The sequence below is a fragment of the Molothrus aeneus genome, chromosome 5 (assembly GCF_037042795.1).
Source record: "Molothrus aeneus isolate 106 chromosome 5, BPBGC_Maene_1.0, whole genome shotgun sequence".
NCBI lineage: Eukaryota > Metazoa > Chordata > Aves > Passeriformes > Icteridae > Molothrus > Molothrus aeneus.
The window spans coordinates 70,403,723-70,465,278 of record NC_089650.1 but is presented as its reverse complement, the minus strand read 5'-3'; the positions used below and the strand labels follow the sequence as shown (position 1 = coordinate 70,465,278).

At 61.2% G+C, this 61,556-nt stretch overlaps 4 protein-coding genes across 5 annotated transcripts; 2 read left to right on the top strand and 2 right to left on the bottom strand.

The window, feature by feature from the left end:
• Positions 1 to 3,391: 3,391 nt before the first annotated feature.
• OPN1SW (opsin 1, short wave sensitive) lies at positions 3,392 to 5,973 on the top strand. The gene is made up of 5 exons (XM_066550198.1): positions 3,392 to 3,734; positions 4,353 to 4,521; positions 4,686 to 4,851; positions 5,232 to 5,471; positions 5,851 to 5,973. The coding sequence occupies exons 1-5, from the start codon at positions 3,392 to 3,394 to the stop codon at positions 5,971 to 5,973; spliced, it is 1,041 nt and encodes a 346-aa protein (XP_066406295.1).
• Positions 5,974 to 7,031: 1,058 nt separating this feature from the next.
• CALU (calumenin) lies at positions 7,032 to 21,710 on the bottom strand. Its single transcript, XM_066551118.1, has 7 exons — positions 21,659 to 21,710; positions 16,775 to 17,009; positions 12,644 to 12,837; positions 9,298 to 9,464; positions 9,143 to 9,203; positions 8,660 to 8,859; positions 7,032 to 8,400 (listed from the first exon to the last, which is right to left on the bottom strand). Exons 2-7 carry the CDS (start codon positions 16,993 to 16,995, stop codon positions 8,296 to 8,298), a joined length of 948 nt encoding a protein of 315 aa, XP_066407215.1. The 5' UTR covers positions 16,996 to 17,009; positions 21,659 to 21,710; the 3' UTR covers positions 7,032 to 8,295.
• A 12,002-nt stretch (positions 21,711 to 33,712) lies between these two features.
• IRF5 (interferon regulatory factor 5) lies at positions 33,713 to 37,309 on the top strand. Of its 2 annotated transcripts, XM_066551117.1 has the most exons (9): positions 33,713 to 33,883; positions 34,208 to 34,394; positions 34,592 to 34,644; positions 34,736 to 34,766; positions 34,842 to 35,123; positions 35,539 to 35,928; positions 36,208 to 36,326; positions 36,401 to 36,669; positions 37,011 to 37,309. In XM_066551117.1, the coding sequence occupies exons 1-8, from the start codon at positions 33,713 to 33,715 to the stop codon at positions 36,632 to 36,634; spliced, it is 1,467 nt and encodes a 488-aa protein (XP_066407214.1). In that variant the 3' UTR covers positions 36,635 to 36,669; positions 37,011 to 37,309. The 2 variants fall into 2 exon arrangements, with proteins under 2 accessions (XP_066407214.1, XP_066407213.1); XM_066551116.1 differs by having other exon boundaries at positions 36,401 to 37,309.
• On the bottom strand, positions 37,201 to 60,863 carry TNPO3 (transportin 3). Its single transcript, XM_066551115.1, has 23 exons — positions 60,694 to 60,863; positions 54,612 to 54,812; positions 53,952 to 54,025; positions 53,146 to 53,302; positions 51,402 to 51,545; positions 49,416 to 49,591; positions 48,448 to 48,586; positions 47,308 to 47,454; positions 45,435 to 45,542; positions 44,982 to 45,073; positions 43,528 to 43,667; positions 43,270 to 43,461; positions 42,017 to 42,108; positions 41,442 to 41,518; positions 41,164 to 41,224; positions 40,561 to 40,701; positions 39,947 to 40,063; positions 39,411 to 39,505; positions 39,127 to 39,283; positions 38,646 to 38,813; positions 38,403 to 38,515; positions 37,744 to 37,834; positions 37,201 to 37,666 (listed from the first exon to the last, which is right to left on the bottom strand). The coding sequence occupies exons 1-22, from the start codon at positions 60,817 to 60,819 to the stop codon at positions 37,774 to 37,776; spliced, it is 2,778 nt and encodes a 925-aa protein (XP_066407212.1). The 5' UTR covers positions 60,820 to 60,863; the 3' UTR covers positions 37,201 to 37,666; positions 37,744 to 37,773.
• Between the last annotated feature and the right edge of the window lie 693 nt (positions 60,864 to 61,556).

Below are 61,556 nucleotides of genomic sequence, written 5' to 3'. Positions count from 1 at the left end.
CCCCAGGCCCCCCTGGCCGTGCCTCAGTTTCCCCATGGCAGTGGCCCATGCCTGGGGAGGGGCTCGCTCATATTTGGGGTGTGCCCTGAACCCCGCTGCCCCCCCAATCTTTCTTGTGTCTCCCTCCCTTTCCAGACACCCGAGGCCTCCTCGACACCCTCGGGAGGGGGGGACACTTGTGTGACCCACATCTGGTCCTTTGGGGGGACACCTGTGTGACCCACATCTGGTCCTTTGGGGGGACACTTGTGTGACCCACATCTGGTCCTTTGGGGGGGCGATTTGGGGAGTATCGTGTTCCCCCTGTTCCGGTGCCTGCCCTGGAAGCTTCCAAGGGAAGGGGGGGAGGGGGGGCGGGGCGGGTGCACCCCGAGGTGACAACGGGTGACAAGGGGTGACGTGGGGGGGTGACGTGGGGGGGGTGACGCGGTGGCGCCTGCGCCAACACCTAAAAATAACCTGCCGAGTCAGAGCCACGCACCGGCACCCAAAATACCCGGGGGGGCACGCGGGGGGGGCACCCCCAACACCTCATCACCCAAAATACCCGGGCAGGGGGCACACAACGGGGCGGGGGGGGGCGAAACGCGACAGGGTCCCCAGCAGGACCCCCAAACCCACGGCAGGGGTGGGAAGGGGAGGGAGTGGATTGTGGGGGGGAGTCAGGGTGGGCTGGAGGTGGGGTCAGGATGTTTGGGGGGGTCCAGGGGGGTCTGAGCAGTCAGGGCATGGTGGGGGGGTCAGTGCAGTCCAGGATGGGGGTTCAGGATGCTGCTGGGACAGGCTGGGGGATCCAGGGGGGTCCCAGAGCCCCCCAGGATCTCAGCTCTGCCACTGCCACGGCAGAGGAAGATGATGGTGAAGGCCACGATGAGGGGACAAAGGACCTGACCCCGCCAGTGTGTCCTGGGGAGGGGATATAGGGCAGAGCCACTGCTGCCTGTGGTGACACCCTGAGTCCGGTGTCCCCCGGGCTGTACCTGGCCCTGGCACTGGGGCTGGGAGCACTCAGGGTGCAGTGACACGGGGAGGGGACCACTCTGGGGCACAGAGAGGGGAACAGGGGACACTGGGGACATGGGGCCAGGGCTGAGGGCCATAAGGGACAGGAGAACGAGGGGTACGTGGGCAGTGGGAAACAGGGAACGTGGCCATGGGGACAGCAGGGACACGTGTGGGGCCACATCCAGGAGGGCACAGGGGCAGCGACTGGGAGGCACTGGGGGTCCTGTGAGGGCCACGGGGCTGGAGACAGAGCCAGGGGGCCAGGGGGGCCACGGGACCCATGTGGAGGTGGTGCTGCCGGTACCGGTGGGTGCTCCCAGTACCAGTGGGTGCTGCTGGTACTGGTGGGTGCTCCCAGTACCAGTGGGTGCTCCCGGTACTGGTGGGTGCTGCTGGTCCCGGTGGGCCCTGGTGGGTGCCGGGGGTCCCGGCAGGGCTGGCGATGCCGGCGCTGCAGCCCCCGGAGCTCCACGCCCAGGCACCTCCTGCTGCTCGGCAGCACCCCCCGAGTCCCTTCCCCACTCCGGGGCTGCCATCCCAGAACCACAGAACCACAGAACCCCAGGATCCCTGGGGCTGGACAAGCCCTCCCAGCCCATCCAGTCCCAGCTGTGCCCAATGCCCACCTTGTCCCCAGCCCAGAGCCCTGAGTGCCACCTCCAGGAATTCCTGGGACACCTCCAGGGATGGGCACCCCGAAGCTCCCTGGGCAGCCCCTGCCAAGCCTGGCTGCTGCCATCGTGCCCCCCCTCTGCCGTGAGCCCCCAGGCCCTGCGCTGTGTCCCCCCCTCCACAGCCCCCCAGCCTCAGTGACCGCAGCTCCACAGGGGAGCACCTGGGGAGGGACAGGGGGAGGGACAGGGGTCCCTCTGTGGGGTGTCTGTCCCCTGGGTCACCACCCTGTGGCACCCATTTGGGGGTGCCCCTCCGTGGGGATGCCCAGTACAGCACCAGCAGAGCTGGCCTGATCCAGTACAGCCCAGTACGGCCCAGTATGGCACTGTTGAGCCCAGTATGGCACTGTTGAGCCCAGTACAGCCTGGTACAGTATGACCAGACTCAGTACAACCCAATAGGACACAGTACAATCCCGTGGCACAATACAGTGCAGTACAGCCCAGTGTGGTCCAGTACAGCCCAGTACAAAGCCATAGAGCCCAGGACAAATCAGTACAGGCCAGTACAAACCAGTGCAGTACAGGCCTATATGATCCAGTACAGCCCAGTAAAACACGGGCTGGGGGTTCAGCCCACCCCATCCCCCTGCTCCTCCCCTGGCCCGTCCCTGGGCCCCCCTGGCCCCATCTCTGCCCCAGAGCTGGACAGACCCCCAGGGTGCCCCAGGGCACCCCCAGGGTGGGCACCCCACACACGCACCCCCCCAGGGGCACAGCCTGGACGTGTCCCCCTCCCTCTGACTGAGCTCCCCCTTCCCTGAGGGTCCCCAGTGCCACAGTGAGGTCCCTGCTCCGGCCTTTATAGGCGCCCCCAGCCCGGGGGGGGCCCTGTAATCCCCCCCTAAGCAGCTTCTGCTCATCCTTCCTGTTCCCCGGGGGTGCCACAGGCTGGGGGAGGGAAAGAGGGGGGAGGGAGGGCAGGAAATGCTGGGAGTGTTTGGGACCCCAAACTGACCCCCCATCAGTGACCCCTGGCACTGCACCCCCAAATGAACAGCCCCTCTCAGATACCCCACCTTAAGCAGTGCCCCCCAAGCTTCTCCCCCACCCTTTGATACCCCCAGACTCCCCCCCTCACCTGGGGTCTCCCCAGCACAGGGATCCCCCAAGCCCAGAACTGGGGACAATCGCTTGAGGGGGGCAACACCTGGGGGGGCACCCGGGGGTGTGGGGTGGGGGGCAGCAGGTGGGGGGGCTCATGAGGGAAACCCTGAGCTCTTCCCAAGGCATCCAGGGCTGGGCCATTCTGGGAGACTGGGATCAAGGCTGGAGACACCTGGGGACACCTGGGGACACCTGGCCATGCTGGGGGTGACCAGGACAGAGCTTGGGGACCCCTGGGGCACACTGAGGACCCTGATGGGATCAGGACTAAGGTTGGGGACCTCTGGCCATTGTGATGGGATCGAGACTTGGGCTTGGGAACACCTGGGGACACCTGAACACCTCAGGAGGAACAGGACCAAGCTTGGAGACCCCTGGGGACCCTCCCCATACCCAGATGTTGGGGGGAGCCCTCCTGCCCCCCCCAAATCCTCCAGAGCACCGGCAATCGGCTCGAGCCGGCTCAGGGGGCCGATTAGGGGCTGAGCCTGGTTTAGCCCACCCTAATCCCCAAGTTTGGCCGGGCTGAGCCCTGATCCCCCCTAAGCAGCTTTGGGGGCGCAGGGTATATCAGGGGGGTGGGCGCCCCCCCCGGCACCGCCGCCATGGACGAGGAAGAGTTCTACCTGTTCAAGAACCAGTCGTCGGTGGGGCCCTGGGATGGGCCCCAGTACCACATCGCGCCCATGTGGGCCTTCTACCTGCAGACCATCTTCATGGGGCTGGTGTTCGTGGCGGGCACCCCCCTGAACGCCATCGTCCTCATCGTCACCATCAAGTACAAGAAGCTGCGGCAGCCGCTCAACTACATCCTGGTGAACATCTCCGTCAGCGGCCTCATGTGCTGCGTCTTCTGCATCTTCACTGTCTTCGTGGCCAGCTCCCAGGGATACTTTGTCTTCGGGAAGCACATGTGTGCCTTTGAGGGCTTTGCAGGGGCCACCGGAGGTACGAGGGGAGCATGGGGGTGCTCAGGCTGCTGCGGCCAGAGATGATGGAGTGACCACTGGGGGCTACTGCGGCCAGAGGTGGCCACAGTGATCTCCAACAGGGGCTGAGGGAGTTGGGGTGACCACCATGGTCTGGTGGGGCTCAAGGAATTGTTGACCACCACATTCTGCTAAGGCTTTAGGAGTTGGGGTGACCACCACGGGCTGCTGGGGTGCAGGCATTGGGGTGACCTTCTGGACCTTTAGGAGTTGACCACTGTAGTCTGGTGGGACCATAGGAGTCAGGGTGACCACTGGGTCTGGTGGAGCTGGAGGTGGGGGTGCCCATCATGTTCTTCTGGGATTGGGGAGGTTGGGGTGATCATTGTGGTCTGGTGGGGCTGAAGGTGGCAAAATGGGTAAGGGCCATGGGTAGGGTTGAGCCCTGTGATCTCCTGTGGCTGGAGGAGCTGGGGTGACCACTGAGGCCTGAAGGGAGGGGTGACCACTACGTTCTGCTGGGGTCGCAGGCCGTGCGGTGACCCAGGGGCCTGTGGGGCTTTGGGAATTGTGGTGACCCCTAGCCCTGGTGGCCACGGGCGGTTGTGTGAGGCCAGTGGTGGCCCTGTTTCCCCAGGGCTGGTGACAGGGTGGTCCTTGGCCTTCCTGGCCTTTGAACGCTACATCGTCATCTGCAAACCCTTCGGCAACTTCCGCTTCAACTCGCGCCACGCGCTGCTGGTGGTGGCGGCCACCTGGATCATCGGCGTCGGCGTCGCCATCCCACCCTTCTTCGGCTGGAGCAGGTGGGACACGGGGCCTGGGGTGGAACAGGGAGGCAAGGGGGGCTCGTGGGGGAGCCGTGGGGGTGCCAGGTGAGTGCCTGAGGCACCTGAAGTGCCACGGGGCGCTGTGGGGGCACCGGGGGGTGCCCCACGGTGCAGAGCAGGGGCTGAGCACAGGTCTGCAGGTACATCCCCGAGGGGCTGCAGTGCTCCTGCGGCCCCGACTGGTACACGGTGGGCACCAAGTACAAGAGCGAGTACTACACCTGGTTCCTCTTCATCTTCTGCTTCATCGTCCCCCTCTCCCTCATCATCTTCTCCTACTCCCAGCTGCTCAGCGCCCTGCGGGCCGTGAGTCCCGGGGGCACGGGGGGCACTGGGGTCAGGCACAGCTGTGGCTGAGAGCAAGGGATGGAGGGTGGAGAGGGGTTGGGGGGCAGGAGGGAGGGAGGGAACAGGGATGAAGAGATGGAGAATTGACTGTGAGCAGGGAGGGCAGGATGGGGAGCAGGAGGGAGGGAGAGGTGACTGGAGGGATGCAGGGATGCAGGAAGGGAGGGGAGGTTACTTGGACAGAAGGTTGGGCAGGAGCACAGGCAGGAGGATGGGCAGGGGGGCAGACAGGCACACAGGCAGGGGTCGGGGGCTGCACAGGGGATGGGCAGGGGTCAGGAGCCCCGGCAGGGGCCCGGCAGCCTGGGCAGGCCCAAGGTGTCCCTGTCGCTGGGCAGGTGGCGGCGCAGCAGCAGGAGTCGGCCACGACACAGAAGGCGGAGCGGGAGGTGTCACGCATGGTCGTGGTCATGGTGGGCTCCTTCTGCATGTGCTACGTGCCCTACGCGGCGCTGGCCATGTACATGGTGAACAACCGCGAGCACGGCATCGACCTGCGCCTCGTCACCATCCCTGCCTTCTTCTCCAAGAGCTCCTGCGTCTACAACCCCATCATCTACTGCTTCATGAACAAACAGGTGACACCAGCGACCCCGGCACAGAGACACGGGGAGGGGGACACCCAGGGACACCTGTGTGAGGGGACATCTCAGGACACTCAGATAAGGGGATGACATTGGCAAGGGGGACACAGAGAAGATGGGGACACCCCAGGACATTGGGGCAGCAGGGACATGCAGGGGTGCCCAAGGACACTCGGGGACCAGGGACACCTGGGGATGGCACATCCAGGAGCACTTGCACGGCTGGGGGTACCGTGACCCCAGGGACAGGAGATGGGGCCAGTGTGGCATCTGAGGGTGTGAGGACAGTGCCAGGGCTGGACACAGGATTGGTGGGACCCCCAGGCTGAGCTGTCCCCTCTCCTGTGACCCCGTGTCGCCCGTGTCCCCGCAGTTCCGCGCCTGCATCATGGAGACGGTGTGCGGGCGGCCCATGTCAGACGACTCCGAGGTGTCCAGCTCGGCCCAGCGCACCGAGGTCTCCTCCGTGTCCTCCAGCCAGGTCGGCCCCAGCTGAGGGGCTCCGGCACCGCCCCAGCCCCCGGGACCCCCGGCTGCCCCCCAGCTCTCCCCCAGCTGCCCCCCATGGGGCTGGCTCTGCTCTGGGGGCCGGGGGCCCTGGCCAGCCTAGGATGTAGCGCGGGTGGGACAATAAACCATGGCCGCAGTCTGAGCGCAATGCGGACCCCTGAGCACCTGGGACCTGAGGGGCAGGGAACCCATGGCACAGGCACCCAGGGACCCACTGAGCACCTGGGAGCTGTGGGATGGGGCACCCACGGCACGGGCACCCAGGGACCCGTGGGACAGGGCACCTATGGCACGAGTGTCCAGGGACCCACTGAGCACCTGGGACCTGAGGGACAGGGCACCCACGGCACAGGTGGCCAGGGACCCGCTGAGCACCTGGGAGCTGTGGGACAGGGCACCCAGGGGCACCGTGCCCCACAGCAGGGTGGCAATGGGGGAGCTGGGGCTGGCTGTGCCGCATGGTGGGATGGGATGGAGGCCTTGGTGGAGCTGTGCCCCATGGCTGGGTGGGATGGGGGTCCCAGGGGTGGCTGTGCCCCACTGCAGGGCGGGACAAGTCTTGGGAGTGGCTGTGCCCCACGGCAGGGACAGAGGGTGGGTCCCAGAGGAAACTGTGCCCCACGGTGGGGCAGGATGGGTCCCGGAGGTGGCTGTGCTCCATGGTGGTGCCATGGTGGGACCCTGCTCCCTTGTCCCCCTTCAGGCCTCACACACGGGAAGGGCAGGGAGGTGGGATGGTGCTACCCTCTCCATCTGTGGGGCTGGAGTGGGACCTAAGGGCCCCCATCTGCAGGGCTGAGCTCCCCATCCATGGGGCTGGGGCTGGGCCCCCCCTCTGTGGGGTGGGGGTGGGAATGAATCCCCCCCATCCATGGGGCTGGGTTCCCTCTGTGGGGCTGAGCCCCCCAAGCCTCAGGGGCAGAACTCCCACAGGCCTCGTGTGTCCCCACATCCCCAGCCAGTTCCCCCCCTCCCCAAACCCGTCTGGCTCAGTCCAAGGGGGCTCTCCCAGATCCTGGTTTAGGGGGAAACAGGGAACTGGGGTCCGTCCCCCTCGGCCCATCGGGGGGTGAACAGTTTTATTGAGTTCCAACCGATCCGGATCCCTTCAATCAGCCCGAGGAGAAAACCGAGGAATAAACCCGGAGGAGGTGAAAAATCCGTGTTTGGAGTTGTCACAGGGGCCCAAATCCTCGCGGACGGGAGCTGGGAGATGTTAGGAGAGGGGCTGCTGCAGGGCTGGGTGGCTGCAGCAGAGGCTTTCCTAGGGTTCCAAACATCACTTCTGCTGTCCCAAATCATCCCTGGTGTCCCAAACCAACCCAGACATTCCTTGATCGCCCCAGCATTCCCAGATTCCCAAGCCCTGCATGGGGCCATATTCCCGACCCACTTACCACTGGATTCAGGGAGGGGAGGAAAAGGAGAGGTAGAAAGAGGAGGAGGAGATGGAAGGATCCGGTCAGCCCTTGGAAACCTTTGGGAAAGGATTTAAGGGAAAACCTGGGAATTTGGAGATGGCCCGGCCCGATTCCACGCAGCTCTGGTGGCTGCAGGGGGACAAAGAACACAGAAGAGAGAAAACCTCGGGAATTGTCCCAGAGCGGGGTGGGATGAGGCCCTCCCCCAGGGTTTGGGGGATTCAAGGCACTTGGAGCGGGGCTGGGGGGAGGGGTCTCGCCCAGATCCCAGGGGGCAGCGACAGGGGAGGAGGGTCCAACCTCCCTGGGGTCACCTCCAGGTCACCCCCTGGGCCCTGCTGCTGCTCTGACGGTTTTTGGGGCTTCAATGCTCACTTTTCATTCCAATTTCACATCACTGTTTCCATTTAATCCAATTCCACTTATTTGGTTCCAATTCCATTTCAATTTCAATTTTCAACTTTGATTTCAATGTTTAATTCCAATTCCATTTTTAATTAAAATTTCAGCCCAATTCAAATTCCAATTTTAATTCCAATTTCAACTTTAATTCCAATTCCAATTCTAATTTTTATTCCAACTGCAATTCCAACCCCAATCCCTCTGTGAATTTCCCACTCCCCCCCAGGCCCCCGGGCCCCGCAGCCCCGGGCAGCCCCGTCGCTGCCCCCGCGCCAGGGAAGCTGTCCCCACACGTGGTAAAACCAAAACATACAAAAATAACCCAAAAGTCGTTAAAATCCGGGGAAAACCCACAACGAGACGAGCCCCAGGTGCCGGGGGAGTGTGGCTTTCCCGAGCCCCGTCCCCGGGAGCCGGGATGGGGCTTCTCCGCAGAGGAGCGGCCTCGGCCAGGGACGGAGCCCACGAGCGCTGCCGGCTCGAGCCTAGAACTCGTCGTGCCGCACCAGCGCCTCCCCGAAGTCCGTGGCCTGGCTGCCCACGAACAGGTCTGACTTGTCCACGATCTCCTCCCGCGTCAGCTTCCCGTCCTGCAGGGAACGCCACATCCCGCTGTCTCCCCATCCCGCAGGGAACGCCACATCCCGCTATGTCCCCATCCCGCTGTCTCCCCATCCAGCTATCTCACTATCCCGCTATCTCCCCATCCCACAGGGAACACCACATCCCGCTATTTCCCCATCCCACTGTCTCCCCATCCCGCCGTCTCCCCATCCCGCCGTCTCCCCATCCCGCCGTCTCCCCACTCCTCCTCCCGCTCCCCAAATCCCCCCAGAGCTGCTGGCCCACCTTGTCCTGGTCAGACTCATAGACGAGGTGCCGGGCCTCAGCCTCGGCATGGTCGTAGTCCGAGGGCAGGATCCAATCCTTGGTCTCCTCCTTGTCCATCTTCCCATCCCGATTCTTGTCCCGGAACTCCACAAACTGTTCCCGCTCCGTCTTCACCCACTCAGGCTCATCAGCATCACCGTCCTGGCTGTACATGTCACCTGGGGGGACAGCAGCATCAGCCCCACGGTCCTGTCCCCACCCCAAGGATTGACCCAAAGCCTTGAGTTCCCTAAATCTATCCCCAAAACCCCAAAGCACCATCTGGGTCATGATTTCACCCGAAAATCCTCGGTGGAGGCCTAGGGGCAGGTGGAAGTTGAGAGAGAGAAGAACATTCTGTGAGGGGGAGGACTGGGAAGGACACGGCGGCAGCGGCTCCCACGGGACGGGGACACTGAGGGGACATGGACAGGACATGGAGCAGCAGCACCAGCGTCTCACCAATGTACTCCTCCAGGTCAATGAAACCATCGCCATTCTTGTCAATGTCCTCCATGGTTTCCTGCAAGAAGATGCCAGCGTGAGCCGGGCCCAAGGTGCCCCTCAGTGACCACCCGCCACCAGAGCTTCCCAAAGTGCCTCTGCGCTGGCCCCACCTGCACAACGATGTCCTTCATGTAGTCGTACTCCTCGGGGTGCAGGAAGGCCGTGAACTCCTCCTTGGTGGCGGCCAGGTCCCCGTCCTTGTCGGCCATCTTGAAGCGCCGCTCGTCCCGCACCATCATCTGTTTGTAGTTGAAGCCATCGTCAGGGTCCGGATCGTCTGGGGAGCACAGGGAGCACCCGGGTCAGCTCAGGCAGGGCAAGCACCCGTAACCACCAACACAGCCTCAACCAAGTCAACAGTGTCAGCTCAACCTCAACCTCCTCTACTGAACCTCAGCTTCCTCTCAACTTCAACCTCAGATAACTTTGATCTCCCCAGCCCAACCTCAACCTTCACCCCAACCCAACCTCAACCTCCCTCACTCAACCTCCTGAACACAACCTTCTCATCCTCAACTTCCTCAATGCAACCTCAACATCCTCCACCCAACCTCAAACTCAACTCAACTTCCTCCCTCTCAGCACAACCTCCCGATGCTTTGCCAGCAAAAGCTCAATTGCAGCCACCCCTTCTCTGCCGCGCCCACTCCCAGGAGGAGCTGCGGAAGCCCTGGGACCATGACATTCCCAGGGAGGGGCCCCAAAAGACAGGCCTTGGGGGCTTTGGCCGGCACGGCCAGAGGCTCAACGGGAACTATTTTGGGAGGGGAATGTGTAAGGGGATCTGACTCGCTGCTGGCAGTGGCAGGGCCAGCAGGCACCGGCCGGGTGGGACTGCGGGGCACGCGTGGCCGCCTGGCACAGCCCTGCCAGCAGCAGGACAGGGGTTACAGACACAGCAGTGTCCAGCAGCCCTGGAGAACGTGGATCCTGGGGGACACTGCCACGCTCTGCTTGAGTTAAACCTGAGCCAGGCCCCATCTAACAAGAAGGTCCCAAAGCTCCCGTGTCCCTGCTCTATTACCTGAGGCAAAAGGCAGGCATTGGGGAGCCCGGGATTAAGGGGCTCTGGAGCATCCATTAAATATCCAAAGATTCTTACTTTAAGGCAGCTCTAGGGCTGAATGAACCCCAAATTGCCCATTCTGTTCCCAAGGTTTTGCCTTGAGAAGCAGCATAGCCTCGAACAAGGAAACCTTCAGGACCAGCGCCGTTAACAGATGATTCCTTAATTGCTGTTGGGCTAATTAATGGGTTTGATGGGGGAGTGGGGGGGGTGGGGGCAGATGGGTTAAAAAGGGTTAAACCCTCCCAAAGCCCCCAAAGTTACTTCCTGCCTTGGTCCCTGGGCTGGGAGAGGTCTGGGGGAGCAGGGGGTTTTGCTCAGAGTATGGCAGCAAGGCCACAAACTCAACCCTCCATCTTGTGTCCTGGTTTTGGATCCCACCATGGGATTGAGGAATTAACAAAAATAGGAGTGGTGATGATGATGATGATAATACTCTGATTTTGAAGGGAGTTTCAAAGAAGTTTCCAGTCTCAGATGAAGCTCTTGGACGTTTATCACTTGATATTCCGTGCTTCCCAGGACTCCCCCCAGCAGAACCCCACACTGCTCCGTGACACTTCTGGGGGCCACCCAGTGACTCATCCTGGTGTGTAATTAATTAATTAATTAATAAAACCACTCCTGGCACCTCATTTTGCTGACAAAACACATTCTGGACCCTCCAAGGCAGCCAAGGGCAATGCCTGGCCCCATGAATCCCTTGGCCACGGGTCAACACTCAGGAGGCACTTCCAGAGGCATTCCAGCCCCACTCTGGCCAGGGAGGGGAGCGAGGAGAAGACAGGGGAACATTTGAGCAGCAAGGAGCTGTGGAAAAGTAATTCCTGCCGAGAGGAGCCGGAGCCAGAGCGTGAGGCAGGATCCTCCCGGCGCTCCGTAAGGACACAAGTATGTGGGAGCAGCAGGAGCGGAGGCTGCACCAGGGCCTGCCAGGGGCACGCAGCCTCCGGGGCTGCTCCAGCTCTGGAACCGGCCGTGCCGGGGGCTGGGCACTCCCCACACCCTGCCAGACTGCGGGGGAACTGCTCCTCCAGCTCATCAAGGGGGTTCTGTTCATGCAGGGCTCTCTCACTAAGGCTTTTCCTCGTGAATGCTCACACTTTTCCCTATCCAACACCTGCAGGTCCGAAATGCCATCCCAGACCCCTCAAAGTGGGCTCAACCCTTCCCTGACCTCTCTGCCCCTTCCAGGCTGGATTCACACAGGCAGATTAGCCCAGAAACCCGTGGCAAAGGGAGCTTTGGGAGGTGCTGCCCCAGCCCAGGGGTGTCACAGGGCCCTCCCTGGCCACCAGCACAGCAAATCCAGATCCTCCCCGATCCCAAGGGAGATGGATGAGCCTCCTGTGCAGCGGTTCCCCCTCTGCACATCCCGCGGAGCAGTTTGACTATTTTTGGCAATATTTAGGAAATTAGAGTGGATTCGACACTCCAGAGCTGCAGCTCCTCCGCTGGGCCAGTCTACAGTGCTGGAGGCCAGAGCTGGCACAGGGCTTGACGGTTTATGGTTTTAACCCCAAAAGAGCTGCTGCTTCCCTCACTCCCAGGGATGTCTGAGGCCATGCCTCACTACTGGCCCAGCACCTGTCCCAAAATCCCTGAGCTCTGGGGCCTAAAACTGCTCCCAGGACAAGGGAAAGCAACTGAAATCTCTGCTAGTGGTTTGTTGGGTTTAGGGATGCAATGGACACACCAAGGTGGCTCCACAGCTGCGGATCAGTGCGTTCCACCTGCTGGTCCCAAATTCCCCCACAAAGCAGGAATTCCAAAGGGCTGGAAACCCCCATTCCCACATGCCATTCATCCCAAAATCACGTGGATTCAGCCCAGGGCTGCATTTGTCACCAGGAACATCAATAATGCCCAAGTGTGGCTGCAGAGGGGAAACTGAGGGTGTGGGGTGTGTAAACTTTCCGTTGGGGAGACTTCCATGTATTTTCGGTTCTTTTCCTTGGATTTCTCTTTTCTAATGCCACCAGGAGGTCAATTTGTAGAGTTTTAGAGGTTTCAAAGTGTAACATATTGGGGACATCTGCTCCAGCTGGCCCCATGTACACCAAGGCCACATCCTACATCATATTCCTGTGCTTACCCCAGGGGACAAATCCATCTCAGGTCAGCCAAACGCCAGCCCAGCACCACCCCACACTCTCAACCACAACTTCCTCTGGGCCCCAAACTCCCCCTCCACAACCCTGTCTGGATCCATGTCCATCCTGCCAACCATCACTCCATGAGCCCATCCCAGTCCCTGACCACCACTGACCACTGTGCCCTGAGCCCACCCTGATCCCTGACCACCCCACTGACCCTCAGTGACCCAAAGCAGAGCAGGACGTCCCAGCTGCTGGCTCCAGGAAAGGCCCAAGCCAAGAGCCAGGACCTACCCAGGATATATCCATAGGTGGCATTTTTATACTCCTCCCAGGAAACAAGCCCGTCCTCATTGAGGTCGTGGCCCTTCCACTGGCGCTCCACATCCTCGTAAATCCAGCGCTTTTGGGCAAACTTGATCCAGGCCTTCAGCTCCTCCACTGTCACAAACCCATCTCCATCCTCGTCTATTTTCCCTACAATCTTCCTGTGGGAAACACAGAGAAATGCATCAAAAGTTAAAAAAAATGAGAGGTTAGCAGGGAGGGAATGGGAAGGGGCAGAGGGGGCAAGTTGAGGTCATTACAGAATTTGGGAATTCAACCATTTGGAGAGTTTATCCTTAAAAAGCAACATATGGTTCAGCTGCCAAAACTTTGGCTCAGACATGAAAATCCCTGGCTTGGCCACTTCTGGACTACTCAGGTTCTGGTTTCTTCAGAAATTCTTAGTTTTAGGGGAAAAGCTTCATTTTAAGCCCCTGGGAAAGACCCATCCATGAGTCCTTTGACCAAGATGGTGCAGGTGATGAGTACAGACCCATATTTGTATTAAAAATGGGAATATCGGCTCTGCCTCTCCTGGTGATGCCAGGAGAAAGTTTGAGGTGGTTATGAAATTTGCAAATTCAACCATTTGAAAAATTTATCTTTAAAACCAACATTTTGGGTTAGCTGCCGAAAAGCAAGGTCAGCTGCCAAAACTCTGTTTTGGACACAGAAAACACTGGCTCAGACATGGAAATCACCAGCTTGGCCACTCTCGAACCACTCAGGTTGTGGTTCCTTCAGGAATTACGAGTTTTAGGGGAAAACCTTCCCTGTTAAACCTTAGGAAAGCTCCATCTGCACGTCCTCCCGCCTTGCCGGCGCCGGGCGAGGAGCAGGGACGCACATTTCTGCTAAAGCCAGGAGGTTTGGGGAAGTTTGGGGAAGTTTGGGGAAGTTTGGGGAAGTTTGGCTCTGCGGGAGGAGCGGGAGCCGCCCAAGCCCAGCGGAGCAGAGCAGCCCCGGTGCCGGGCCGGGCAGACACCGGAGCCGCAGCCCCGGAGCCGCGTGCCTCCGTTATTTTTAGCAGCAGCTGTAGGAAAGGCCGGCAGGAATGCGGGATCCAGGGGCAGATGGAGCCGGGGGGTGGGGGCTGCTTGATCCGCAGCAGCGCTCGCTCCCCAGAGCACTCCCAGCTCTGTGCTGGGGAGGTTTTGGGCTCCTCGGATGAAAATCATGGATAACAGTCCCAAAATCCTTTGTCTGGTGAAGCAGGATCCTGGTTTTTTTCCTCTAACATGAAGGTTTAACGGAAAACAGGTCAGGAATCCTGAGCTCCAGCCCAGGTATTTAAGGAATTTTAGACAGGTGGAAAACGGAATTTTAAATTTTAGATTGCCGCTAGGACTATTAATTCCAAATATATTGACGCAAAGGGAAAACCGGGCACTGGAGCCACCCATGCTCACACCCAGGTTTCTGTGTTTCAGAATTGCCTCGGTCTAGGAAAACCAGGAATTCCTCTGTGGCACAAAGGATGTTCCTGGCAATGAGAAGCTGGAGAGAGACTGGAAGAACAAAGGGAAAATGTGGAATTTAGTTCTGACAGCGAGAGGCCAGAGTGGGGGCAGTGGGCAGGGCTTGGAGACCTGAGTGATTTTAAAGAGAAATACATAAAATAAATATGTAAATATAAAACAATAGCTCATCAATAGCACCCAAATTTATGCACACATATGTAAAATATTATAGAAATATTTCAGAATTTTATACATCAATGTGCAAAGCGTCCCTTCCGATATTTCTGATCAAACACAGAAATATGCAAAATGTCACATAAATATTCAAAATCTTCCGTATAAACATATAACAAATCAATATTATAAAATTCTGCATAGAACTATGTATATGTTTAATATCCATGTGGATAGTTACTATCCATGTAACTATCCACATAGATATTAAACATTTGTCCATGTAAATATATAAACCACAAATAAAGCTCTCAAATCCTTCCTATTTCAGGGGGAAAATTCTGCGTTTCCCTCTCTCAAGAAGGTACACCACTAGCAAGGGGATTTATTAGGGAAAATCCCTGGAATGGAGGACCAGAGCCGGCAGGGATTGATGGCCAGGCAGTTTTTCCAGGGCAGTTTCTACAGGGTTAATTAGGGAACAGCTTCCCAGGGAAGTCAAACCCTCTCGAGTGCTCAGGAAGCTCCCAAACCTCCTCCCCACCCCGGTCTGGGGGCTGGCACCAGCTGCTCACGGCTGCTTTCCCAGGGCAGCAGCCACCAAACCCTTCCACTTTGCCAAGGGCCCGTCCTGCCCCCAGCAAGGGCAGGCAGCAGATGCTGGCGAGAGCAGCAGCTGCTCCCCGTTCCCACTGCCCGGTCCCGTTCCCACTGCTCGCTCCAAGGGACCAGCACTGCCGGGACACACGGACACATCAACCGGGGCAGGCACTGGGCAGCAGCTGCTCCCCGTTCCCACTGCCCGCTCCAAGGGACAGGGACACACCGACCAACCGACCGACCGGGGCAGGCACCGGGCAGCGCTCCCAAGCCGCGGCCCCAGGGCAGGAGGGGAGGGAGCCGAGGCGGAGCTGCCGCAGGAAAAGCGGCCCCTGCTGCAGCACAGCCCCGCTGGGGCACAGAGCTCACAAAACCCCCCGAGATAAGGGGTTTACGGGAGGCCCTGGGCTCGGGATGGCCAGAGCTGCCCCGCAGACAGTCCTGGGCTGTTTGTATGCAGGGCAGTAAATCCCCCGTGGAAAGGCGTTCCGGGTAACGCAGCAGAACAATGGGATTGAGCCGTGACGGGCTCTGGGATTGCAGCCCTGGCATCGAGAGAGGCCAGGGGGGGCCCAGCTTCCCTCCCATCTGATGCTGCTCCAGGGGCATCGAGGCACTCCCTCTGATTGTGCCAGGTGGCAAAAAAGGAGGCAAAAAGTCTCCTGGATCCTGTATTTTGGAACTTATGCAGCGACCAGGGCCTGGCTCCAAAGGATCAAGGGGTTTCCCAGTTTAAATTGTCCCTGGAGGGAGGAAATTCCCTCTGGCCATGAAGTGCTGGAGGAGAGGCCAGCAACTCCTTCCCACTGGGAGCCTGGACGACCCATAAGGATGGATGGAACCTGGCACCTCCTGCCCTGCACATCCCGCTGTGGGAATTGGCTCACTCTGGAGGTGTCCCCAGCACCCAACATGTGGTTGAGCTTTCCTGTCCCATCGGGGAGCACCATTCCCAAAAAACAGCCCAAAATTCACTATCAGCTGTGGTAGGTGCTGCTCCAGCAGCAGAGCAAGGTTGGGATGCTTGGCTGAAAAAATCAAGTCTGACTAAAAAAGGGGGAGAGAATCAGGTGGAATCTTGGGAAGGGATTCCTGGCTGGGAGGGTGGGCAGGCCCTGGCACAGGGTGCCCAGAGCAGCTGGGGCTGCCTCTGCATCCCTGGCAGTGCCCCAGGGCAGGCTGGACACGGGGGCTGGAGCAGCCTGGGACAGTGGGAGGTGTCCCTGCTATGGTGGGGGTGGCACTGGAGGGGCTTTGGGGTCCCTTCCCACCCAGCCATTCCATGAAAGCCCAGCCAAAGCACCCAGTTCCAAGGTGACTGGAGCCCAGCACCCTGACAATGTCCTGAGCTCCCTGGGGAGCCTCTGTCCTCCAGGCCCCCCCACCCTGTTGGAGCCTGCAGGTCCCAGGTTTGAGCCACCCTGAGCCCCAGAACAACTGCGGCAGCAGCTGCTGCGGGGGCACCCGGCCCTGCACAGCTCCCAGAACCATCCTGGGCCAGATCCCAGGGCAGGCACGGCCATCCTGGATCTGAGGAGAGACACGGCTATCCTGGATCTGAGGGCAGGCATGGCTATCCTGGATCTGAGGGGAGATGTTGGACGGGGAATCTCCATACAGGCTCTGTTTTTCCAACTCCCAACCAACCTCCAACTGAGAAACACCAGTGATGCCAGGGGCTCCAGAGGCACCCAGAGAACAGGGAGCGAGCACAGCACAGTGCAGAACCCCCCGTCTGCTCCGGAGTTTTGGGGAATGCCAGGCACAGGAAATGGCTCCGGGTGACTTTTTGGGGGATTCCCGGGGGGGGAGCGTGCCCGTGTGTGCCCTCCCGCTCCGGGCAGGGCGGGGATGCTGTCCTTACCCCAGGCGCTCCTTGCTCTCCTCCGGGGTGAGCTGGTCGAAGCTCTTGGCCTCGTCGGCGCCCAGGAAGGCGTCGTGGTCGTAGTCGAAGCTCTGGGCATCGTCGTGCTCGCGGGCGCTGAGCGGGGCCTCGCGCACCACGCGCTCCTTGCGCTCCGTGGGCTTGGCCGAGCCGCACAGCGCCCACACGCCCACGCACAGCAGCAGCCGCGGGAACCGCATCGTGCCGGGCCTGCCTGCGGGGACAGGGACAGCGCCGTGGGACAGGGACACCGGGATGGGAACACTGCCCTGGGACAGGGGCTGGGGACAGGGACACTGCTGTGGGACAGGGACACCACCGTGGGACCGGGGCTGGGGACAGGAACACTGCCGTGGGACAGGGACACTGCCGTGGGACAGGGACACCATGATGGGACAGGGACACCACTGTGGGACAGGGGCTGGGGACAGGGACACTGCCATGGGACAGGGGCACCGGGACAGGGACACCACTGTGGGACAGGGACACCACTGTGGGACAGGGACACTGGGACAGGGACACTGCTGTGGGACAGGGGACAGGGACACCATGATGGGACACTGCCATGGGACAGGGACACTGGGACAGGGACATCGCCATGGGATGGGTTGTTTGGGAAGAATAGGGTTTAGGGCCAGTTATCTTGGAAAAACTGGGGATTAGGGCAAATTATCTGTGAGAAATGGGGATTAGGGCATGTTATTGGGGAAAAAACAGATTAATAATAATACAGATTATAGGAGCAAAAATGATTAATCCAGATGATCTGGATGAAATGATAAATATGGATTGTCTGGGCAAAGATGATGATTTAATGCAGACTGTCTGGGAAAAATGGGGAATTACTGCACGTTATTTGGGAAAATGGAGAACTAGTGCAGATTTGTGTGGGCACAAATGACTAATAAATGCAAATTATAGGGGAAAATGATGAATATTCTCAGGTCAAATTGATCAACTGATCCTAATTATCAGGGCACTGTAATGAACTGATATGGGTTATCTGGGCAAAAGTGATTCACTGACATGGATTATCAGGGCACAGGCATTCATTAACACAGATTATCAGGGCACAGTGACTAATTAACACAGATTATCGGGGCACAGTGACTAATTAACACAGATTATCGGGGCACAGGGATTAATTAACCCAGATTATCGGGCACAGGGAATTTCCAGCCCCGTGCACGTGGGGAATGTCCCGTTTCCCCAGAGCTGCTCCCGACCCCATCCCAGAGCCCCTCCGAGCGGCAGCTGGGCTGGGAAGGGATCCAGGGGTGGGGAAAGGGGTCCTGGAGGGAAGAAAGGAAGGAAGGAAGTGGATCCAGATGGAGGAATGAAGGACGTGCACACCCCAGCTCTGCCCCCCACATCCCCTCCCCAGCCCTGGTGCTCCCCAGACCCACTGCAGGTGAATCCTCCCCCACACTGGGACCGCCTGGACAAACCACCCAAATGGGCCTGGGATCCATGGCAGCTCTGGAGGGATTCCAGAGGCTCATCCCTTTAGATCCCAGCAGAAACTCAGGTGTTCCCCATGCTCGTCACTGAGATCCCATCTTAGATCCCATCTTAGATCCAGGTGTTCCCCATCCTCATCTCTAAATTTCAGTCCAGCTATTCATCATCCTGGTGTATTTAGCCTTAAATTTTAATCAAGCTATTTCTGGTTTTTAACTCTTTCATTCTAAATTTAATCCAGATAGTCACCATCCAGAGCTCTTAAATGCAAATTTATTTCAATATATTCCTCATCCCTATTGCTTTAGCTTAAATTTAAACCCAAGATATTCCCCATCCTTACCCCTTTAAATTTACATCCAGGTCTTCCCCATCCAGAGCTCTTAAACATAAATGTAAACCCAGGTATTGCCATTCCTTATCTCTTAAAGTCTGTGGTTTAAAATCCCCTTTAGCCTGAACCTCAGCCCTTTAACCTGAACTCTCACCAAGGAGTTCTGCCCTAGGAGTGACCCAGGAATGACCAGGAGTGACCTGGGACTGGCCCCACGTCAAACCAAGGCACTGGTGGCAGGACATGGGGGAAAGGACATGGAAAAGCCCTTTCCTTCCTGTTTTTGAATGAGGATTTATCAGACCATTCAGAAAATCCACAAGCTTCAATTCCTTGGAAGTGGGGGAGGACAGGGCAGGGTGAGGGGAAAAAGTCACTATTTTAGTGTTTCTGGGGAGAAGAAACCTCCCAGGAGGGAAAGCCAGTGCCAGGTGTACGTGGAGCTCTGTGTAACCCTGTCCTGAGGAGCTGCCTCCTGCTCCTCTGGGTATCCCCATCCCCAGGAGCTGCCTCCTGCTCCCCCTGGGTATCCCCATCCCCAGGAGCTGCCTCCTGCTCCTCTGGGTATCCCCATCCCCAGGAGCTGCCTCCTGCTCCTCTGGGTATCCCTGTCCCAGGAGCTGCCTCCTGCTCCTCTGGGTATCCCTGTCCCAGGAGCTGCCTCCTGCTCCTCTGGGTATCCCCATCCCCAGGAGCTGCCTCCTGCTCCTCTGGGTATCCCTGTCCCAGGAGCTGCCTCCTGCTCCTCTGGGTATCCCTGTCCCAGGAGCTGCCTCCTGCTCCTCTGGGTATCCCCATCCCCAGGAGCTGCCTCCTGCTCCTCTGGGTATCCCTGTCCCAGGAGCTGCCTCCTGCTCCTCTGGGTATCCCCATCCCCAGGAGCTGCCTCCTGCTCCCCCTGGGTATCCCCATCCCCAGGAGCTGACTCCTGCTCCCCCTGGGTATCCCTGTCCCAGGAGCTGCCTCCTGCTCCTCTGGGTATCCCTGTCCCAGGAGCTGACTCCTGCTCCTCTGGGTATCCCTGTCCCAGGAGCTGACTCCTGCTCCTCTGGGTATCCCCATCCCCAGGAGCTGCCTCCTGCTCCTCTGGGTATCCCTGTCCCAGGAGCTGACTCCTGCTCCTCTGGGTATCCCCATCCCCAGGAGCTGCCTCCTGCTCCTCTGGGTATCCCTGTCCTGAGGAGCTGACTCCTGCTCCTCTGGGTATCCCTGTCCCAGGAGCTGCCTCCTGCTCCTCTGGGTATCCCCATCCCCAGGAGCTGACTCCTGCTCCTCTGGGTATCCCTGTCCCAGGAGCTGACTCCTGCTCCCCCTGGGTATCCCCATCCCCAGGAGCTGACTCCTGCTCCTCTGGGCACATCCCAGCTGCCAGGGCCTGCCCAGCCCCGTGCTGATCCCAGGACCAGCCCAGCCTGGAGCACAGAGTGACCTGGAGCGGGTCAAACAGCCCGATGTTATCTGCCAGTGTCCACACAGAGCCCAGAGGCACTTGGAAGTGATCAAAGAGGGACAATCCCAGCTCCGGGCAGTGCCAGGAAAGGTGCTCAGAGACACCAAAACCCACAAACCACAGTTATCCATAAAGAATTCTCCAGGAAAACCTGGCAGCACCAGCAGCTCCTGCTGACCAAGGGATGGGCCCTGGACTCCCTGTGGGGATCCCAGCCTGAGGGAAAGCAGAGCCCCTCTCATCCCAAGGATCCCTCTCCTCCCGGATAAAGGGTCTCTGGGTGAGCCGCAGGGAAGTCAGGAGCAGGAACCAGTGGGGGGAATATGTGGGGGTCAGAATGGGGGCCCAGACCCTCAGCTGGGGAGGAACTCGGGATTCCAGTGGGGCTAGGTGGGATACTGATGGAGGACATTGGGATTCCAAGGATATTGATGGAGAAACTCGGGGTCCCAGGTGGGTTTTCATGGGCTGTTGATGGAGGAACTTGGGATTCCAGGTGGGTTTGCTGAAATATTGATGGAAAAACCCAGAATTCCCATTGAGTTTGCTAGGATACTGACAGAGAAATTCAGGATCCTGCACTGGGCTTGTAACTGTGGTGACATTTAGAGGAAACTGATGGGAAGAAGCCCCTCACATTTCCCATGTGGGAGGCCAACAGGACCCCATAAAACCCCCCACGGGCAACACAATTTGTTCAGGTTTGGGAATCAGCCTGCTTCGGCTTTTCACGGGATGGATCCCATTGGAGCAGCCAGGGAACAATTAACTGGGACCCCAGGGTGCCGCCCCGGGGCACGGCAAGGGGAAAAGGATGTACGGATGTGGGGGAGACAGGGAGCCAAAACCAATCCCGGGGCAGAAACGGGCTGGTCCTGCTCCAAACCAGCCCCAGCGTTTGGGGTCACCGAGAGCTGCGGGAGAGGAGCACGGGCGGGGGGTGGCACCTCCTCGGCCCAGAGCCCCCGCGCGGGGCAGCACCGAGGGTCCCCCAGCCCGTTATCCCGTTATCCCGGGGATCCCACAGCCCGTTATCCCGTTATCCCGGGGGTCCCACGGCCCGTTATCCAGTTATCCCGGGGGTCCCACAGCCCGTTATCCGGGTGTCCCGGGGGTCCCACGGCCCTTTATCCCGGTGTCCCGAGGGTCCCACGGCCCGTTATCCCGGTGTCCCGAGGGTCCCACGGCCCGTTATCCCGGTGTCCCGGGGGTCCCACAGCCCGTTATCCCGGTGTCCCGGGGGTCCCACAGCCCGTTATCCCGGCGGATAACGCCCCGGGGCAGGCGATGGATTCCCGCGGGCCGGTCCCGCCCTGGTCGTGAGATGCAGAGACTCCGTCCCCAGGACCGGCGGTCCCGACCGGCCCAGCCCACCCGCCCTGGGCCCGGTCTCGGGCGGCCCTGGAACTCGGCATCACACAGCGGGACGGGCCGCAGGAGTCGCGGACGCGGCGGCGCCGCCGCTCCCGCCCGTTCCCATGGAGACCGGGCCCGGCGCTGCCGCTGCCGCGTTACCGCCACACCGCAGCGGCCCCGCAGAGCTGCTCCCGCCGCTTCCCCGCGCCCCAGGCCCCGGCCCCGGCCTCGGTGCCCATCCCGGTCCCTTCCCGTCCCTCACCGTCCCCTCCGCCGCCGCCGCTGCCGCCGCCGCTCCGCGCACCGGAAGTCGGCGCCGCGCCACGCCGCACGGCCCCCCGCGCGCCCTCCCCGCCCACCAATCACGGGAGGGCCACACCTCTTCCCCCGCGCCGATGCGCGTTCCGATTGGTCTTTTCTGCCGCCACTCCGCCCCTCTGCCCGCCCCCGCCTCGCGCCCCGCCCCCCGCGCCCTCCTACGGCCCCGCTCCCTCCGGCCCCGCCCACCCCGCCACGGACGGGGGCGCTGATTGGCTGGAAAGCGCCACGTCCTCAGGCGCGCGCCGGCCGCCGGCCCCGCCCACTAGGGCGCCCCGCGCCGCACTGCGCACGCGCACGCGGGAATGGCAGAGTCACGTGTGCGGGAAAGGCGGGAAAGCCGAGGCGGGGCTGGGGTAGTGGAGCCGAGCGTGTACCCCTGGTCACCCCCTGGTCAGTGACTGGCCACCCCCTGGTTACTGTCTGATCACCCCTGGTCAGTGCCTGGCACCCCCTGGTTACTGTCTGATCACCCCTGGTCAGTGCCTGGTCACCCCTTGTTCACGCCCTGGTTACTCCCTGGTCACTACTTGGTCACCCCTGGTCACCTCTCTGGTCAGTGCCTGATCACTGCCTGATCACCTTCTGGTCACCCCCTGCTCACCCCTGGTCATTCCTGGCCTCTCCTGGTCACCCCTGATCAGTGCCTGGCCACTCCTGGTTACTGCCTGGTGTCCACCTTGTCAGTGCCTGGTCACTCCTGATCACCCCCTGGTCACTGCCTGATCACCCCGGTCACCCCCTGGTCACCCCCTAGTCACCCCCTAGTCACTCCTGGTCACTCCCAGCCTTTCCCTGCTGGTCAGTGTGGCCCAGTGGAAGGGATGGGCTGCCATGGAGCTGCAAACTCAATTACAGAGACCCCTGGGCAGGACCTGCTGGGGTCACTGAGCCAGATACCGGCCCTACACTGACCCCACAGTGCAGGGAAATCCCACTGTGCAAAGCACAGAGCAGGCACAGAGGGGACAGAGCAGGCACAGAGGGGACAGAGCAGTCCTGCAGCAGTCCATCAGCTCCGCCCTGTGCAGACCTGTATCATTTCAGGGCTGAGGCTGGCTGGGCCCTGTGACAAACCCGCTGCAGGCATTCAGCCCCACTTCAAAGACATCAGCACCCACCCCCTCACCCGTGGAACTGTTTGTGAAGACATGAGGGTACACCTTTCCCATCACCAACAATCCCAGCCTGTGCATCCCTGGCAGCGCTGCCCAAATGCTCCTGGAGCTCTGGGGCCGTGCCCGTTCCCTGGGGAGCCTGGGCAGTGCCCAGCACCCCCTGGAATAGAGCCTTTCCTGCTGTCCATGCTATCCCTCCCCTGGCACAGCTCCAGCTGTTCCCTTCATCCTGAGGTGTTTATCCTGCTGGGCTGGGCAGTTTGTCCAGAAAGATCTGGAAAGAGACAGAGCTGAAACATCTCAAACTTCAAGGAAGATGTCAAGGGGCTGGAGCCCCAGGAGGGCTGAGGGAGCTGGGCAGGGGCTGAGCCTGGAGCAAAGGAGGCTCAGGGGGCCCTGGTGGCTCTGCACAAGTCCCTGCCAGGAGGGCACAGCCGGGAACAGGGACAGGAGCAGAGGGAATGGCCTCAGGCTGGGCCAGGGCAGGCTCAGGGGGGAATCAGCAGGAATTTCCCCATGGAAAGGGGTTCAGGCCTTGGCAGGGGCTGCCCAGGGAGCTTTGGAGTGCCCGAGTGCCCATCCCTGTAGGTGTCCAAGGAATTCTTGGATGTGGCACTCAGGGCTCTGGGCTGGGGACAAGGTGGGGATGGGGCACAGCTGGGATTGGATGGGCTGGGAGGGCTTTTCCAACATCAGTGATTCTGAGATTCTGGAAAAGCTTTACAGAGATCCAAAATGATTTGTTCTGTTTTCCTTGGATCAGCTCAGGAGGACCTTGTGATACAAGGTAAGGAGGTTTGGCAATCAGGATGTTCTCTGGGGGCTGCAGCCTTCTCAATAACTCCCAGAGGAATCCATTCCAAGGTTGTAAGGGCGCCAAAGGGACACCAACAGGCCTGGAGCTTGCAGCTTGTGCCTCTGGGCCATCTTGAAAACTGGGATAACTTTTGCCAGCTTACAGTTGATTTTAGTTGGAAAAACGTCCATGACCATTGAGTTTCCCCAGCACTGCCAAGGGCACAACTGACCCTGTCCCCATGTGCCACATCCACGCGGCTCTGAAATCCCAACAGGGATGGGCACTCTATCCCTGTGCCAGGGCTGCACAGCCCTTCCCAGGAGGAATTTCCCCAAAATCCCCCCTGAGGCTGCCCTGGCCCAGCCTGAGGCCGTTCCCTCTGCTCCTGTCCCTGTTCCCTGGAGCACAGCCCGGCCCCCCCGGCTGTGCCCTCCTGGCAGGGACTTGTGCAGAGCCACCAGGGCCCCCTGAGCCTCCTTTGCTCCAGGCTCAGCCCCTTCCCATCCCCATTCCCTGGACACTCTGGCCCCTCTCTCCACGCTCCCAGCCACACTCCGGCCGTGCCCCAAGCCATGACCACATCATCCCAAAATATCCCCGGGCTCCGCGTCCGCAGTGACGGCCCGGCTATAAATACACTGGCTGCGGTGCCCAGGCTCCCTGCACACGGTGTGACCCCATCGGCAGGGAATGTCCCCAGGGCCCCGGTCCCGCTTTACGGGCTCCCAGCAGCGTCAGGCTCTATTCTCTCAGCGCTGCCCCTGCTCCGTGACACATCGGGGGCTGAGGTCAGCGCCGGAGCAGTCCCCGGACACAGGCACACTGCGGGGAAAGCAGCAGTGCTACAGCCACGGCTTCCAGCGCCGTGATTCATCCGCCCCGCAGAAATGCCTAAATTAGGGCAGCGGGAGCATCCCGGGGCTGCGGCTCTCCTCTCCCGGGGAGCCGGGCCGGGCAGAGGCTCCCTCCAGCAGATATTTACAGTCAGTGAGATAATTCCATAATTCCAGCCTCGCCGGGAGCGCTGCCAGCGCTGACACTCGGGCACGGCCCCGCAGTGAAGTCACGGGCTGAAAAAGCGCAGCCCAGAATTCCTTGGAAAACCGCCCACTGTGTTTTTCCCCTCGTTAAATCTCCCTTGGTGCTGGAAGCGCACAGTCTGGAGAGCAAAATGGTCCCAGATATGGGGAACAGGCACTGAAAGCATGAGATTTTTATCTTACTAAGAAAATACGTCTCAGGGGTTGAGATGGTGAACAAAGGGCAGCTCAGGAAGGTTGAAATATTTAAATTTTAATAAAAATGTAAGTTAAGGGGGTTTAGTTGGGTTTTTTTAAAATGGTTTGAGAGTAATTTTGGTTTTGTTTTTGGGGTTTTTTTTGAACAAAACTGCCTTAGGAGGTTGAAATGTGAGGATTTTTTTGAGTGAAATACGGTTTGGAGTTGGGCACCAGGAGGCTCTGGGGTGGGCACTTGTGCCCAGTCCCAGGGACACAGAGCAGCTCCCGGTGTCCTGGCCACGGCCCAACAATGCCCACAAAAACCCAGAGGACTGAGGGGAGTCTGAGGCTCTTTCTGTGCCCTCCATCAGCTTTCCCCATGGCAGGGACCATTCTCCTCTTCCCCCACAGCCTCGTCTGACCATTCCTGGGGAAGCAAATCCCACTTGATCCACCCACCTTTTGAGTGCACAGCTGCCTTTTCTCATGTTAGCTGAGCCCGGAGCTCTCTGCTGCCCTGGGAGTGATTTATTGCATTTCCTTACGGAAGTGCTCATGGAAATCCCTTTTCCTCCCCTTCCAGAGGAGCTGAATGACCTCTGAGATCCAATTCCCTCAGGAATCCCTTTTTTTCACACCTCACACCATTCCCATTGTTTCTTTTTTCAGTTCTTCCAGGTTTTCAGTCTTTTAAAGCCATTGACAAGTTGCAGCTGGATCTTCTCTGCCTGTATTTAGCATAAGGCAAAGCCCACTCCCAATTCCTGTTTTCCTGTCTTGACCTCCCCAGTCCCTCAGTCCCACTGGTTTTGCCCAAACTGTGGACATTTAGGGGTTTCTCTGCTCAGACAGCACTGACAGACAACATTTCCCTTCCCCAATGGTCTTGTCCCACTCCCAGCTGTTGGTGAGAGCAGATCCCAAATTGGGTAAAAATTCTGATTTTAACACACTTCCCAGCTGGGTATTTATTAGTGGGACCTTCAGACACTTCCAAATCCCAGAATTTAGGAACGCATGTTATTTATTAGCCAGCTTTTTGGCTGCAGCCATGTTTGCCTCATTGTCACAGACGCCAGCCAGCAAAGCTCCAGGGAGGATTGCCTCGGGATTTGGGCAAAGGAGAGGGAATTTTATTGGTCTGCCTATTATCCATCCCCTCCGCCCACCACAGCCACCACGGGGCCCTGGACACAGACTCCACACTGGCTTCCCCTCTGTGAATTCCCTGAGAAACCCGTGGGGGACGAGCTGGGATGGTCTGGGAAGAGACAAAACACGAGGGATATGAGAACAGCCCCTGGAGGTCCCAGAGCCTCTGTGAGGATGGGAAACCTGCGCTTGAAATGTGGGGAAAAGAGGATATATGGAAATGTTTTAGCAATCTGGGAGGGTGTGGATGAGGGTGTGCATAGTCCAGGTCCAGCACACAGACCTGCAGTGGGAGAATTTGTATGGAAGGGACAGAGAAGCAGGGATGGAGAAGCTGGGATGCAGAACCTCCATCAAGGAGGCCGCCTGGAAGGTGTATCCCGATGGGAAAGGCTGACTCGTGCTCTGCTTCAGTTTCCCTCAGCCCATGGGAAGGAAGGTGGTGTCAGGAAACCAAACCACAGAGCTGTTCCCAGCTTCTTCCAATGGCTCATTCCCCATCCATCCATCCATCCATCCATCCATCCATCCATCCATCCATCCATCCATCCATCCATCCATCCATCCATCCATCCATCCATCCATCCCAATGCTCCGGTGACCCTCCGTGTGACCTGCTGTGGGCACAGGGCATTCCTTTACAGCCTCATCCCACACTCCAGAGCTCAGCCCCACGGCTGGGTTCAGCCCAACCCCACAGAACCCAGCCCAGGCCTGGGCCCAATCCCAATCCCACAGAACCCAGAGCTGGGCCTGGCCCCACACGGTGCTGCCTGGGCACTGTCCCCAGGCCTTGTCCCTTGGCATTGTCCCTGGGCACTGTCCCTGGGTACCGTCCCCAAGAACTGTCCCCTGGTCCTGTCCGCAGGCACTGTCCCCGGACCCTGTCCTTGGGCACTGTCCCCAGGCACCATCCCCGGGCTCTGTCCCCAGGCTCTGTTCCCTGGTCCGGTCCCCAGGCTCTGTCCCTGGGCACAGTTCCCGGGCCCTGTCCCTGGGCTCTGTCCCCAGGAACTGTCCCTGGGCACCATCCCCGGGCTCTGTCCCCAGGCACTGTCCCCAGGCTCCGGTCCCCAGGCTCTGTCCCCGGGCACAGTTCCCGGGCCCTGTCCCTGGGCTCTGTCCCCAGGCACTGTCCCCGGGCTCTGTCCCCGGGCTCTGTCCCCAGGCTCCGGTCCCCAGGCTCTGTCCCCAGGCACTGTCCCCGGGCTCTGTCCCCAGGCTCCGGTCCCCAGGCTCTGTCCCTGGGCACAGTTCCCGGGCCCTGTCCCTGGGCTCTGTCCCCAGGCACTGTCCCTGGGCACCATCCCCGGGCTCTGTCCTCAGGCACCATCCCCGGGCTCTGTCCTCAGGCTCCGTTCCCGGACCCTGTCCTTGGACTCTGTCCCCGGGCTGGCACCGCCGTGACCCCTGGGGACGGGCAGCGGCTCTGAAGGGCCCCGGGCTCCACGGGCGGGGCCGGGCGTGCCCGGGGAAGCCCAAAGGCCGCTGCCAAACGGGACGAGGGCAGCCGGGCTCGGGTGGCTGTGGGTGCCCCGCGGAGCAGGGGACGGGCGGCGTGAGGGAGGAGCAGGAATCCCGCGGCCGGGGGAGCTCGGGAGCTCGGCGGCGGTGGGAGGAAGGTGGCCGAGGAATGCCCCGGCTAATCCTCCTGCCCGCCGCCGGCTATTTAGGGAAGAACGGAGGAGGCCGCGCTCAGCCCTGGCTCCGCTCCCGCTCCCGCCGGCTGGATCCAGGCCCGCGCCCCCTCCCGCGGCCGCTCCGGGCCGGGCCGGGCTGCCCCGGGCCGGGCTGGGCTCGCGGAGTCCCGGCCGCAGGCACCGCGCTGCCGGCGCCGGAGCGGCACCGAGCCGGGGGAGCGGAGGCTGCTGCCGGGGCCGGCCGCGTGTGCCCGGGCCGGGCGCTAGGAGCCGTGATCTCAGGGAGCAGCAATGCGGGGGCGCTGCCAGCCCGGCTGCCGGCAGCGCCAGCCCCGAAATGTCCTTGTCCCGGCACGGCGCTGTCCCCTGCGGGTCACCCGGCATTGTCCGGCCAGCCCGGGACAGCGCCGCTGGCCCCCGGCACCGGGCTCCGGGCAACATCGGCGGTACCCGGGCGGCTCCGCGCACCTCGGGCGTGTTTTGAGGAAGAAAGGAGGTTTTTGTTCCTGGTGAGGCTATGGCCAGACCTCCCGCTCCCCGCTGTGCACCCCAAAATGACGTGGGTGTCTCTGAGCCCCACGCTCCCGCTGGATGCACAGCCCGAACTCCAAGCGGCTGGATTTGGGAGCTCCCGGGATCCCGGGGCTGCGGGGAGGCGGCAGCTCCCAGCCCCGCGGCTTTCTCCGCCCTCCTCTCCCGCCGCAGGATGACAGATGGAGGTCAAAGATGACACCATCAGCGCTGAATTTTCCCAGCTCTCTTCACTTACTGGGCCTTTCATTGGGAGAGTTTCAGCCAAAAAGGAGAAACTGTACCGGGGAATTCCTGGTTCCAGAGCAGCCAAATTTAATTAAAACCACTTCAAACATTAAAGTGATTCACCAGCTAAATCAACGCAATGAGAAACCCCTCATCAATTCTGCCCTTCCCTCCTCGGGTTTGTTTCCCCAGGGAAAGGTCACGGGAGCAGTGGTCAGGCCAGGCCTGCACCCCAGCAAGGGTGGAAGTGCCCAGGGACAATCGTGTGTCCCCAGTGTCCTGAGGAGCTCCAGACCATGCGTGTGGCTGTCGTGGTACGGTGCCTGTGCTGCAGGACGTCCTGGATTCGGTCCCTGTGCCCGCTGCTGTTTGTGCCCACGTGCGGCCCTGCCTGTCCTGGCTGCTTCCCACTGCCCAGCAGCTCTCAGCGCCCGTTCCCGCGCTGCCCTTGGTCACCCGAGCCTGAGAGCTCCCTGGGGCTGGCTCCCAGCGCCCGGCCCCTCGCGGCGCCCAGGGAACATCCCGTCACGGCTCCATGAACTCAGCACCCCCCAAATAGCCCGGCCAGCCTGGCCCCCAGCAGGAGCGCTCCGGCCCCGGCGCTGGCCCGCGGATGATCTTACAGCCGGGGAAGCTCCAAACATGCTGCTCCTGCCCATAAAAAGCAAAGGGCTTTGGGCATGGAATCATCGGGAACACGGGGATTGCGCCAGCCGGGGAGACGCTCCCGGGAGGCAGCGTTGTTGGAAGGGCGAAAGGGCAGAGGGAGCTGAGGCTGGGGCGGGGGAGCCCCCAAACACAGCTCAGTCCCTCCAAGGGTTTGTAAAACACACCCAGAGCTCTGCTGCTGCCGCTTGGCTCCTTGGCCGCCTCATCCCGATGGGAATACGTGACCCAAATCACGCACCAGAACCAGGTGCTAGGAACACAGAGGTGGTTATTCCGTTATATTGTGATCCTTGTTTTCCAATTGCCCCCACATCCCAGTCTGCCCCATACCATGGCTCTGGAGACCATTCCAGAGAGCTGGAAGCTGGCAGAAGCCGTCCCCTCCCAGCAGTGCCTGAGGCACAGGCCCTGGGCACCACCCCAGCCGTGAAGCCCACCTGGTGGCAAGAGACTGCACTGGGAGGTCCTACTCAGTGAGAAGCCGAGTTTTCCAGGCAGGAAGAGGAAAAACACCTCACTGGCGCAATGGTCCAATGGATAATATTGGAATTTAATTAAGTTAAGGAGATATCTGCAGAACTAGAAGATCCAAACTCCTCTCCCAGCACGCCATGTGCTGCCTCCTGCCCGGACACACATGGAGACAACGGCCCCTCCGGAGCTTCCTGGGCCGCAGCTGCTCCCGCTCTTCCGCAATTCCCAGGAATTCTTCTTCCTTATCTTATCTTATCTGGGGACCCGAGGCTGGCCTCAGGCGCCGCTGTCGGCCGGGCCGGCGCGCAGGTCGGGGCGCAGGCGGATCTCCACGAGGCGCACGGCGCGGAGCAGCACGGCCAGCTGCGAGCACAGCCGCGCCACCACGTCCAGCACGGGCTCCGCCAGGTCCCGCACGCCGCCCAGCACCTTCAGCAGGAACAGCAGCAGCGGCTGCAGCAGGCTGTGGAACAACGCCGCCAGGAACGGCTTCAGCACGTGGTCACCGATGGCTGTCAGGACACCGACCACCAGTGCCTGGATTTGGGATGAAACCCTGTGTTTGAGGGATACTTGCCAGCAGGAGTCACCAAACACAGGCTGAGGCACAAAAATCCCACTACGGGAGGGAAACGTGCAGCAGTGGAGGTTCGTGCTCCCGGTACCGAGGGACTCTGCCATCCCCAGCAGCTGCTCCGGCCGCGGCTCCGCGGGAACAGGGCGCTCACCTGCACCACGGCCTCGCCGAGGAAGCGGATCAGCTCCACCAGGAACAGGCTGAACACGCTGACCAGGCACCGCGGGACGGCAAAGAGTTCCCGCAGCTTCCGCTGCACCGGCCACTCGGAGCTGCAGGGAGAGCAGGGAGCGTCAGAGCCGGAGAGCCGGCCCGCCGAGGGGGTGGATGCACCTCCATCCCGGAGCAGAGCTGGAAATCTGGCCCGCCGAGGGGGTGGATGCACCTCCATCCCGGAGCAGAGCTGGAAATCCGGCTCGCCGAGGGGGTGGATGCACCTCCATCCCGGAGCAGAGCTGGAAATCTGGCCCGCCGAGGGGATGGATGCACCTCCATCCCGGAGCAGAGCCGGAGAGCCGGCCCGCCGAGGGGATGGATGCACCTCCATCCCGGAGCAGAGCCGGAGAGCCGGCCCGCTGAGGGGATGGATGCACCTCCATCCCGGAGCAGAGCTGGAAATCTGGCCCGCTGAGGGGATGGATGCACCTCCATCCCGGAGCAGAGCTGGCACCCCAGGCAGCTCCTCGGCAGCACATCCCAGCTCCCAGCCACCAAATCAGGGAGGAGAAAGCGCTGGAGCCGTGCTTCCACAGGCTCCCCCTGCATGGCCCAAACCCGCCTGAAGTAGCCCCAAAAGCCAGTCCCTGGGGATGGCACCCAGAGCAGCGGCTGGCCCGGGGAGCAGCCGCCCAGCTCCAGGGAATCCCGTCCAACACCATCGGAGCAGCTCCGGCGTGGGCAGTTCTGAGGCTCCCTCTCATGGCCACGGCCACGAGGTGATCCGGAGATTTATTCCGGTTTCTCTTTCCGCAAAAATACCAAGTGAAGAGGAGGGTGAATTGTGCCGGGCTGGGAGGAAACCCCAACCCAGCGGAATGCAACGGCAGCAGCACCGGTTTGGGGTGGAAGGAGCGACTGCAGGATGACCCAAACCCCGAGGTTTTCCCCCATTTTGTCCCCGTGACCAAACCCCCCGTTTCCCAGAATCCCAGCCGAGATGCTCCGTGCTGCTGCTCACCCACCCCGGATCCCACTGTGGAGAAACCCCCAGTGAGGCCTGAGCAGATCCCCCTGGGGTCCTGGGGGATCCCTTCAGCACCCCAAGCCTTGGGTGCCTTTCCCCATCCGGGATCAGGCCTGGCCTGCGGCCAGACTCACACAGGCTGCAGCTGTCCCTCGGGACCAGCTGGGATCCCGGGAAAAGCACGGACAGGGCAGGAACAGGCAGCGTGGTGGGATAAGCTGCAGAGCAGTCAGTGATCCAGCCGGGAATCCAGCCGGGAATCCACCTGCTCCGCTCCTACCCCCTACTCACAGGGGTCTGAGCCTCTTCCCCGGGAATCCACCGGGATCTGAGCTTCTCTTCTCCCGGGAATGCACGGGACTCTACTCTCCCACCACCACCCTGAATCCAGTGGGATCCTGCTTTCTCCGAGCACTCCCCGGGATCTGCGCTCCCCTCCAGAAAGCCCCGCTCCCGTTCCCAGCGGTCGCACCGGGATCGGGGCGAAAAATAACATTAAACCCCTGAGATCTGCGAGTTAAACGGGGCGAGACTGGCCCAAGCCCGCCGGGGCCCCCGAGTCCCCTCCGTCCCCCCGGGGACATCCCGACAGCGGCACCGCCGGGGACACATCCGCACCCCGCCCCCGCGTGGCAGCATGTCGGGCTCCCGTTCACCGGCGGGGCCCAGGGCAGGGGGAGTCCCGGTACCTCCTTCGGTTCTTCCTCCCGGGGCGGGGCGGCGGCACCGGGGGGGCGCGGGGGGCACCGAGGGGGCCCGGCGTGCGGCGGGGCGCGCCCGGCGCCATGCGAGCAGCCCCGCCCCCGGCCCCGGCCCCGCCCCGCCCCGGGACAGGCCCCGCCCCCTGCTCATTGCCATGCGAGCAGCCCCGCCCCCGCCCCGGGCCAGGCCCCGCCCATTCCAGATCCGTTGTTGCCGCCCTTGGTCACGCCCATCGAAACCACGCCCCCTCATTGACAGACAGCTGGCTCGGGGCGGGGCTCAGGGGCGGGAGCGTGGGCGCGCCCACAGATGAATGACAAAGACTGTGTCCAATCAAAGCCCGCAAAGGAGCCCCGGTGTTCCCGCCCACCGCGGAGATCCCCGTGCGTCACGTGGAGAGGGAAATGGATCCTGTGTATGCAAATATATGCAAACCGTATGTTAATGACGGTCTGCCAGCAGTGCGGGCTGACAGCCGGGCAGACGGGGCGGGATCCGGGAGGGGACACGACGGTGGGGACACGGGGTGTCATAGGGGAAGAAGGAGGGGGGACACGGGGGACGAGACGTGGGGGCCACACGGCGGGGGGCTCGGAGGGACACCAGAGGAGTGACACGGGGGGGGGGGTCCCGTGGGGACACCGGGAGCCCCGCTCCACGCCCCGTGTCCCGGGGCGGTCCCGGCCGGTCTCGCCCCACGCCCACGCCCGGCCCCGCGTGCGGAAGCGCCGGGCGGCGGCGCCGGGAGCGGCCCCGAGCGCAGGTGAGACCCGGGACCGCTCCCGACGGGCGCGGGGAGTCCGCGGGATGGGACCCCGTGGGGAGGGGGCCGTGGGAAGGGGGCCGGGGCAGTGGCGGGGCGATGCTGAGATGCCGGGGAAAGCCGCGGGGACACGCGGGGACAGTGCCCGGTCCGCGAGGGGGGCGGCAGCCCCGGACGCGCCGTGCCCAGCGCGGTGCCGCGGCCGGGCCCGTCCGTGGGACACGCGTGGGCGCTGCCCCGCCATGGGGGACCGGCGGGGACCCGCGGGGAGCGGGGGGCTCCCCTCGCGGGGCTCCTGTGACTGCGCAAGGACCGCGGTCGGGACTTCCCGTGTCCCCCATGTGCTCTCCGTGTCCCCCCATCCCTCGTGTGCCACCCCCTGACTCTGTGTCCCCCGTCCCCGCTCATCCTCTGACCATGCCCTCTCCATCCCGTGTCCCCTCTCTCCTCATGTCACCCGTGTCCCTCCTCCCTTCTCCATGTCCCCTGTCTCCCGTACGTTTCCCGTGTCCCTCCACGTCCCAGTGTCACTACATGTGTCCCCCATCCCTCGTGTGTCCCCTGTCCCCTTTGTACTCCCTTTGTCCACTCTGTGTCCCCGTGACTCCCTCCCCTTGTCCCTCGTGTCCGCTGTCCCGTGTTCCTTCCGTCCCCCTCACATCCCACGTTCCCTGTGTCCCACTCTCCCCTCTGTGTGTCCCCTGTCCCTCCTGTCCCTCGTGTCCCCTCCCCTTCTCAGCTCCTCTTTTCTTTCCCCGAAGCCACCGCAGCTTCTGCTTTCGGCTGCGGGTGTCGCCCCCGACACCCCCGGGGGAGGCAGAGCTCGGGGGGGCTCCCGCACCCTCCCGGCCCTGAAAGCGGAACCGGGGCTGCCCCGCGGGACCGTGCGGGGCCGGTTCCTCTTTCGGGAGGGAGGGCGGCGCCCGGCGGTGCCCCCGGGCCATGGAGCCCCCGCGGCGGGTGCGCCTCAAGCCCTGGCTGGTGGCCCAGGTGAGCAGCCGGCGCTTCCCGGGGCTGCGCTGGCTCGACCCCGAGCGCCGCCGCTTCGTCATCCCCTGGGGACACGCCACCAGGAACCCCCCGGGACCCCAGGACCACGACACCATCTTCAAGGTGACACCGGGGACACGGGACGGGAGTGACAATGGGCTCGTGGGACGGGGACAATGGGGACCTGGGGACATGGGATAGGGGCGATGTGTGATGGGGTGGGTGACAGTGGGATATGGGGGACAAGGGGCAGGAGTGACAGGGTGATGGGTGACGAGGGACACAGGATGGGGGTGACAAGGATGGTGGGGGCACACGGGATGGGGGTGGCGGGACAAGGATGATGGGGCGCACGGGATGGGGGTGGCGGGACAAGGATGATGGGGCGCACGGGGTGGGGGCTGGCGGGACCCGCAGGCCGGGGGTGCCGCGCTGACCCCCGCGCAGGCGTGGGCGCAGGAGACGGGCCGGTTCCGGGCCGGGGACCCGCCGGACCCCCCCCGCTGGAAGGCCACGCTGCGCTGCGCCCTCAACAAGAGCCGCGAGTTCCGGCTGCTGCTGGACGGGCCCCGCTGCTCCCCGGCCCAGCCCTTCCGCATCTACGAGCTCTGCGAGGAGCCCCCCGGGGGCGCAGGTACGGGGGGCTCTGGGGAGGCCTTTGAGCAGCCCCCGAAGTCCCAGCGCCCCACAGAGACCTGCCCCCCCCCCCCCACAAGGGACCCACCCCCTGTGAAGCCTCAGTGCCCCATGAGTCCCCAGGACCCCTCAATATCTATCCCCCCCAGCACCCCAGGTTCCCTCTGCATTCCCCAGCTCCTCTCTCCCTTGCAGATGGGGGGGATGAGGATGACTATGGCTGCAGCGGGGAGGAAGACGTCAGCCAGGTATCTGGGGGGCTCGGGGTGGGGGAATCCCCACACCAGGGATGCCCCAGAGGGCCGGGGTGGTCCCTGTAACGCCCACTCTGCCCCGCAGCTCCACGAGATGACATCCCTGAGCATCGATGGTGAGTGGGGGGCTCAGGGTGGCTCGGGGTGTCAGGGGGGCTGGGTGCAGCCTCTGACCCCCCTCTCTGCTCCAGACACGCAGCACAGGGGGGACCTGCTGCCCCCCTACCCCTGGCCCAAGGAGGAGGCTCCCCCCTTTGCCACCCAGTGCCCCCCGGGGGGGCCCTTTGGGGCTCCCCCCCCGGTGCTGATCCAGGGGGAGGCAGGGGGCACCCACGGGGCCCCTGAGCTGCTCCCCGGCGCCCTCGCTGAGATGGGGCCCCCCCTGGGCCCCCCAGGACCCTCGTCCAGCTGCCCGGTGGCACCAACAGAGCACCTGATCCCTGACCTGCTCGTCAGCCCCCACATGCTGCCACGTGAGCAGGGCTGGGGCCGGGGGAGCTGGCTGGGCTGGCCATGGGTGTGGGGGCTGGAAGGACTGGGGTGGGTGGCCATGGGGGTGGGACAGAGTGGCCATGGCTGTGGGGTGGCCATGGGATGGTGGGACAGAGTGGCCATGGGTGTGGAGTAGCCATGGGATGGACGGGAACGGCCACAGGGTCACTGGGTGAGGGTGGCCAGGGGGTGGCCGTGGGGTGGCTGGATTGGGGTGACTGTGGGCACAGAGTGGCTGTGGGATGGATGAAGGGTGGCCATGGGGTGCCCATGGGGTGGCTGGATTGGGGTGACTGTGGGCACAGAGTGGCCGTGGGAGGGATGAGGGTGGCCATGGGGTGCATGGGGTGGCCCTGGGGTGCTCCCGGCCCCACTGACCCCGTGTGCCCCTGGCAGTGACTGACCTGGAGCTGAAGTTCCAGTACCGGGGCCGCCAGGTGTGCGCCCTGACCGTCAGCAACCCGCACGGCTGCCGGCTGTTCCACAGCAGCCTGGAGCCCACGCGGGAGCAGGAGGAGCTCTTCGGGCCGCTGACGCTGGAGCAGGTGCCCTTCCCTGCTCCTGACACCATTCCCAACGAGAAGCAGCGCTTCTACACCCACCAGCTGCTGGACGTGCTGGACCGAGGGCTCATCCTGGAGCTCCAGGGCCAGGACCTCTTCGCCCTCCGGCTCTGCCAGTGCAAGGTCTTCTGGACTGGGCCCTGTGCCACGCCCCAGCCTGGCCCCAACCCCATCCAGAGGGAGACAAGGACCAAGCTCTTCAGCCTCGAGGGCTTCCTCAACGGTCAGAGGGGAAGGGGAGGTGGCCCTGTGTCCCTTGAGAGCAATGGTTTGGGATGGAGAGGCCAGCTGGGGTGGGGGCACACCAGGCACGTGGTGGCATCAGGGGACAAATGTGCAATGGGGACACCAGCTGGAATGGTGGGGACACCAGGTGGCACATGGGAACAGAGCTGGGATGGGGGTCACCAGCTGGCTCTCGGGGTTGCCCTCAGTGGGGTGCTGGTGGTCCAGGCAGGCATGAGGTCCCATCCTGTCCCTCACCTCGGTGTTGGCCCTGCAGGCCTCATCCAGTTCCAGAAGGGGCAGACCCCCACCCCGCCTCCCTTCGAGATCTTCCTCTGCTTCGGCGAGGAGTGGCCGGACCAGAAGCCCAAGGAGAAGAAGCTGATCACGGTGCAGGTGAGGGGCCGGCCCGTGGCTGTCCCGGAGCACGGCGGGGTCCCTGCCCCGGTGACGCCCCGTGGCTCCCGCAGGTGGTGCCGGTGGCGGCGCGGCTGTTGCTGGAGATGTTCTCCGGGGAGCTGTCCTGGTCGGCCGACAGCATCCCGCTGCAGATCTCGCACCCCGACCTCAAGGACAGGATGGTGGAGCAGTTCAAGGAGCTGCACCAGCTCTGGCAGAGCCACCAGCGGCTGCCGCCGGCGCAGCCCCCGCCCGGCCCCTCCGCGGGGCCCTGGGCGCTGCCACCCGGGCCCCTGCCCCACTGACAGGGACACGGGCACAGCTGGCACTGCCAGCCGGGGTGAGTCTCTCCGTGGCCAGCTCGGCTGGTGGGGCCACCCAGCACCGTCCTCACCCCTGTCCCTACCCCAGTCCCCATGCCTGTCCCCCCAGAGCTGGCAGGGACCAGCACCAGGGTGCTCTGCAGTGAAAGGGGACTGTGACCCCCCGCCCTGGGGCAGCTCTGCACCCCTCCCTGCACTGCCAAGGATAATCCCCCTGGGATTTTTGGGGGAAACAGCAAGAAAACAGGGCTGGGGCCACCTTGGACCTGGAGCTGCCAGGGATGGGGGGGCACAAAGCAGCCCCAGCCCTGGGAGGAGAACCAGAGGGACCTTAGGAGGTTTTAATTTATTTTTTCAGTTTTTTGTTGTTTTTTATTGTTCTCGAGATGGCTACACACCCCCGGAGGGAACCGCATGCGCCCGCCCGCCCTGCCCGCACTCGAGCCACCGCCTCCTACCCCAAAATCAAACCAAAGAAAACCCTGAAAAAGGGGAAAAAAAAAAAGAAAAAACCAAACAAGAAAACAAACAAAAAAAGCAGAACAAAATAAAATATAAATCTCTATTTGCAGAGTCCGTCCCACCTGTGTCGTCTCTGGGAGTCGGCACCAGGCAGGCCACGGTGGGCTCAGGGGGGCAGCGCCCCAGGACCCCCAGACTGACCCCCCCATCTTCCTAAACAATTTGTACTGTTTGTTTTTTGTTTGTTTCTTTTCCTTCTTTTTTGTCTCCATTTCACAGAAAGTTTTTCTACTTCTTTTGCTGCCGGGTGGAGCCGCGTGGCTCGGTGTGGCTCCGGTGCCTGGTGGGTTGCAGTCGGGTCGGAGGTGCTGCCCCGGGGCTGCTGCTCGGGCGGTGGCCCAGCCCCGGGCAGGCGGGGCCGCCGGGACCCCCGAGCCCTCCTCCCTCCCGTGGCTCCGGACTCCGGGACGCGCTGGAGCGGGCGAGAGCCCTCGGCTGATTGTGGGACACATTCTTGGGTTGCTGTTTCCTGTCTTCTCCTTAAAGACATTCCTGGCAGGAGGAAGGGAGCTTCAGCCTTTTGTCCCCGATGTCCTGTGGGGCAGGGGACCCCGGAGCCAGGCCCTTACCTGGGAGACAGGTGCCACGTGGAGCCGGAGCTATCGGAACAGGCGGGTGAAGTCCCTCAGAGCCCAGCAAACTTGTTTACATTCCTCAGCACTGCAAGACAAGGCGGGACATCGGGGGTGACCCCAAGGGGACATGTAGGACCCAGGGAAGGTGTCCTGCCGAGGGATGGGAGCTGGGAGTGTGACAGCTCGGCTCCAAGGTGTTGGGAGAGATGAAGGGACAATCATCAGGGCAGAACGAGGTCGGCAGCCTGTCCCTGGAGGAGACCTGTGTGCCACCACAGTGGTGGCTGGGTGGAAGGAAACAGCTGCCCCCAGGCACCCAGCCTCTGGGATTTGTCCAGGGACGAGATGGAATGAGGCAGAGGGAGGTGATGTTCCCAAAGCAGCTGGTGGCCCTGGGAAGGGACAGGCCTGGGCAGGGCCTGGCAGCTGGAACCAGTGACTCACAGGGATGAGGAGGTGGCTCAGAAGGGCCCCTGGCTCTGCAGGGATTGGGCTGGGCAGAAAAACCCGTTGGGTGATGGCAAAGGCGCCACACGGCCCCGGGGCCCCGTGCAGGCAGGTGGCACATCCCAGCAGCATCAACAGCACAGGCAGGGCTGGGGCTGCTGGAGGCCGGCCTGAAGGAGGGAGCTGGAGACCCTGGTGGCACTCACCTGGTGACCTGCTTGTGGAAGTCGGTGAGCTGTTTGTGTGTCACCTGGATGGCTCCGCCCGTGGTTTCCTTTGGCAACCCCTTCAGCGAGTTCTCCAGCCAGCGGCAGAACGTCTGTGCCAGGGAAATGGAGTAACTCGGAATGTGGAGCCCAACCTGGCTCCCGGGCCCTGCCTCGGCAGAGCTTGGGGTCCCAGCCCTGCCCCTGGGGCCCATCCTGTCCCCGTGGGGTTGCTCCCCTCACCGGGCGGTCGATCTGCATGATCTCCCAGAGCACCTCAGCGACGTCGGGCAGGGTGTAGGGCGGGAGGCAGAAGCAGCACGTCTGCAGGAGCTGGTTCACGAGCTGCTGCCCCAGCTGGGTCATCACCTGGTTGATGAGCTCCTTCCGCACCTCAAAGTCCTCCTCATGCTGTGGGAGGAAGGACAAGGGGGTGGGCAAGGCCTGGGGACAGGGACACACGGGTCCTGGGGACAGGGATAAGCTCCTTGCTCTGCAGGCAACCCCCAGAGCTTCTCTGCCAGCAGTGGTGGAGAAACCAGGGTGGCGGGTGGGGACAACAGCACAGGGCAGATGAGGATGGTGGGGCAGATGGGGTTTGGAGCAGCCTGGGACAGTGGGACGTGTCCCTGCCATGGCAGGGCTGGCACTGGAGGGGCTTTGAGGTCCCTTCCGACCCAGCCCATTCCATGATTCCATGGTGACATCCCCGTGTGTCACTCACGTCGTTGGCCACCCCGGTGTGGATCAGATCCCGCAGGAATTTCATGACGCTGCAGTTGGCGTCCCGGTGGTCCAGGGTGGTGGCAGCGATGGCCCACTGCAGGATGGGGATCATCACCTGGCTGCGCAGGAGGGTGATGGGGCTGCGCTGGATGAACCTGCCCGGGGACACAGACGGACGTCAGGACAGGGCCTGCCTCTCCCCGCTCCACTGCTCCCCTGGTGCTCCCAGGGGGACCCTCCATGAGGGGAGAGGGGCCAGGTGGCCTGTGAAGGAGGTGGCACCTGGCTGCCAGGCGGAAGAGGTCATCCACGGTGTCTGGGTGGTTCTGGAGGCCATTGGGTTGCTCAAGGAGCTGGAAGGTGGGGATGCAGAGAGCCTGGGGAGAACAGGGATCCATCAGCAACTACCTGGGATTACTCCTCAAGCTACCCTTCCCCGCATGGAACAGGCTAAGGCTGCCCCATCCCTGGAAGTGCCCAAGGACAGGCTGCAGGGGGCCTGGGACAACCCGGGACAGTGGAAGGTGGCCCTGCCCGTGGATGGGCTTCAAGGTCGCTTCTCACCCAAACCAGTTTGAGATTCTATATAGATGGGATATTAGGGAAAATTCTTCCTGGAAAGGCTGTCCAGCCCTGGCACAGCTGCCCAGGACACGGGTGGAGTCCCCTACCCCCAGAAGGATTGAACAGCTGTGTGGATGTGGCACTTGGGGACAGGGTCAGTGGTGTCCTCAGCATGCTGGGGTTGGTTGGACTCGATGGGCTCAGAGGGATTTTCTGCCCTGAGCGCTGCTGTGATTTGGGCAGGCGGGCCCCACCTGCAGCATGTCGAGCAGGCCCTGCCGGCAGCCCTCCTCCATGCCGTACTCATCCACCAGGATGCTGCCCAGGTAGAGGAAACAGGAGTGCTGGTGTTCCCGGTACACATTCACCATCTGGGGAGACAGGAACGCTGCACAGGCACCGCCACATCTGCCCTGACCCCGCATCCCTCTGGGCCCAGCCCGGCCCCTGTGGGCAGGGACACCCCAATGGACTTGCTCATGGCCTGGGAGCATCTCTGTGCTGAGGCCACCTGAGCCAGCAGCGCTTCTCCATGGAAGCTTCCCCTTGGAGCCTGGTGGGAGCCAAGTGGAGCAGGGAACACCCAGCTCTGGGATTCAGGGATCCTTCCCTCAGGCTGGGTTACCTCCCCAAGGAGCTGTACCATGCAGGGTGTCACACACTCCTCCCAAATCACACACACACGGGGATCCACAACCTCCCAGCACCCCCCACCTCTTCCAAAGCCTCTCTCCTCCCCAAGGGCTTATGCTGGAATTCCCAAGACTGCCAGGACTCACTGCAGCGCTTCCCAGAGCCCACAGCCACCCCTGCGACACTCGCGGCAGCCGCAGTGACCCGAGCGAGCCCCCCGGCCCCCCAGCCCCACCTGTGTGACGAGGGGCTGCAGCAGCGCCGCCGAGCCCTTGCCCACGCAGCGCACGGCGAAGCGCAGGCAGCGGCAGCAGCGCTCCACGATCCGGTTGTCGGCGCTGTGCTTGTTCAGGGTCTCCGACAGCACCGGCCAGATCTGGGCACGGACACGTGGCAGGGGTCACACCCGACCCAGGACGCTGCCCGCTCCCTTCCGGTCCCCAGAGCGCCCAGACCCCAGTGAGGGATGGCAGATGGGGAAGAAAAGCTTGCTGCAGAGCCTGGGGTGGTTTATCCCCTCCAGTGCAGCGTGGCAAATGGGACACGGGCAGGGAAATCAAACACCTGGGGCATTCCCAGAGCCAGGGCCCCTTCCAGGGGCTTGAAGCCTCAGATTTCCCCCTCCACACCCCAATCCCAGCTTCCACGAGGGACAGGAGGGTGCCCCAGAGCTCCCCTCCCGTGCAGCCCTGGGCAGACACATGGATCCACTGGCAGTCAGGAACTGGGACTCTGTACAACGCCCCAGGTACCCCATAAACCTAAACACCCTGGAAACCCCCACCCCAAACCCCCCCACCAGAACCCTCTCCCCACAACCCAGCCCTCTCCCACGCACCTCCTGAATGACTTTTTGGCACGGGTGGACCTGGCCGTTCTCAACAATGGGGTTGGTGTGTCTGTGGGAACAGCCAAGGGTTAAGGAGGGTTTGAGATTAAAGCCAAGGAAAAGGGTTGGAGCTGTGGGAAGTAGACCAGGAACTGGCTTGGGGAGCACCTCAGGAGCTGGAACGTGGGGAAGCAGAGACTTCCAGCCCATTCCCCAAGGGCTGGGGAGAAGGGAGCAGTGCAGAGTCAGGCTCTGGGGGAGCAGCAGTGCCCCAGCTCCTTCCTCACCTGAAGATGACGGCGAGTCGATCCAGGGGCACTGTAGGGTCTGAGGAGAGGCCATTGCTTGGCTCCTGGGAGAGCAGCTGGAAAACAAGGGAAAAGGATAGGATTTCAGGAGCACAGGTAGCCCTGGGAAGACACTGCCTGACACTGACCCCACCAGCAGCACCTCCTCAGGTGGGATTAGGGAAGGGCTCAGTCCTGGCCATGTCCTGTGTGGGTGCTGGGCCCTGCCCCCATGGAACAAGTGACAGGATAGGAGGGAATGCCCTCAAGCTGTGCCAGGGGAGGGTCAGGTTGGATACTGGGGAAATTATTCCTGGCCCTGGCACAGCTGCCCAGGGCAGGGGTGGAGTCCCCATCCCCGAAGGGATTTAGAAGCTCTGTGGATGTGGCACCTGGGGACATCACTGGTGGCTTTGACAATGCTGGGGAACAGTTGGACTCAAGGGGCTCCAGGGGCTTCTCCAACCCAAACAATTCTGTTACTCTAGGATACACCTCTGGCTCTGAGGACACAGCTGCTGTAGCAGGGCTGGGGCCTGGCCACTGTCCCCACTGTCCCCTCCATCCAGACACACCTTCTTGAGCGCCAGCACCTGCACGGCGCAGAGCTCACTCAGGCACTCCGAGATCTTCTCCAGGGGCAGCCGGGCCAGCACCAGCGCCGTGCCTGCAAGGACACACACGGCTCAGGAGCAGGGAAGGCAGAGAGGCCATGACATTCCCAGATGGAATGGCTGCAGGACAGGGGTGGGGCCTGGGAGAGCTTCCCTGCAGCTGAACCTGGCTCTGGCTGAACCGGACACCAAAACGCTTCAGTCCCAGCAGGGAGCAATGCTGGTGTGAGGGACAGGGACAGGCCACAAGCACATCTGGGCTCCCCATGTGTCCCCAGTGTCCCTGCCCCAGTCCAGCAGCATTATGAGATCCTGGGAATCTCCAGGGAAGGTGCTTCGGGGCTCGCAGCCATGGAACACGAGGAGCACTGAGCTGCTCCCACTCCCAACAGGCAGCACGGAGCTGCTCCCACTCCCAGCTCTGGCACAGCCAGGATCTGGCTGTCATGCCAGCCACCCTGGGGGGAAACCTCCCTGGCTCGGGAGTTCCTGGCTTGTTCTAAGGGAGTGGGAGAAAACCCTCTGGCAGGGAGAGGAGCAGCTTGGCAGGTGCTGGGGCATCCAGTGGGCAAGGGGAGTTTAGTCTCCCATGGCAGCACACAACTGCAGGGAGAGTAAAGGCTCTGGGGGTAAAGGCTCCAGCAGCACTGGAATTCACTGAAAATCTTTAAGGCACATCCCCAAAACCAGCCGTGGTTGAGGAGGCTCATGGTGCCCAACAGTCCAGTGAGACACCAATACTCTTGAGTTAAAAATCTGTTCTTGAGCCCAAACTCTCTAAAAGAATGACCAATACTCCCAAATCCCCACCCTCTGTGTCCAGCAGGTGATTCCCAGAGTTTGGATGGAACAGTGACCCACTGCCAGCCTGGCTCTCAGCATTTCCCACACGCTCTTCCCACATATCCAGCCCAGGACAGTTCCTGAGCTCTGTCTGAGGGATGGGGACTGTTACCAATCCAGGATTTATTTCTGCCTCCAGCCCCAAGGGAACTCCTGAGGACGCTCTGCATGTGGAATGGGACTTGGGGCCCATCAGGACAAACCCCACGAGGATGGGGCTCAGCACCCTGGGGAGCAACTCCCATGGATCCCCCAGCAGTTCCCATGGATCCCCCAGCAGTTCCCATGGATCCCCTGGCAGATGCCAGGATCAGTTCCCATGGATCCCCTGGCAGATGCCAGGATAACCCTCAGAGCCCAGGCATACCCACCCTTGAGCAGCCCCACGGCGGCCTCGGGCGACAGCGCGAAGGAGTCGAGGGCGCGGGCGATCTCCAGCAGCCCCGAGAAGTGCTGGGCCATGTGGTCCCGGCACACGGAGCAGATGTTGTGGATGGCCTTGGCGGCGGCCGACGCCAGGCGCCGGTCACAGAGCCCCTTCATCAGGTAGCCCAGCACGGGATCTGCGGAGACAGGGGCTCAGCGGGGGCGGCGGGGGCGCGGCGGGGCCGCGGGGGCGCGGGACTCACCCAGGAACTGCGGGTTCCTGTCCACCACCTCGCTCATCTCGCCCACCAGCTCGATGCTGGTGTAGCGCACGGCCGTGTGCACCGACTCGGGCAGCCGCACCACGCCCTCCAGCACCTCCACCAGCGTCGGGTTGTTCTCCCTGCGGGACAGCCTCGGCTCAGAGCCTGGAGGGGCTGGCAGGGGCTGCCGGACCCTCCGCCACACAGGGACTCTGAGCAGACTCTGAGCGTGCAATGTGACACGGAGCACACTGGGACAAACCCTGCGAGCGTGGGGCTCAGCCCCATGGACACCAGTGCCACAGCAGGGAACTGACAGGGAACACTGAATGCCTTCAGGGAGAGCCCCACCACTACTGGGGGACACAAGAATCAGGGGGGTTCATTATCTGGGAGCTGAGCCCCACCACTGCTGGGGGACACAAGAACCAGGGGGTTCATTATCTGGGAACTGAGCCCCACCACTGCTGGGGGACACAAGAACCAGGGGGGTTCATTATCTGGGAACTGAGCCCCACCACTGCTGGGGGACACAAGAACCAGGGGGTTCATTATCTGGGAACTGAGCCCCACCACTGCTGGGGGACACAAGAACCAGGGGGGTTCATTATCTGGGAACTGAGCCCCACCACTGCTGGGGGACACAAGAACCAGGGGGGTTCATTATCTGGGAGCTGAGCCCACCACTGCTGGGGGACACAAGAACCAGGGAGTTCATTATCTGGGAACTGCCTCCTCTGCTGTAGGAGGGTGTGATGGGGTGATCCTGGGCTGGTAGGGGCAGAGCCCCCAGTGTTTCCAGCCAGCACTCCCAGGGCGTTGGAAAAGCGAGCAGGAGCAGCCTCAACACAGGTAACAGGAGCTGGTGATGTGAAGGGACTGAGATGACTCCTCCAGGAGCCTGGGGAGCAGGGGGATAGATTCCCAGCCTCACAAGGAAGGGAGGGATGGCATTACCAGCCTCCTTGGGAAAAGGAGTGACAGCAATCACAGCCTCCCAGGGAAGAGAGGGATGGGGATCCCAGTGTCCCAGGGGTGGGAGGGACGGCATTCCAAGCCCAGGGAAGGTCAGCTGGGTTGTCCCACTGCTGGCAGTGCACAGGATTCGCTGTGGGCTCACCACCCTGGGTGTCACCTGTCCACGCTTCCACTGCCACTAACATAGCAGGAAACACTTTCAGGGACTTAACCTCCCCTAAGGATACCTAGGAAAACTCCACCTGGATGTGGAAGGATCCCCAATAAATGGTTTGGGTGTGAACAGACCTCAAAGCCCCTCCAGTGCCACTCATGCCATGGCAGGGACACCTTCCACAGTCCCAGGTTGTTCCAAGCCTGGTCCAACCTGGCCTTGGACACTGCCAGGGACGGGAATGTCCTTGGGATATCTGTGGTGTCTGTGTCACAGGGAGACAGCCCTAGCCCCCAGCCCCCTGGACACAGGCAGGACTCACTGGTCGACGCTCTTGGCAATGGAGGCCATGATGAAGAGCACGGCTTCTGTCACCTCCCAGGGCGGGTTCCCGTCCTTGAGTGTCGCATAGAGCTGCAGGAGGGACGGTCACCGAGGGGCCAGGAGCCCCCATCCCCAACCCCTGCCCCAAGGCCCTGCCCCTGACCCATCCCAGCCCCAAACTCCCACCCCTCACCCATCCCAGCCCCAAACTCCCACCTCAGCTGTGGGCCCACAGAAATCCCACACTCCACACTGTGGGACCACAGTGGCTTTCCCCAAAATGTCAGAAACCTCCTGCTGCTCCCACACCTCCTGCTCTCCCAGAACAGCTCCCACCACACACTTCCTTGTGCACGAGATGTGTGTGACCTCCTCCAGTCCCAAAGACCACCAGGGCTTAGTGACCTCCCTTGGCATTTGCCTGCACCTCACTGCACTCCCACAAACCCACCTGAGCAAAACACTCCACTGAGCCCACCAGGAAGATCAGGTCCTTCACCAGGTCTGAGACGCGCATCCGGAACTCCCCGAAGTCATCGGTCTCCTCCGGGACTCCCTCCTGAGGGAGAGGAGGGAGAGCACAAGGGCAGCTCAGGGGAGTTCAGGCTCCCCCTCAGCCACAGCCAGGGGAACACCAGTGATTCTGTTTCAAGGAGATCCAGCATTCTCGCCCTCCTGTCGCAGACCAGGCTGCGGGAGGCTCTGGAGAGCTGTGCCCAAGGAAAACGTGACCAGCCTGAGCACACACCGTGTATTCCTGCTCCAACAAGTGGAGGAAGGGATGGGAAGCAAAGGGATGAGGAGGGAGGACAAACCATCCCAGAGTGCACGGAAGAAGATACCAGCTGGGGCTAGTGAGCCATGCCATCCTGATCCCAATAAAACTGCCTCAAGTAGGGACAACACAGCTTCCAAGGGGACACACACATCCCACTGCCCAGCTGTTCCATAGGCACACACACACACATCCCAGCTGTTCCATAGGGACACACACACATCCCACTGCCCAGCTGTTCCATAGGCACACACACACACATCCCAGCTGTTCCACAGGGACACACACACACACACACATCCCAGCTGTTCCATAGGCACACACACACACACACACATCCCAGCTGTTCCACAGGGACACACACACACATCCCAGCTGTTCCACAGGGACACACACACACACACACACATCCCAGCTGTTCCACAGGGACACACACACACACACACATCCCAGCTGTTCCATAGGCACACACACACACATCCCAGCTGTTCCATAGGGACACACACACACACACACACATCCCAGCTGTTCCACAGGGATGCACACACACACACATCCCAGCTGTTCCATAGGGACACACACACACACACACATCCCAGCTGTTCCACAGGGACACACACACACACACACACACATCCCAGCTGTTCCACAGGGACACACACACACACACACACACACATCCCAGCTGTTCCACAGGGACACACACACACACACACACATCCCAGCTGTTCCACAGGGACACACACACACACACACATCCCAGCTGTTCCACAGGGACACACACACACACATCCCAGCTGTTCCACAGGGACACACACACACACACACACACATATCCCAGCTGTTCCACAGGGACACACACACACACACATCCCAGCTGTTCCATAGGGACACACACACACACACACACATCCCAGCTGTTCCACAGGGATGCACACACACACACATCCCAGCTGTTCCATAGGGACACACACACACACACACATCCCAGCTGTTCCACAGGGACACACACACACACACACACACATCCCAGCTGTTCCACAGGGACACACACACACACACACACACACATCCCAGCTGTTCCACAGGGACACACACACACACACACACATCCCAGCTGTTCCACAGGGACACACACACACACACACATCCCAGCTGTTCCACAGGGACACACACACACACATCCCAGCTGTTCCACAGGGACACACACACACACACACACACATATCCCAGCTGTTCCACAGGGACACACACACACACACATCCCAGCTGTTCCACAGAGACACACACACACACACACACACATCCCAGCTGTTCCACAGGGACACACACACACACACACATCCCAGCTGTTCCACAGGGACACACACACACACACACACATCCCAGCTGTTCCACAGGGACACACACACACACATCCCAGCTGTTCCACAGGGACACACACACACACACACACACATATCCCAGCTGTTCCACAGGCACGTACACACACCCCCCAGCTGTTCCATAGGGACACACACACCCCCCTGCCCATTGCACAGGCCCTTACGTGGTCGGAGTCGAGCTGGCAGTGCCGGGCCAGCGCGTGCAGCAGGCGCTGGATGTAGGCTTTGAAGATGCTGTGGATCACAGCATCGTCCGTCTTGTACAGGTGCTCCCCCAGTCTATACCAGAAGTTAAAGGAAATTTCTACCACCTGTTTGGAAAGAAGAATACAGTATTTTGTTACAGAATAGCAGAACATAGCAGAATGTTTTTTCACCATTCTGTCAGTGGTCTGGATGGAGAAACAGAAACCCTGGCTCTGGGCGGCAGCAGTGGCAGCACCACAGATGTGTGTGGGAGCTGCTGTGCCACACAGTGGTGACACAGACACTGGTTGCCCCAGATTCACTGATTTCTCTGCCTGTCAGTTAACAAAGGGCTTGGGATCCCCCAGTGACACTGAAGAGCTGCCCCAGCCCTTGGCAGCTAAAGCCTCTCTGGCCTAGAACCACCCCAGAGCGGGGCTTGGGGCTCTGGGAGCAGCTTGGGCTGCAAGTGGATGCAGCCCCTTTGTGGTAGGACCTTTATTTTTTGTGTGGTTATTGCACAAAAACCAGGACCAGCTGCAGAGCTCCATGTCCCCCTCAGCACTGATGGCACAGGATGAGGTTGTGGCCAAGGAAAACTGAGCTTAACAGGCCTGGGAAGGGAGGAAAAGGGTCCCAGGGACCCCAGGGAGCATATGGGGCTTGCTGGAACAACAGCCACCCCGCACCTCCCATGGCAAACCAGCCAGGCAGCAGCTTCCATCCACTGAACACAGGCAGGGATCAGCTACTGGCACTTAAAGGTTTGAGAAGAAAAAAAGGATAAAGAATTAAATAAAGGATAAAAAGACACCAAAACAATGACAAGTTTTGCTCCTAAGGCAGGTGGGTGGGCGCTTTGATGTGAACCAACATTTCAGTCACTCACAGGGCAAAATTCCCAGAACCACAAATCCCCACTGAGCTTGACTTTAATGTGTGGGAAAGCACTAACAGGGGTTTCAGAGCTGTGCTGGCAATCCCAGGACACCCAGAGGGAAACACGAAGCCCACGAGTGCAGAGCAGGGACTCCAGAGCCCACAGCTCACAGGGCCATGAGTGGGCAGCAGCAGCAGCAGCAGCAGCAGGATTTCCCCCGTGCCTGGCTGCAGCTCACCTCGTACTGCGGGTGCCCCGCGCAGATGAGCAGCAGCTCCAGCGTGCGCAGGTCGCCCAGGCCCTGGCCCGGCGTGCACACGATCTTGTCCAGGAAGGTCTCACACAGCTCGGTGAACACACGGCAGTAGTTGAGCACCCTGCAGAGGGACAAGGGGACAGGGCTTGGATCAGCCTCAGGGGCTCTACCCCAGTGCAGAGGGACAAGGAGGGACAAGGGTTGGATCAGCCTCACGGGGTAAAGCCCCAGTGCAGAGGGACAAGGAGGGACAAGGGTTGGATCAGCCTCAGGGGCTCTACCCCAGTGCAGAGGGACAAGGAGGGACAAGGGTTGGATCAGCCTCAGGGGCTCTACCCCAGTGCAGAGGGACAAGGGTTGGATCAGCCTCACAGGGTAAAGCCCCAGTGCAGAGGGACAGGGGTTGGATCAGCCTCACGGGGTAAAGCCCAGTGCAGAGGGACAAGGGTTGGATCAGCCTCACGGGGTAAAGCCCAGTGCAGAGGGACAGGGGTTGGATCAGCCTCATGGGTTTTACCCCAGTGTGGGGCACGGCTGGGCCAAAATGTGCCCAGGGCCTTGGCAGAGTGAGAAACCCCAACTTCTGCTTTGCCAGCAGCTGGGAGACGCTCCAGCAGGGGAAGTGGGTGCAAACACTGCACTCCAATAAGTAAATCTGCTGAAATAGTGACCTCAAACTTCTCCAAAAGCCCAGTGAGGACATAGTTCCAGTCCAGCCCAGCCTCTGGCCCCTCCAGGTCTCTCTTGCAGTGAGGGGCCCAGACCTGCCCCCAGGACTTGGGTGTGACCCCACAAGTGCCCAGCACAGGGATGGGCACTGCCCAGCCCCAGTGCCCCCAGCACTGCTGATGCCCTGGCACTGGTATCTCCGTTTGGAGGCTGACATGGCACCAGCAGGTCAGTGCTGTCCTGCCATCCCTCCCAGCCACAGCAAGGTCCCTGTCCCTCACTTGTCCAGGTCCTCCCGTGCCACAGCCATGTGATAGGCACTCTCGAGGGTGAGCACGCCCTGGAAGAGCTGCAGGGCCAGGGGCAGGTTGGTCTCCACATTCTCGATGGCGTAGAGGGCCGAGCACACGCAGTCCGACGCAGCCTCGTGCAGGTTGGACGAGGTCTTGTCCTGTTGCTGCAAGGCACAGAAGCCCAGCAATTACCAAAGAGTCATGGAACATCCTGAGCTGGAAGGGAGCACAGGGATCACAGCTCCAGCTCCTGGCCCTGCACAGACACCCCAGCAATCCCAGGGAGGGGAGCTCTGGCAGCCCCAGGGCCGTGCCCATTCCCCAGGCAGCCTGGGCAGTGCCCAGCACCCTCTGGGGCAGAACCTTTCCTTCTTTCCAGCCTGACCCTCCCTGGCACAGCTCCAGCTGTTCCCTGGGTCCTGTAACTGGTCACCAGAGGAGCAGAGATGGGAGCTGCCCCAATTATATCATGCAATCAGGCAGTAATAAAACCACCAGGTTTTTGCTCTTGTTCCCACAATGGCTGGATTTGATCTTGGAGATCTATTCCAACCCAAAGAATTCTGTGGAAACACTTTGTACAGGTCCTGCACAGCCACAGCCCCTACTGGCCTCGTAACCTGCTTCCCTGGACATTCCAGGTCAGACTGACCCTTCCCCAAGGGACCCTGGCAATTTCCCTGGCAAGCACAGGAGGGGAAACACCAGCTGGAACCCAGGGCAGCTTGGAAGGAAGGAAACCACCATGCTGCTCATCACCTGGCTGGACACAGAGTCATCACTCTCACTGGGAGGAGAGGTGGGAGGTGGGGAGCCCTTGGTGGGGATGGGGACAAGGTTTCCACAAGCAAGTGTGGAATATTGACCAGGGATGGTCTGTGGGTCAGTGAATCCCATGGGTGGTGACTGAGTGAGGGGGATTTACAGGGGAGGAGACAGGACATACAGAGCACCAGGAGAGAGCAAAGGAGCAGAGACTCTGAGTCCTACTGAATGAGATTTCAATGGATTTGGGAAACAATTCCTGGTGCCACTGAAGGGAGAAGGGGAGGAAGGAACAAGTGGCCCATTTAAAGTGCCATTAACCACTAAACAGGCTGGTGAGCCCCACAGCCTGTCCTGGGAGCAGCTCCTGCTACAGCTCCACTCGGAGCAGGATCCCACATGGATATTCAGGATCCTGCACGGATGTCCTTCCCTGGGAGCCCTCATCTGCATGTGTCATTGATTGAATCATGCAAATGAGGGATCCCATGGGAGAGAGGGAGGAGGGACAGACAATGTCTGTAGCAGAAACCTCCAGCCACCAGGAATTCCTCACTCTGGCTCCACTCCCTCCCTGCCTCAGTGGCACAGGACTCTCCACACCTCCAGCCCTGCCACACTCAGCTGGACAAACACCCTAACTCCTCCAGGAGGGGATCTCCCAGGGAAAAAGGGTCAGAAAAGGAATACTGCTTAACTGACAATCTGGGAAGAAACCAAAATAACCTCAACCCCCCTGATTTGACCATCAAACCCCAACAAAGGCTTCCAATGCCCAGCCATGAGGATGGCAAACCTCACCTGGGAGCCTGGGTGTGACAAACCTCGCCTGGCACCCCTGGGTGTGACAAACCTCGCCTGGCATCCCTGGGTGTGACAAACCTCGCCTGGCACCCCTGGGTGTGACAAACCTCGCCTGGCACCCCTGGGTGTGACAAACCTCGCCTGGCACCCCTGGGTGTGACAAACCTCACCTGGCACCCCCTGGGTGTGACAAACCTCACCTGGCACCTCGTGGGCAGTGGCACTTCCCTGCCTGCACTTCCCAGCAAGGGACTGCCCATTCTGTGGAGCTGATCTGGCCCAGAGGGAAGCAGAGAGTCCCTGTGTGACACAGGAGGGATGAACGCCCTGCCCCACGCCTCAGTCCTGCTGGGATTCCCCAGTGCCCCCACCCTGGAACGCCCCTACCTCCTGGGAAACACTCACCAGCACCTCGAAGAGCAGGGACAGCAGCTTGCTGTTGGCCATGAAGGTGCTGTCCAGGACACCCAGGTTGAACCAGCTGCCCAGGCAGCGGAAGATTTTGATGAGCATTTTCTCCTCATTGCCTGCCTTCTCCACACATGTCACCTGCAGGGACACAGCAGAGCCAGTGAGGGTCTGACTCCTGCGGGTGATCCATGAGAAATAACCTGTAACATCCTCTGGAGTCCCCATGAGAACATTCCAGAGGCAGGCTGCTCCCAGCACCCCTGTCACCAACAGCCCTGGACTCAGTGAGAGGGAAGGACAGAGCCCACAGGAGCAGGAAGAGCAGCTGGAGCACCTCCCTCATCCCCACTCCTGCAGGATCCCATGTTGGGCCAGTGGAGCACAGCCATCAGGGATGTTCACACCTGACAATCCCAGTTTAACCCTTCTCCCAAAAAAACACCTCTGCAGAGAGAAGCTGGTGCTGAGAGACCTGTCCCAAGGGACATTCCAAACATGCCACCTCAGTGTCCAAGCCAGGATGTGCTGAGATGTGGGATGGCAGCAGCTCATTCCCAGTGCTGGCCAGTGCTCCAGCTGCAGCCCAGTGCCCAGCAGAGCCCTGCCCAAAGCCCCAGCCTCGACTGGCACAGGGAAGGGGCAGGACATGGAGAAAGATCCCAGACCCCCTGGACTGGCCCAGGAAACCTTGCACAAGAGCTTCCAGAGATCTCCTCACTTGACACTTCAGTCCTAAAGGCAGAATGTTGGACCTCATCACAGTCCCTGGAATGCTGCTTTAACTCCCCATTTTCTAACTGAAGATGGGAATCTGGTATTTAAAACCCACACAGAAAATAAAAATTTGGCTTTTCAGGTATGTGGTGGAAATGCCCATGCTGGCACCAACAGGGAAAGCTCAGGAAAGCTTCAGGCAGGTGCAGAGGGATCAGGAATGTGCAGGGACAGGGCCAGCCCTTGGTGATCCTGTGTCAGCTCTGAGCAGCTGCGAGCACCAGGGCAAGGTGACACTGCCTGTGTCCCCAGCATGTCAACCAGGATCTCCCAGGGATCCTGGGAAAAGCTGGGGCTGGACATGGCTGGAGGGGACAGCCCAGGGTGGGGGCCCCATGACGTGCCAGCTGGGATATCCCAGGAAAAGATGGGGCTGGAGAGGACAGCACAATGTGGGGACTCCTGATACTCCAGCCAGGATCTCCCAGGTGTCCCTGGAAAAGCTGGGGCTGGCTGGGCAGGGTGGCCCTGGAAGGGGACTCAAGGAAGGTGAAGGAATTTCAGAGTGAGCAAGAACTTGCTCAGACAACTTCTCCCAGAAGGAGCTGGGCTGCCCCAAAGGCTGCAGGGAACTCTGCTGGGATAAACATGGAATGGGGGAAGAGGCTTCTCCAGCAACACTTGAGCTGCTGGGCAGAGGGCACAGCTCAGCTCCATCTCCTGATAAGGGGAAGCAGCCTTGAGCTGTGTCAGGGGAGGCTCAGGTTGGATACTGGAAAAATTCTGTCCTGGAAAGGGCTGTCCATCCCTGGCACAGCCGCCCAGGGAGGTTTGGAGTCCCCCATCCCTGCCGGGATTTCAAAGCTGTGTGGAGGTGGCACTCGGGGACAGGGTCAGTGGTGGCCCTGGCAGTGCTGAGAATGGTCTGACACGCGGGCTCTGAGGGCTTTTCCAGCCCAAGCAAGGCCGCAGTGCCCTGAGGCGGGCTGGGTGCCGTGGGGCAGAGGCAGCTGAGGCTGCTCACCAGCAGGGACACCACGGTGCTGGAGTAGTAGGCCAGGTCCTCGATGATCTCGGTGCGGCGGTTGGCGCCGATGCGCAGCGAGCGGCTGTGCACCTCCTCGGGCAGCACCGTCAGGATCTCCAGCAGGAAGGGCAGCGACGTCACGTCATTGCTGTACCTGCCACGGGGCACAGGGGACACCTCAGCACTGGGGAACAGCACAGACAGGCCTGCAGGGCGCCCTGCACCGCGGCAGGGCTCTAAGGTCCCTTCCCGCCTCACGCATCCCACAGATTCAGCACGTCCTGCCTCAAGGACAGGCAGTGTCCAGCCACAGCCCTGCCAAGAGGAGCCTCCAGGATGGCTCAGCCCAGATTTACAACACAGCAGTGCCAGAAGCTTTCCCAGCCCATGAGCTCTGGAGTCCAGGTGCCACTGCCCGGACCAATCCCAGCCCTCCTCTTGCCAATGGACTCAGGGTGGTGGCAGCCCCGGAGGCTGCTGCTGTCACTGTGCAGCAGCGTGTGGCATCCCGTGGGGACATCTGGGGATACCCAGCAGTGACTGGCTCCAGCCCCACTGCTCCATCCCACAGCACAGACACAGCTGAGGGAAGAGGGATTGTCCCTAACAAAACAGGGATGAGGAAAAGCGCTGAGTGTTGGGCTGTGAGCAGGGAAGCGTGCATGGCAGACAGCCCCTCCTGCCACCACCCAGGGCAGCTGAAATCAGCCATCACGGGAGAAAAACTTCCCTTTCCTGCACCACACCTGCCTGACACAGCCCACAGAGCAGTCCCCAGGCCAGAGACAGGAACAGTCACTCACTTCTCCACCAGTGTCTGCACACAGCCCTTCCACGAAGCCATCTGCAGGGCAAGGTCAGCTATTGCCAGAGCGAGCTGGAAGGGAATGAAAACACATGGATCAGTGTGGGGAGTGCTGGGATGTGTCCAGAGACAGGGCTGGCAGGCAGCTCTGGAATCCACCCCAACATCCCTGCCAGCAGGTAACTCAGGAGTCATTCCCAACACGGCCCATGGGGTGGGAACTCCGGGGTCCATGTCCCCCATCCCTGCCTGCGCACAGTCCTTGCGGTGAACACCGGCTGCCCCGAGGGCTGACGTTCCCTGCCACGGCATTCAGGGGCTGCAGGAGCACCCTGCCTCAGCCTGCGGGTGTCAGGCCCCCCAGTGCCACAGGAACGTATGGATAGTGGGAATGAAGGGTGCAGGGAAATCCCCCTGAGCACTGCTAGGTTTGGTCTCCATGGCAGAGCACAGGAAAACCCCTGCTCCTCCTCTCCAAACAGCAAAGTATGGATGAAGTAATGGATGCAACTAAAGGAACAAAGTGATGAAGGAGGGAAAACAATCTTGTGCCAGGCCAGGAGCAGGGATCAGCCTTCCCTGTTTTCCAGCCCAGGGAGAGTGACTGCCAGGAGCAGGACACAGAGGGAGCAGCTCCATCCCCCCCGCCATCACCGACCTGTGTGACAATGACCGGGGACAGGTCCTTCAAGTTCTGGATGTGGGACAGCAAAGAGTCCCGGAGTGAGGCGTGGGAATCCGTGGGGAGTTCATAGAATGAAGTTTGGATCTTCATCTTCATGGTCTGTGCTGCGAAGTAGCAGGACTCCACATCCTGGTGGATCTGCAGCAGCTGGTCCGAGATCTCCCAGGCATGGACCTGTGGGAAAACCACGCAGTGCTCAGTGGGCAGGGCTGGGGGGTCAGGGTGCTGCAGACAGTCCAAATCCCCAATGGACACACAGCCCTGTCCTGCCAGGGCGAGTCCAGAGAGGCCCCGGAGCTGCTGCAGGGCTGGAGCCCCTCAGTTCCCAGGGATCCAGGCTGGGAGAGCTGGGGGTGCTCACCTGGAGAGGAGAAGGATCCAGGGAGAGCTCAGAGCCCCGGGCAGGGCCTGAAGGGGCTCCAGGAGAGCTGCAGAGGGACTGGGGCCAAGGCCTGCAGGGACAGCACCCAGGGAATGGCTCCCAGTGCCAGAGGGCAGCCAGGGATGGGATCTTGGCAATGAGGAATTCCTGGCTGGGCTGGGGACACCAGGCCCATCTGAGGGCCCACACCAGGACTCCAGAGCTGAACACGGATGTGCCTGAGAGCTGGAGGAGAGCCAGGCAGGAGCCCACGGCCTGCCCAGCCTCGGGGCAGCTCCAGCTGGTGCCAGGCTGGTCTGAACCCAAAGGCTCAGTCCCGATGTGGGACTGGGGCACTGGTGAGCCAGGGAAACACCAGGCAGACCCCAGAGCCCCCTGGCTGGGCTGGGGACTGGGAAGAGACCCACTGCATCCCACAGACACTGAGGGTGCAAAAGACCTTCAAGACCATCGAGTCCAAGTTCTGTCCCATCCCACAGCACTGAGTACCATCCAGTCCTTCCTTGGAGACCTCCAGGGATGGGAACTCCAAACCTCCCTGGCCAACTTGGTTAAAAAATCCCAAATCCAGCTGTGGAAAACCTGGGAACAAAACTTGAGCCAATTCCATGTTATTCACAGCCCTTGTCTCTGACAGCCTTTGGGCCACAGTACTTCCCTGAGCTCAATCCAGAGTGAAATAAAACATCTGCATCCCTAAAGCCCAGCTCTGGCCCTCTAATTCCAGCCTCACTAATGAAGGCAATTCCATCACAACCCTTGGCCAGTCACTCCAACAGCCAAACAGCCCTTTGTAATAAACCACCACTGCCAGCCCACCCTCGCTTCCAGCTGTGTTCTGGCCTGGAAGACAAAACAATCCCCTTTCCAAACCTCTCCCCCAGGCAGGACAGCCGTGCCCAGAGGCTCCACCCCCACCAATGCTCCAGACCCAAAGCCCGGGCCAGGGCTCCCAGGGCTCTCCAGCATCGCACAGGGGAACCAGAGGGCAACACCAGGCAGGATCAGCATGATCCAGGCTGATTCCCAGGAAAACCCAGTCTCCTGCACATGGAACATGAAAACATTATAGCTGGCAATAGCACAGGGACTAGCTCCTGACCCCACTCCCAGAATTTCTCCTAGGAGTTCTTTCCACAGCCACCGGAGCCTGGAAAGCAGCTGGAGCCAACTGCAGAACCCAAAGGGCCCAGACAAGCTGGGGAGGCTGGGACCCTCAGCACCCCACGTGCTCCCCTCTCCTCTCCCTCCCTCCTTTCCACAGGATCCTCTGAGCTGGGAGCCCCCAGAGCCCATCGAGTCCAACAGCTCCCCAGCACTGCCGAGGCCACCACTGCCCTGTGTCCCCATGTCCCCAGGTGCCACATCCCCATGGCTGCTCAACCCCTCCAGGTTCAGCCCCATGGCTGGTGGATCCATCCCTGCCTCACCCAGGCAGAAGCTCCCCTCAGCTTCCCATGGGACACTGCCCATTTTCCCCACGGAGTGCTGGTCCATCAGCACCCCTGAGCACAGCGTGCTCGAGGAGGGCCCTTGCAGAGCCTTCAGACAACTCCTCTGCTGTTTCCAGGCTCTGCTGCTCCTTCCCCAGCTGCCTCCATGACAGGGGCTGTAACTCCAGCTGCCCCTGGTGTAAAACTCACCTGGAATGACTCTAACAGGAGTGAGAAAAGCCTGGAGCCACTGCTGTCATAATCGTACCCCCTGGATTTATTTATCCTCACAGGGAATTCCCACACTGGGAATAAACAAGAAGTTAAACTTCACACCTCCGACAGCCAGAATCCCATCAAACCCTCTCACTAAACTCTTTCTTCCCTCAGTTAACAGGCTGGTAATTCCCACTTTGGATGGACACGGTGGCAGCCACAGGAGATGCTCCCAAGCCCACCAAACCCAGGGCACATGGATAATCTGTCTGGGAGCCCAGCTCAGCAAAGAGCAAAATTATTAATGGGCTGTGAGCACCAATGACTACAAGAAGCTGTTTCTATGCCTGAAACTCCTCATGGCACATTCAGGACTTCTACAAAGCCAGAGGATTTCCCTCCCAGAAAGCACTTCCTGAACCCCCACTGAAACCCAAACCAACCTCCACTTGATCTACACCAGAGCCCCAACACTCAGCTCACAGCCACGGATCCACATGGAACATTCCAACCTCCACTCAATCCACACCAGAGCCCCAACACTCAGCTCACAGCCACGGATCCACATGGAACATTCCAACCTCCACTCAATCCACACCAGAGCCCCAACACTCAGCTCACAGCCACGGATCCACATGGAACATTCCAACCTCCACTTGATCTACACCAGAGCCCCAACACTCAGCTCACAGCCACGGATCCACATGGAACATTCCAACCTCCACTCAATCCACACCAGAGCCCCAACACTCAGCTCACAGCCTTGGACCCACATGGAACATTCCAACCTCCACTCAATCCACACCAGAGCCCCAACACTCAGCTCACAGCCTTGGACCCACATGGAACATTCTCCCAGGGCTCTGCTCCAGACACCAGTAATGCAGAGAAACTCCAGCCATGAAGCTGGGACAAGGCCAATCCCACACTGGGTACAGCCCCTGTGCCTGAGGAAACCCCAGCTAGTCTGCAATCAGCCTTCACACAGCTCCCAGCACACAGCTGGCTGAAGGAGACTCAAATTCTGGGATTTAGGTCAACTTGCACCGAGCTCCCCAGCGCTGTGCAGGCTCGGAGCTGCCCCGCCACGTCCGGCCCCATTTCCCAAGAACAGCCAGCAGGAAAGGGAGAACGAGGCTGCTGGGGAGCTGAGGGACAAACCTGAGCCCCCAGGGCCCGCCAGACCCAAACCTGAGCCCCACGTCCTGCCAGAGATCCCTGCCAGGGATGGGAACTGTGGGGATCTCACTCAGGTTCGAGGGTCGCCAGCGCCAAACCTGAACCCTCACAGAGTGACCCAGGCACCCAAACTCAGATTTAGGCTTTGCCTTCTCATCCCCACAATGCAATCTATCCCACAGATACAATTTCAGAAAGTTTCACCCCACACAGAGTAACAGCACACCACTTCAGGAGGCTTCAGGCATCTGCCCATCCAGAGCAACACCACACCACTTCAGGAGGCTGCAAGTGTCTGCCCTTGCTGTTCTTAGCCCACGCTTTTATGCCCTCATGTTCATGCAGTGCACCTGTGTGCCCTCTGCTCCCTGGGTGGTTGCTCAGCACACCTGGGCACCCCATGGCTGTCAGTGCTGCTCACCTGGGCACCCCATGGCTGTCAGTGCTCTCAGTGCTGCTCACCTGGGCACTCCATGGCTGTCAGTGCTGTCAGTGCTCTCAGTGCTGCTCACCTGGGCACTCCATGGCTGTCAGTGCTGTCAGTGCTGCTCACCTGGGCACCCCATGGCTGTCAGTGCTGTCAGTGCTGCTCACCTGGGCACCCCATGGCTGTCAGTGCTGCTCACCTGGGTACCCCATGGCTGTCAGTGCTGTCAGTGCTGCTCACCTGCTTCTCCCAGCTGTGCCACTGGGGATGGGCTGGGGCAGCCCCACTCCCAATCACCTCAAACTTTGTGCCTACAAGTGCCCAAGGCCAGGCTGGACACTGGGGCTGGAGCAGCCTGGGACAGTGGGAGGTGTCCCTGCCATGGCAGGAGTGGCACTGGAGGGGCTCTGAGGTCCCTTCCCACCCCAAACCATTCCAGGATTCTGTGATTGCAACCCCAGAAAGGCAGAAACCAGCAGGAACCCCACATCCTGAGAGCTCGTCCCAGCAGAGGCAAAGGTGACAGAACTGAGCAGGGCTGGGCGCTCTGGAAGGGGCACAGCCTGCCCAGGCGTGTCAGCAAACAGCCCCTGGCAGGTGGCACTGCAGGGACAGGGCTTGGCACAGAGGAGGATCCAAGCAAACATCCCTTGGGGGGTTAATCCCAGTGCCTCCATCCAGACCAGGGCACGGGGACACCTGAGGGACAAACAGCAAGTGCCCAGCCAGGGCCACCAGTGCCACCAGTGCCACCAAGCTGGGAAAGGTCCCAGTGGAGCATCCCAGCCCTGCCAGGCTATGCCAGGGAGCCCCTGCTGTGCAGGGTGGCCTCGGTGCCCCTGCCAGGGCTGGGATAACTCAGCAGCTCCGAGGAGAGGAAGGTGCTGGACAGAACCAGGCTGGGCCTGGGACACTGGGAATAACTGGGATTCCTTCTGGGAGCAGCACACAAAGCTCAGAGAGGAGCAGGGGGAATAACCCAACAAAGGGGGAGAAGCAGGAGTGCTGCTGTGTTAATAACAACATTGTTACTGCTGATTTTTTTATTATTATTACTACTGCTATTATTACTACTACCATTCTATCAGAAACAGCCAGAGACTCTGGAGCAGAGAGCCCGGGATTCCCAGCTACTTGGGAATACAAATTAGTCCCCAAAAGCCCAAACTCTCCTGGGGATGGGGCGGCCTGACCTGGGGACACCCCTTTACCCAGCAGCAATCCTGGGGGTCTCACCCAGGCGGCCCCCGGCCCTACGGGGTCACCCCAGATTTGGGGGGGGTCCTGGGACAGGGGTTCTGGGGTCCCACCCAGGTTCAGGGGAGGCTGGGACAGGACCAATCCCTGAAATGGAACCTCCCTCCTCCAGCTGCCCCTGCCCAGGGGGAAATGGGGGCAGCAGCAGCAGATCCCCCAGACCCAGCAATGGACATTCCCTTGGGAACTTCCATGGGAACTGCAATGTGCTGCAGCACTGCACAGAATTCAGGGGGAAAATGGGGAAAATGGGAGTTTGTGGGAACAAGGAGTGGCAGGGTTGGTCAGAGGGCAGGAAGGGGCCAGAGCTGGGACACCCAGAGCAGGGAGGGGCAGGACACAGTCCCGCCCCGGCCCCAGGGCAGGGAATCTTGTCCCGCTGCTGGGGAGGGCTTGGGGAGAGGGGGGAGCACAGAAGGGACACTGCCCAGCTCCGGGAAGGGGAAACACCCACCCCCTGAGGGAGGGGGACAAAGCGGCTCCAGCAGGACCAGATGAGGCCACAAAACACCGACAAACACCCCAAACCCGGGGGGAGCTGTGTCCTGAGGGCTCTGGGGACTGAAGGAGCCCTTGGCTCCATCCCCTCACGGATACCGGCAGCTCTCTCACCCCGGCCGGCAGGAGAAGCCCAAATTTCCCTCCAGGAGCCAATTCCTCCTTCCTAATTCCCTCACGATGGTGCCAAACGTCTCAGCCCCTTTTCCTTGTGTTAATCACGGAACCAGGGAATGGTTTGGGTGGGAAAGGACCGCAAACCACCTCCAGTGCCACCCCTGCCATGGCAGGGACACCTCCCACTGTCCCAGGCTGCTCCAGCCCCAGTGTCCAGCCTGGCCTTGGACATTCCAGGGATGCAGGGGCAGCCCCAGCTGCTCTGGCAATTCCAGCCCAGCCAGGAATTCCTCATTCTCAAGATCCCATCCATGCTTGCCCTCTGGCAGTGGAAGCTATTCCCGTGTCCTGTCCCTCCAGGCCTTGTTCAAAGTCTCTCTCCAGAGCGCTCCCAGGGATGGGGCAGCCACAGAGCAGCGGCAGCGGCGGTGTAGAGGCTCCCCGAGGCCGCCGAGGGGCCGCCGTTCCCTGCCCCGCCCCACCCCGGATGCGGCCCGAGGCCTCCCCGCGAGCCCGGGCCCGGTACCCGCCGCCCGCGGCTCTCACCGAGCGCTGCAGTTCGCCCAGCCAGCAGCTCGCCCGCTCCTTGCCGCTGGGGTCGGGGTCGTGGTAGAGCGCCTGCACGGCCTGCTGGACGAGCTGCAGGCTGGGCCGGCCCGGCCCGTGCTCCATGGCCGGTCCCTCAGCGCCGCCCGCCCGCCGCCATCGCCGCTCCGCCGCACCGGGCCGGCCCCCGGAAACGCGCCCGTGCGCCTTCCGTTCCGCGTCCTCCCGTTCCGCCGGCCTCCCTCGCCGCTCCCCGCTCCGCCCCGTTCCGCCTCTCCCATCTCATCGCATCCCATCCCATCCCGACCCGTCCCGTTCATCCTATCCCATTCCATTCCATTCCATCGCATCCCGTCCCGTCCTCTCCCATCCCGCCACGGTTTGTCCCACCGCCCCCCCCCCCCCCCCACCTCCACGCCCTGCCCGGAACGGGTTTCCGGCGGTGCGGCGGCCAAATGTGTCCGGGCGCACGCGGCGCGGCGGGAAGGGTCTGGGACCCGCCCCTCCGACCGGAGCGTGGGGTCCCGGTACCCCGGGAGCCTCCAGAGACCCCCTCAGACCGGAGCGTGGGGTTCCCGTACCCCCGGCCTGTCCCGGGACTCCTGACGCCCCCTCAGACCGGGGCGTGGGGTCCCGGTACCTCCGGGGGCTCCAGAGACCCCCCTTCAAACCGGAGTGTGGGGTCCCGGTACCCCCGGGGCTCCACAGACCCCCCCCCTCAAATCGGAGCGTGGGGTCCCGGTACCCCCGGGGGCTCCAGAGACCCCCTCAAACCGGAGCGTGGGGTCACGTTGTGAAAAACGCCAATCACTTGTTTTTAAAATTTTAAAAGTTTAATAGTAATGAAATGGTTATAAAAATAA

Excerpts from the sequence above, each read along its gene's own strand:
- OPN1SW (XM_066550198.1), top strand. The coding sequence starts at position 3,392 with ATGGACGAGGAAGAGTTCTACCTGTTCAAGAACCAGTCGTCGGTGGGG. Across the intron at positions 3,735-4,352 it reads CTTTGCAGGGGCCACCGGAG|GGCTGGTGACAGGGTGGTCC; the intron begins GTACGAGGGGAG and ends CTGTTTCCCCAG. Across the intron at positions 5,472-5,850 it reads ACTGCTTCATGAACAAACAG|TTCCGCGCCTGCATCATGGA; the intron begins GTGACACCAGCG and ends GTGTCCCCGCAG.
- CALU (XM_066551118.1), bottom strand. The coding sequence starts at position 16,995 with ATGCGGTTCCCGCGGCTGCTGCTGTGCGTGGGCGTGTGGGCGCTGTGC. Across the intron at positions 9,465-12,643 it reads CACCTATGGATATATCCTGG|ACGATCCGGACCCTGACGAT; the intron begins GTAGGTCCTGGC and ends TGTGCTCCCCAG. Across the intron at positions 8,860-9,142 it reads TGACCTGGAGGAGTACATTG|GTGACATGTACAGCCAGGAC; the intron begins GTGAGACGCTGG and ends CTGTCCCCCCAG.
- IRF5 (XM_066551117.1), top strand. The coding sequence starts at position 33,713 with ATGGAGCCCCCGCGGCGGGTGCGCCTCAAGCCCTGGCTGGTGGCCCAG. Across the intron at positions 34,767-34,841 it reads GACATCCCTGAGCATCGATG|ACACGCAGCACAGGGGGGAC; the intron begins GTGAGTGGGGGG and ends TCTCTGCTCCAG. Across the intron at positions 35,124-35,538 it reads CAGCCCCCACATGCTGCCAC|TGACTGACCTGGAGCTGAAG; the intron begins GTGAGCAGGGCT and ends TGCCCCTGGCAG.
- TNPO3 (XM_066551115.1), bottom strand. The coding sequence starts at position 60,819 with ATGGAGCACGGGCCGGGCCGGCCCAGCCTGCAGCTCGTCCAGCAGGCC. Across the intron at positions 53,303-53,951 it reads GTGCAGACACTGGTGGAGAA|GTACAGCAATGACGTGACGT; the intron begins GTGAGTGACTGT and ends GCCCCGTGGCAG. Across the intron at positions 47,455-48,447 it reads CGGGGCACCCGCAGTACGAG|GTGGTAGAAATTTCCTTTAA; the intron begins GTGAGCTGCAGC and ends CTTTCCAAACAG.